The 60,948-nt window shown below is 38.9% G+C and overlaps 1 protein-coding gene and 1 pseudogene across 3 annotated transcripts; one reads left to right on the top strand and one right to left on the bottom strand.

The window, feature by feature from the left end:
- The first annotated feature begins 2,862 nt into the window (after positions 1 to 2,862).
- LOC110193220 (uncharacterized) lies at positions 2,863 to 22,139 on the top strand. 3 transcript variants are annotated; one of them, XM_020964881.2, is made up of 6 exons: positions 2,863 to 3,049; positions 3,928 to 4,012; positions 5,706 to 5,797; positions 9,108 to 9,234; positions 9,569 to 9,664; positions 18,155 to 22,139. In XM_020964881.2, the coding sequence occupies exons 2-6, from the start codon at positions 3,979 to 3,981 to the stop codon at positions 19,381 to 19,383; spliced, it is 1,578 nt and encodes a 525-aa protein (XP_020820540.1). In that variant the 5' UTR covers positions 2,863 to 3,049; positions 3,928 to 3,978; the 3' UTR covers positions 19,384 to 22,139. The 3 variants fall into 3 exon arrangements, with proteins under 3 accessions (XP_020820540.1, XP_020820539.1, XP_020820538.1); XM_020964880.2 differs by having other exon boundaries at positions 2,863 to 3,055; XM_020964879.2 differs by having other exon boundaries at positions 2,865 to 3,180.
- A 33,449-nt stretch (positions 22,140 to 55,588) lies between these two features.
- On the bottom strand, positions 55,589 to 56,323 carry LOC110193228 (rho-related GTP-binding protein RhoQ pseudogene; annotated as a pseudogene).
- Positions 56,324 to 60,948: the final 4,625 nt, after the last annotated feature.

Genomic DNA, 60,948 nt, shown 5'->3' with positions numbered 1-60,948 from the left:
AATTTAGATAGAATTGTCACTTTTATTATGGCTTAGCCTACTCATGAACAATTAATATTTTTCTAATAGTTAATATCTGACTATTTGTGTGAAAAGTGTTTTGTAATTGTGTTCATATACTTTCTGGGTTTGTCTTGGCAGGTAGACTTCCAAGTATTTTATATTGTCCACAAATATTTTAAATGGAATTTCTCTTTCTATCTCTTGCTGCTGGATCTTGTTGGTAATATATAGAAATCGTTATGATTTATGTGGATTTATTCCGTATCCTGCAACTTTACTAAAATTGTTAATTATTTCAAGTAATTTTTTAGTTGATTCTCTAAGTATACCATCATATCATATGCAAAGAATTATAGTTTTGTTTCCTCAATTCCTGTTCTAATTCCTTCTATTTCTTTTTCTTCTCTTATTGCTGTAGCTAAAATTTCTAGTATAATATTGAATAATAGTGGTGATAATGGATATCCTTATTTCATCTCTGATCTTACTGGGAAGGCTTCTAATTTATCTAATTTATCCCCAACACAGATAATGCTTGCTAATGGATGGTTTTAAATAGATAGTATCATTTTAAGGAAAACTCCATTTATTCCTATGCTCTCTAGTGTTTTTAATAGGGGTGGGTGCTGTATTTTGTTAAAAGCTTTTTCTGCATCTGAAATAATCATATGATTTCTGTTAGTTTCATTATTGATATGGTCAATTTAAAGGAATGGCAGAGTCAACTGAGGATTTTTTTTAAGAATGGGGAAGGATTTAGAAGCAAAAAAGAAGAAATCAGTAGATGGTGAGAGACTGAAAATCAAAGAGGAAGGGGTTGATTGTGGGGGCAATTTTCTGGAGAAAGTAGGAGGGCATAAGGGTACATGTAGAATGGTTCACCTTAGAGAGAAGGGCTATCTTTCAGAGACTGGAGTAAAGGAGATAATGAGGGTTGATAATCAGGACTGCTGTTACCTTTGCCTATTGATACCAACCTCAATTTTCCTGCAGGATCACAGAATTGCCAAGTTTGAGGGGACTTCTGGAATGAACTAGACAAACCTTCACCTGTAGAGGAAGCTCCATTACAAAATACTGTATATGTAGTTATTCAGCTTTCGCTTGACCTCCTGTGATGGGGAATTCACTTCCTCCTAAGGTAGCCCCTTCCAGAATGGCTTTATCCCTGCAACTTCTACCCTTTTCTCCTAATACTACTCTCTGTGACCATAAAGAAATATTATCTTTTTACATGACTATTCTTCAAATACTTACAGATTTATAGGATCATACTGCTTCAAGGTAAAGGTGATTTTATTGGTTACCTAATCCAATCATCTTGTTTTGTCCAATAAAATGGGGTCTGAAGATGTTCGGTCCTTTGCAAAGGAACACAAAGGTATAAAGTAAGCAGAGCTGGATTTGAATCAAGGTTTTTCATTTAAAATCCAATTACTATGATACCAGGCTATTTGGTCTTCCATCTAGCAGCTCTTCACATACTCAGAGATAGTTATATTCCTACTATATATTTTCTTCAAGCTGAACATGCCTGTTTCTTTCAACTGATTATCTCGTGATATGGTTTCAAACCCTCTCACTGTTATAGTTGTCTTCTTCTAGGTGACTGCTACTCGTCAGAGTCCTTCTTAAAATGTGGCTTGCAGACCTGAAGACAGTTTTCTAGGTATGGTCTACCCAGGGCAGAGTACAATTAAGGACTAGCTTTCCATTCTGGATACCATGGATCTCAATACAGCCAAGTTTATATTAGCTTTTTCAAGTGCTATGTCAGATTGTTGAATGTGCAATCCTCTAACATCCCTAGGTGTTTTTGTTTGTTATTACACTGGGTAGGGATGGGAAGAGGTGGCAAATGGGGAGACTTAGAACTGTAAGCTGCATCAATGCTTTCAAGAAACAAGTGAGCTTTGTTTTTATCATTGTGGTATTGTGGGAGCATTTAAGCATGACTAATAATGGATTTCTTTCAAAGCTGGTCACTGTTGTGGAGCCTCAGTGCCATTAATTGCCTTTGGAACATGCTTTGGACCCAGCTAAGCCACTGAGGTTTATGAAAAGCACAGCTGTGTTGTTAGTATTGCCTGAGATTTTTCCGCCTTGGGTATATTAACTGTACATTTCCTCTAGAATGCCATCTCTGGGAGAATGGTCAGGAGAACTTTCTAGGATTATCCTTTAGGCATCTTAACTATTCTGGACAAGTTTGGTATTTCCTCTCTGAGTGTGTTATTCTTTCTATATTAGGTGAATCTGGGATGATAAGGCCACCCACCCTAAGTAGCTTAAGGCTGCATCTCTGATATAACTTTGAGACTCTGATCCATCAATCTTGGGGATGGTTTGAGGGCTCCACTTAAGATTTTTCGTTGGAAAAAGTATCTAGTCATTGCTATGCTTGTGCAATTTTAGAACCAACTAAAGGACAATAGTGACTAGACCATAATTCATATGAAAAAGACCCGAGAGTTTTAGTGAACATGTTAAATTTTATACGAAGGACGGAGAAGGTGTCAAACGAGGTGCTAGTACAGAAATACAGTACCTGTATTCAAATTCAATCTCTGACACTGCTTGTGGGATCTTGGGAAAATCGCCAAACCTCCCTGAACTTCAGTTTTCTCTTCTGTAAAAGGAGTGAGTTGGCATAGAAGCCTCCGAGGTCCCTTCCAGCCCTAAATCTACGACTGACTCACTTGATATCATAAGGCAGGTGGTGTCACGTACTACAGAGAGGTCAGGGAGGATGTGGACAGAAAAAAGGTTGTAGGATTTGATGATTCACACCCTTCAGTTGCTTGAAAAGTGATATTGCTCAGAGTGCGGAAGGAGACAGCGCCTCCAGACTACAATTCCCAGAATCCTTCGAGCTGCGGTTTATCCCTGAGACCTGGCTTCATTTCCCACAAACCCATCCACAAAACCCCGTTGGGTCGGAGCCGCGGGGATCCTCAAACCCTTTCGGGACTGGACGGCGCCTTGCAGGCTTCTCTAGGAAACGCAGTCCGGGCTGGTGACAGGTGGCGGCGCAGGCGCACGCGAGGTCTCGGTGGGCCTGCACTTGCCGCCCCTTTGTGTTCCCTTCCGCTCCTCGCCGCTATTCCCGTCCCGGGACCCGCGACCCTCGCGCTTGTTGCGGCCAGGCTGGCTAGAGCCCAGAGCCCCGGAGGGAGGGTGAGAGCCCGAAGAGGGAGGAGGGGCCTCCCCGCCCCCGGCCGCGGAGCCGCCCGGGCCAGTGCCGGGCCTCCTCGGGGCACGCGGGAGACAGGGGGGTTGTGGTGGTGGTGGTGAGGTGTGTGTGTGTGTGTGCGCGCGCGCGTGTGTATGCTTGTGTGTGCTGTGTGTGTACATGCGTGCGCACGCGAGCTTTTCACCTGCCTGTCTACAAGCATTTATCCGGCGCCTCCGGTGTGCGATGCTCTCGGCCGAGCGCCGGGGACGCAAGAGAAATGCAAAGGCAGGCCTGGCCTGCACTGTTTGTGTGTGTGTGTGTGTGTGAGTGAGGGGGAGGGGGCGTGCAAATAAATACCGACGTGCCAAGAGCAGATTCTAGACTGTCACCAGGGTGGGGGCGGGGCGGGCGACGCAAGAGCCTCGGGTACGAGTGTCTGTGGTGGGGAGGCTAGGAGGCTTCTCGTACTGGGCCTCTTTGTGTGTCCCCGCAGGGAGCCGAGGGCCTCTGTCAGCCCCCAGTAATTGACAGCAGCCTCCCCCCCTCCCCCGCGACGGCTGGGTCCTGGTGGGAGTTGGCGCCTAAGAAAAAAGCGCTGTTTCCAGTTGTCCCCGCCTCTCCACCCCACCCCCCTCCCTGAGCACGTGTGACTGCCCCCGGCCATAGGAAGTTCACATCCCGTGGCCCCAAGCGGAGCGGAGTGGGGCCCGTGCTGTCTCTGCTGAAGTAAGGCCTGATCATTCTTCCAGGACTCCAGGAGTCTTCATTTCCTGCAAACAGCTGGGAAGCAAGCGGTGACCATGAAGAGTTTGGCCAAGGCACTTGGGGAGAGAGGTGAGAATTTACAGAGGGATGAGAGAGTCCTTGGGAGGGAATAGACTCTGGGAACGGAACAGTACTAGTGGCTGATTACCACTGCTTTCCTCTCTTACATCACACACACTTGTATATCCTAACTCTTTGGTATTTTCTGGGTTCCGAGTTGGAACCCACTGCCACCTCTGTCCCCGGATTCTAGAGCTACTTCTGCTGTAGCTGTGGAAAAATACTTTTTAAAAAAATTACTTCTTGGCCTTTTGGCTAAGATCAAGTGAAAAATACTTTTCCCCCTTCCTCTAGTTGAGAGGATATGGTTTTTTAGAGGAATTAGAAAATAAAAACCTGATGCACAAAATCATTAAAATTGATGTTTTCAGTGTGCAGGTTTTGGACTCAAACTGAACTAATTCTTTCTTGAGAATTGGCAGTCTCAACTTTCAGTAGGTACCTGTACCTGATTGAATGTTTGTGGTACTCCACCTAGCTCTATCCTCCTCACCTTCCTTTTCCCTTTAGATATCCTGTGATTCAAGGGAGAGTCTGGGTTAGGAGATAATGTCCTCAGTATATAATAAAATGTGCTATTAATTAATTATGGGGGGGAAGACCATTATAGTCATTATATATGTATATGTCTACTTTTTTTTCCAGACCTGTAATTTCATGAATATGGAGAATTTTCTATTTTGTAAATTTCTTCCAGAGATGTGGATTGGCAGCCCATCTGTAACTTTATAGTCTTAAAAGAATTGCATGGGGCATTGAGATGCGCCAACTCAACTTTTTGTAGAACCCGTGGAGCAGAGACTATTCTCTTTTGTCCGCTCCTATGATAAGAAATGTTCCAATCAACTTACTCTCTTTTAACTCTTATTTCCTAAGGCTTACTATCATCTTTGTTTGTGTAATAGAAACCTAAGACTCAGGTCAAATTAATTGTTCAACATTCCGTAGTTATTTGACAGCAAAATTAGGACAGAAGTAAAACGATAGAAAGAGTGCTTAATCTAGAGTAAGAGGACATGGGTTCAGAAAGCTAAGCTGTTCTATTTACTAGCTTTGAGACCTTGAACAAGTTGTAATTACTCAACTGTAATGTGATATAGTTGGACTTCGTGATCTCTAAGGTCCCCTGTAAGTCTTTCCATATTACTCCTCTGATAGTCAAATTAATTTCCATTTGATAGAATTAATTTACAGTGATAGAACTCTAGGAGAGCAAGGACTGTTTGAATAGTTTGTCTTTGGATCTGAGTAACTAGGACAGTGCCAGGCACAGGTTAGGTGCTTAACAGATACTTGTTAATCGCTTGATTAATTTGATATAGGAGCTTCTAGTTCCCAAAAGAACTCAACAGATTATTTCCTCACACATTCTCTGAGCCAGGTAAAGGGATTAGAGTAATTTATTTCATTGAATGAAACAGTGAAGTGGTTGGGTTACATATTCGAATCGCAAAGCATGTGGTGATAAAGCTGTGAATTCAAGCTATGTGCAATTACTCCCAGATTATATGCCCTGAAACATGCTAGGATACATGGATACTATCACCTTTCTCTGATTCTAGATATAGATGTGGCAAAGGTTCTCTTTGACCTACTTCTAACGAGTGTGAGAGTTACATTGAAATAAGATGTGATGATTTCTAGATTTTGGAAGCTGTGGGATGGGATGTTTTTGTCTTCATGGTTCGCTTTTCTTTGCCAGATCTCCCTATTCAAGATTTTGTGTCTCTCCAAGAGAAGCCCACAGAGGAGCTGGGAAGATTAATATCTGGCCTGTCAAGAGCCAGAGCCCAGGTGAGTTGAGAGTTTCTTTCCCTTATCCTAGGAATTCTGAGTTTCCAGAAGGTAAAAACATTTTCTTCCCTTCTCCTTAGCAAAATTCTATCCAGGAACATGAGCCCAAATTGTGCTCCTCCAGGAGACTAGAATATTTTTGTGTAATAGAGTTTTCCAGTTAACCTAGTAATTCTGTAGGATAAGGCCAGATTGTGGAGGGCCTTAAATACTAACTTAAAATTTTGGAGTATATCTTGGAAACATTTGGGGTAGATTCTCTAAATTTGTGCATCTTGAGTTTCTTTTAATATACTTCAATTTTGCTTTGCTCATAGAGCACAACACCTTCTCTGATGAGGGCATGCCATGCTGGGTGGTCCTGTGCTGGTATCTCCCATGTCATGCAATCAGTTCCAAAGTTCTTAAGAGAGACCTTGAGAGTGTCCTTGTATCACTTCTTCTGGCCACCATGTGAGCACCTTGTGCGAGTTCTCCATAAAATAGTCTCTTAGGCAAGTGTATGTTTGGTATTTGAATAATATGGCCAGCCTGTCAGAATTGTGATCTTTGCAGTAGAGTTTGAATGCTTGGCAGTTTAGTTTGAGAAAGGACCTCAGTGTCTGGTATGTTATCCTGATAGGTAATCTTCAGGATCTTCCTGAGACAATTTAGTTAGAAGCGATTCAGTTTCCTCTCCAGGCACTGGTATATTGTTCAGTTTTCAAAGGCATACAACAATGAAGTCAGTACCACGGCTCTGTAGACCTTCAGTTTGGTAGTCATTCTAATATTTCTTCTCTCCTACACTTTGCTTTGGAGCTTCCCAAACACTGAGCTAGCTCTGGCAATGTGTGCATCAAGTTTATTATCAGTTTGTATGTTCCTAGAAAGTATATTGCCAAGATAAGAGAACTTATCCATAGTATTCAACACTTCTCCATTTGCTGTAATTGATGGTTCCATGTATGAATGATATGGTTCTGGAGAGATGGGATGAACACTTCCATAATGTTCTCAACAGACCATCATCAATCAATGCTGAAGCCATTGACCATTTACCTCAGGTTGAAGTCAATCCCTCTCTAGCCAGATTTCCAACTGACAAAGAGGTTTTCAATGCCATTGGGCTTCTCTCCTGAGGCAAAGCACCTGGCACTTATTCTATTCCAGCTGAGATTTACAAGGTTGGGGTCCAATGCTTTCACGCTTTCCCAGTCACCAATGGAGTGAAACAAGGCTGTATGCTTACTCCCACACTTTTTTAGCATGATGTTTTCAGCCATGTTGTCAAATGCTTTCAATGAGGAAGAATATGGCATCAAGGTCAGCTATGGCACTGATGGTAAATTATTTAACTTGAAAAGGCTAGAGCCAAGACTAAAGTGGAGGGAGAGTACATGATTTTTTGTTCACAGATGATTGTGCACTCAATGCAGTCTCTGAAGCTGACATACAGCAAAGTATGGATTGATTGCCTGCTGCTTGTGCTAATTTTGGCCTAACAATTAACACCAGGAAAACACAGGCTCCCTATTACTTCTAAAATAAAACATGGACTTTTCTGTTTGGCATTTGAAGTCCTTTCTTACCTGTCTCCAGCTTACCTTCTAGGCTTGTTGTATGTTATTCCCCTTCATGTAATCTATGGTCCAACTCAACTAGCCTTCTTACTATTTCTCTTTTATTTTTGGTCACTTTCAACTTTATTTTGTTTTTATATGAAATACATTTACAGATTTCTCTTGCTTTGTGAGAGGTCCTTTTTAACAAGGTAAAAGTTAAGTAAAACTATTAACAAAGTGACTTCATGTGAAAGTATGTGCATCTGTATTACCTTCCAACCTTCTTTCTTTAAATGAACAGAAATCTATTTTTCTTCTTCCCACCCCTACCTCATTGGGAAAAAAAGATGAGAAATAACCGAATTTCTTGTAACAAATGTGCATAGTCAAGCGAAACAAATTACCCAGTGGCTGTAAACAAAAATATACATGTCTGGTTCTGCATTCTAAATCTGTCACTTCTCTGTAATGGGTAGCATGTTTCGTCATTGGTCCTCTGGAATCACAAATGGCCAGTTTATTGATCATATTTCTTACAGCTTTCAGAGTTGTTTGTTTTTGTAGTGTTATTGTATAAATTGTTCTCCTGGTTTTGCTCATTTCATTCTTTTTCAGTTTATAAAAGTCATCAATATTCATTTTTATAATACTGATATTATAGTAAAAATTATTCTGGTTCTACTTGCTTCACTCTGCATCAGTTCATGTAAGTTTTTCCATATCTTTTTGAAGTCATGTATTTCCTAATCTCTTCTTTTTCTTTTTTGTTTTTGGTGAGGCAGTCCGGGTTAAGTGCCTTGCCCAGGGTCACACACCTAATAAGTGTCAAAGTGTCTGAGGCAAGATTTGAACTCAGGTCCCTCTGACTCCAAGGCCAGAGTTTTATCTACTACATCATCTAGCTGCCCCTGTTTCCTTATTTCTTACAAAGCATAATAGTACTCCATTACTAAGTAACAACTTAGTTAACCATTCCTTAAATATTGTATGTTTTCTTAGTTTCTAATTTTTTCCCACCACAAAGAGAACTGCTATATTTTTGTATGTAATGGACATTTCCCTCATTCTTTGATCTCTTTTGGGTACTGTGCCACCTACCTGCTCCTCAATACCAGATTTTCTTGTTTCATGAAGTCTCCAGATATTTCAGGAACTCAAAGTCCAAATACCCAGTTACTACACCAATTGAGATAGATGTACAAAAAGAAAAACACGTACAAATGTGTACTTATAAGTTCACTCTTGAGATACAGGTGCTCATGTTAAAAAAACAAAACTAAAATATAATCAGAGTCATAGAATTTGAGAATCAGTATGACCTTATTGGCCCCTATATTAACCTCTACATGAAGGAAATCCTTACAATAACATATCTGACAAGTAGTTATCCAATTTCTGTTTGAAGAATTCCACCTCTGGGACAAGCTAGGTGGTGCGGTGGATAGAACTCCAGCCTTGGAGTCAGGAGGACCTGAGTTCAAATCCAGCCTCAGACACTTGACACTAGCTGTATGACCCTGGGCAAGTCATTTAACCCAGATCACCTCACCAAAAAAGCAAAGCAAAAGAACTCCACTTCATAAGGCATCCCATTCCTCTTTTGGACAGCTCTAATTATTGAAAGTTTTTCCTGACATCAAGCCTAAGTTGGCCATTTTACAACTTCTACATATTGCTTCTGATTCTGCCCTCTGGATCTCCTCAGTTCTCTTTGAGACTTGGGAGTTTTTTGAGATGGTTGAATAGAAATGTCTTTGGTTTTTCAGGAGTCATTGACTTTCAAGGATGTTGCTGTGAACTTCACCCGGGAGGAGTGGAGGCACCTGGACCTTCGTCAGAGGGACCTATATAGGGAAGTTATGCTGGAGAACTATAGGAACCTGGTCTCATTGGGTAAGATATTGATTTAATATTTAAAAACTGTAAATAAAGTACATTTATGTCTCCAATTGTTAAAATATGTGAAACTTCTAAAATGCTCACTGAGTTTAGGCTTTAGTTAAAGAAATTAAAAGTTACCTTTTGTCAGATTGTGACATTATTTTTGGTTAAGAGATGAAAGGCCTTTATTATATGGAAATTAAAATGGGAAGCTACTTTGTGTGTCTGTGATGTTTTACTGCTTTTATTCTTCAGCATCCTTAAGAAGAAAAACTGGAAATGAACTCTGCAATTATTCTTTGTTCCAATACGAACATCCCATTTCTGTGTCTTTCTTTTTGATCAGGGCATCACATTTCCAAACCAAATATGATTTCCCAGTTAGAAAAAGGAAAAGAGCCATGGATGGTAGAGAGTGGAACCTCAAGATGCACTTGTTCAAGTAAGTGGAAAATAAAAACAAAAAATACCCCAGGGAAATGGGAGGCAGGATAGGTAAATCATAAGGGGTATAATATTAGAAAAGTTGATTAGGTTGTCTATAGCCTTTCTTAGGCCTGTGGAAATGATTGGTGCCATTTACCCCCCAAAGTATGGAAGCTTAGAATTGGGAGTCACCTTAGAAGTCACTTTAATTCCTCACCCAATGCAAGTATCTCTTCTGTAATATTCCTGACAAGTGAACACTTCTAGGGACAAAGATCTCACTCCTTTGCCTATTCCATTGTAATTACTAGAGAATCCTTTATATTGTGCTGAAATCTTCTTCCCTATGATTCCCACTCTGATCTTGTTTTACCATATATAAAAATATAAGCCTAATCCTTCTGCCACATAATAGCCCTTCACATTTTTGAAGATAACTTATGACGAGAATAATGGCTTTCTCCTTATCTATGCTTCTTTTGTACTTTCCTCTGGTGTGGGAAGAGGTGTTGCTTATCTTCTTTAAACTGAACTCTTCCTATAATTCCCATCCCTTCCTGCCTTCTTGACCTTCGGATTCTTGTCTCACTTTCTGTCATCTTCCTTCTTTCCCTGTTGAAAGTTCTTCCCTTTCTTTCATTGCTTTCACTGCCATCTCTTCAACCTTTCCCTAAAGGCTTCCATTTCCATTCTCTTCTTAACCTCTTCCACATGGACCTTTCCCCCCACATTTTTCAGAATAATTATTTTAAATGTCTTCCCTGATTTTCTTCCTGCAGAAGTGATCATCTTTTCTGAGTCTTCATGTACCTTTTATTTGGCATGTTGAACACTGGTTTAAAACCTTCATTTCTTTGTGCAATAAGGCATTATCTTGCAGTTGGGTTAGAACCTTTTAGCATGGTGGTCTTCAGGTAACAGGAAGTTCTTGTTCAGTCAGAATTATACCCACTAATCAACCAACATTAACAGCCAGTAGCTTTCTAGCAAAATATGTTCTGAGGTTTAAGAATTTGTAGCTGTTAATTGAGAGGTAGTATGGCATTATAATTTCATGTCAAGAAGGAACAAAGGTCCTGGCATTATGTAACACAGCTGGAGCTAGGCTTTCTTTAGCTTCTGTCAAAGCATATTAGATCGGTTTTAATCAGAATCTTGTTTTGGCAGGGTCTGACGTTGATAATGTCATTGTTGTGCTCCTCCCTTTCACCCTCTCTCACCTCTTCCCAGCATGCTGAAAAAGGTATTTTGCAGGGTACAGACTGTGTAAGATTCTGTAGCTGAGATACTTGTGCAGAACTTTGGACCCGGAGGAGCCCTACCCCTGCAATATTTGGATCCTTTCCTCAGCTGACCCTTTGTGAGTTTTTGTGTCTACCTCTGGGTCAGCAGCTCTGGTGTTGGTACTCAGGAGATGTGTTGTATCCTATTCCTGGGACATATGGGGATCCCTTGAGGGGGAGGCTCATGCTTATTTGTCTCTTTCTTTGGGTGTTTGGAAGAAGTCAGGGAACTGGTTCTAACTGTTCAGGTTGGGATGGGCAGTGGGTACTAGGCTAGGCTAATTTTGGTGACATCTGAGAATATATCTGTGAGGCTAATTTGGGAAAGAAGAAAGTCCCTCCTCATGTACTGCTGTAGTTCTCTTACCTCTGTCTCTTTCCTTTTCACTCTCTTATTTTTTCAGACTTCTAATTTCAGGCATCCCTTAAGGCTTTATCACTAGCCTTCTGTTTATCTCTCTCTACAGAGATATAGGAAGCCTTCAACTATTACTTCTATGCTGATAACTAAAAGATATATTTCTCTCTTGGCTACCTCACCTATATTTCGGGCTTATCTTTTCAATTACTTTTAAGACATTTTTACTTGGATTCCTATTGTTTCCTGAAACTCAACATGTGAAAAATTGAACCTATATTTACATCCTCAGTTCCAGTCTCAAATTCTGTGTTTCTGATTAGAGGTACCACTAGACCAGTCTTAAAATGGGATTCATTTTGAATACTCCCTATCTTTTGTCCCTTTTGTTCAGTCTGTTTTAAGTCCTACTATTTTCTTCCTTTGAAATATTTCCCAAGATTTATCCTTTAGTTTCCATTCAGCCACCAACCTTGTAGGCATGGTCCATATCACTTTATAACTAGATTAATGAAATGCTTATTTAGCTTCTACAACAATCCCCTTTTGTTCTGCTGACAAACCTGAATGGCTTCCAAGCCAGCACAATTAATGTAGCTATTAATTTGCAACCCTGTAAAAATTACACAGAAAACAGGAACAGCAACACCATCTCTGTGCCCCAGACTGATTAGGAATCTCTGAACCTCAAGTACAAAATCAGCTGAGGCAATAGTTTTTTAGAATTGAGGAAGTAAAGGGCAGGATGGATATTGGAGAATGTCTCTACCCTGTTGTTACCTATTTCAAAAGTTTACAGTGCCTTCCTGTTGGACAGACAGCATGGCATAGTGGCTAGGACATTGGATTTGGCATCAGGAAAACCTGTGTTCAAATCCTTCCTTAGACATTTACTAGCTATATGAACCTGAGCAAATCACTCTGTGTGACTCAGTTTCCTCATCTTTAAAATTTGGAGTTTGGACTCTGACTTGTAAGTTTCCTACAACCTCTAAATCTTTGAACCTATTGTTAGTTTTCACATTTAAATTTTATTTTGCTTTATTGTTTTCCAGACAACCTTCATTCCATTAAGTATTATCTCTAGAAGCCATATGCCTCTATAACTGTGGCTCTGAATATGTTCTGTACTCTTCCTGAAATGCCTTCTTCTTCTTCTTCCTCTCTGCCTGTTTAAATCCTTCCCGTCCTTTAATGCCTACCTAAGTTCTACCTCCTCCATGAAACCTTGCCTAACTCTTCTATTTTCTGAACTTCTAGACCAGTTATAGTCTATATGATATAGTATGAAGTTCCTAATGACTTTATCCTGTACTTTAATTCTTTTGGCAGAGCTATGATGATAGGGAAACTCCTTACATTCCCTGCAAATTGAAACCCATTCATGCCCTCTCACCTTTGTGATTCTTGCCCATATCCTTCCACAGATTCATTTCAATTCCGTATCTATTTGCTAAGTGGCACTGCTGAGGATATACCAACAAAAATGCTCTCAAGGATCTTTGTATTCCATCTTGGGGAAAGGGTTCAGTATGTATGTACATGAAGTACAGGAAAATTGAAGAAGGAGAGAGTACTAACTACTAGGAGGAATCAGGGAAGGTTTTATAGAGGAAGTAGTACCTGAGGTTAACCTTGAAAGAAAGATTTTGAGAGACAGATGAAAAGGGAGTACATTATAGGAATGAAAGATGGCTTGTGAAAATGAAAAGAGGTGAGAGATGGGCTATCAAGTTCAGAGAGTGGCTAGTCAGGTTGGAATATAATATTTGTGAAGAGGAATGTTATGAAATCATGCTAAACTACTAGAACAGTGACTGTTTTTAATTTTGTTGGTTTCTCCTGTGCTTAGGACAATACTTGACACATAGTAGGTGCTTAATAAATGCTTGGTGATTGACTGACTGAATCTGGCAGGGATGGTAGGTTGGAGCCAGGTTGTAGAGATCCTTAAATGCCAGGCTAAGGAGTCTGTATTTTATCCCATAGACAGTGGGGAGCCAGTAAATGTTTTTGAGCACAGGAGTAATATGGACATACTTGTGTCTCAGGTAAATTATTTTATGAACTATGAGAAAGTTAAGCTGGAGGTAGGAGAACCTGGAATCAAGGAAACCATTTAAGAGGCTATTACAGTAGTTCAGGTGAGAGGTGATGAGGGTCTGAACTAGGGTAGTAACTATATAAGTGGAGAGATGCTATGTAGGTAGAATTGACAAATCTTGGCGACTGATTAGAATAGAGGATGAGGGAGAGCAAAGAGTCACAGCTGAGATAATGAATCTGAGTGATTTGGATAATAGTGGTCTCCTCAACACAAACAAGGAAAGTTGAAGGAGGAGAAGGTTGTTTTGGACAAGTTGATTTTGAGATTCCAATGGGACATCTTGGAGGAGTTGTTAAATAGGCAGTTGATAACATAACTGGAGTTCAGTATAGAGTTAGATAGCTTAGGATCATTTACCAAGATATGTAAAGTGAACCCATTGGGTTGAAATTTTCAGGGGAGTTTATATAGAGAGAAAAGAGGGAATAGGACAGAGCCCTGAAGAATGTCCACATTAAGGGGTCAGTGATGATTGAGGAAAGGAGTGGTAGATGGGCAGGAAGAAAGCCAGGAAAAAGAATATCATGGAAGTGAAAGGAACAGAATTTTTAGGAGGGTAAGATGGTCAGCAGAATCAAAAACTTCAGAGAGGTCAACTTAGTTGAGTTAATGGCTCTACCCTTTATGTTGGAAGCCTCCTAGATATTTTATTATTTCATAGTTTTCATTGTAACACTCAGATTTTCTCTCTGGCATCCCTTGCTCTCACTATATAACTGAACACCTCCCTTTTCTAGTCATAGAAATGATGTTAATATGGTATCTTTTACACTATATATCCTATATTTAATTTTTTTTATGTATGTTAGTCTTTAAAAAGCATTCATTTTCTTCTAAGAACTAAGAATCTAGTTGGAAATTCAAGACAGATACACATAAAATTTTTAAATATTGGATATTAAAACATAAAAATATTTAGGTAACAGTGCAAGAGAATATTATATGATTGGTTGACAAAATAGTTGGTGTAATCAATTGGCAAGCATTTATTAAGCATTGTCTTTGTACCAAGCACTGTACTGTGTTGTAGGGATTCAAAGGTAGACAAAAATAGTTCCTGACTTCAAGGAGCCTGTCTAATTGGGGAGAAAACATGTACATAAGGTATATTTTTATAGGTATGTAAAAATACATGTGGAGTGGATGGAAACCTACCTTAGACAGAAAGGCTTTAGCAGCTGGGGAGACTGGAAAAGGCCTCCAGGAGGAGGTGACAAGTGAGCTGAGGAGTCAGGGATTCTAAGAGACAGAAGTTAGAAAGGCAGAACAGCCATTGCAGAGGCTCATAGATGACAGATAGAGTGTCATGTTTGAGGAATAGCAAACAAGCCAGGATTACTAGACAGAAAATTGTGTAGAGGGGACTGATGTGTAGGTAGGTAGGAAAGGCCAGGTTGTGGACAAAGCATTTCATATTTGATTTTGGAAGTAATAGGGAACTACTGGTTTTATTTGGGATGGAATCAAAAGTTATTGTGGCATGGTTAGAACTACATTTTAGGAAAATCACTTTGGTAGCTGTGTGAATGGATTGGACTGGGAAGACACTTGATGCAAGGAGACCAATTAAGATTATTGCAGTAGTATAGGTCAGAGGTGGTGAAGACCTGAATTATGAAGATAGCTGTATGAGTCATTGTAAAGGTAGAAGGGATAAAGAATTATTAATTAATTGGATATGTGGGCTGAGTGAGAGTGAGGAGTCAAGGATGACACAGACCTGGAGCTTGTAAGACTGAGAAAATGGTAATGTCCTTGCCAATGATATGAGACTTTAGGGTTTTGAGGGTTTTGAAAGATAATTTTATTTTGAATGTGCTATGTTTAAGATGCTCATGGGAAATATGCTTAAAATGTTGGTGATGCAGTATTAGAGCTCAGGAGAGAAACCAGGGCTGGACATATAAATCTGGGAATCTTCACATAAATCATTCAAAGGAATCATTTCAGGAAATATTTTTGAATGTCTTCTGTGTTCAAAATCTTGTGCTACATTACCCCTTGCTCTCATGAAACTTGCAGCCTATTATAATTAATCAGATGTGGACAGATATAGCTACCATACACAAGGCATAACATTAAAAGAAAAGGGAAATCCATGGACTAAATTGGGCATAGAGTTTTTTTGTTGATGTTGTTGAATTAGTAGAACATAAGTTGAACACCAAAGGATATTTAGAATTTGAACAGGTGAAGAGGAAGGGAAGAGCATGTTTCGAGTAAGGAGTCAGGAGTGACCATATGTAGGATCATTAGGATATTAACTTGACTAGAGTGTGGAGTACTTGTGGAAGATGGAATATAAATTTCAGTAGGGATTTGGAGGCTTTGTTTTGTGGAAAACTGTGGACATCATCTTTTAGCCACTGAAAGTTTTCCAAAGAGACATGACATTATGCTGTAGTAGAAAGAATGTTGGTTTGGGAATCAGGAGAGACCTGGACCGAAATTCTACTCTGAGATTTACAAGTTGTATGACCAGGTTCAGTTTCTTCATCTGTGAAATGGGGTTATTAATAGCACAGGATTATTTTGAGGATTAAGTGAAAAAAGGAATATAAAGTGCTTTGCAAATCTATATAAATACAACTATGTACATGTGAATTATTGATCTTGGATTTTTTTTGTCAGAGATCACAGTTGGTAATTGACAGTGATGGTCAAGTGGGGAGCACACCAGTTAAGATTTATATAGGCATCTAGGACCAGCAAACCCGGCTTAGTCAGAAGTTGATCAAATATTTGGAAACAAAGTTAAAATAGAGGTTAGGATTTTTGGTACTAATGCTTAGCCAAAATATCTCTTAGTAGTTAGAGTAGGTGAGAGTCCTTACTCCAGGAAGTATGAGAGAACAAGAACAAAATACTACTGATTAAAATGCAAAAATGAGCCTCATTCTGGGGCAACTGTGATTTGTATGTTGGCTCTTTTGTACTTCTTAAGTGACTGTGGTCCCTTATAGGAAGTATTTGTAGAGGTCAGGATAATTACAGCAGTAGATGGGCTCTGACTGTGTTTTGTCAGTCTGTGAGCATTTATTAAATGCTTGCTGTATGTCAGGCACTGCTAAGTTCTGGGTATAAAACTTTCAAAGAGAAAGTTCTTGCCCACGATGCTCACTTTCTGCTAGAGTAGGTACAGGAAGACTGGAGTAACAGGAGTGTTCTTACAAACATGAAATTGTTGTTTATCAAGGATTACTTTGGTAGTGGTAGTGTATAGGTTTATTTGGAGGGGGAAGGTGATTGGTGACAGGAAGACTGATTAGAAGCTTCTTTGGGGCAGCAGGTGGCACAGCAGATGAATTTCACCTCTTCCAGAATTTTGAGCCTGGTGCTACTTAACAGCTTATTGTGTTAAAAAATATTGCTTTTGGGGCAGCTAGGTGGCAAAGTGGATAAAGCACCAGCCCTGAAGTCAGGAGGACCTGAGTTCAAATCCGGCCTCAGACCAAACACTTAACACTTACTAGTTGTGTGACCCTGGGCAAATCACTTAACCCCAATTGCCTAAAAATAAAAAAAATTTAAGAAAAAGAAGCATTTTACAATTTAATTCACTATCTGCTGCGCCACCTAGCTGCCCCAATCTGTTACTCACTTCTTAAATGATTCTTTTTTTCAAGACTTAAGACTTCTGGTCAATTCCTAGCCCTACTCTTAGAGAAAAAGATTTAGTTATATGAAACCATTTCCATCTCTTTGACCACCTGAAAAGGCAGAGTGTGTCACTGTGTCTAGAGCTACTACTGGAGTCATTATTCTTTTTTTTAATTAATTTATTTTGATTTATCAATAATCACTTCCAAAAGCTTTTGAGTTTTAAATCACCAAACATTTATTAAGATTTTAGTAATAATGAACTTATATTTGTGTAGCACTTTAAGATTTGCAGAACATTTTCCTTTTCACAACCCAGTGAGGCAGTTCAAAAATTACCTTCATTTTGTAGATGAGGAATCGAAGACTGATTAAGTGAGTTGCTCCATGATCATGGTTAGTAAATGTCCAAGGCAGGATATTTACTGAGTGTAATGTACTGTACTAGACTCTGGTATAAAATAGCTTATTTATGTAGTGTTTTATAATTTGACAAAGAATTTTCCTTAGATCAGAGCTTTGTAAACTTTTCTGAGTTGTAGGTCCCTTGGGCAGTCTGGTGAAACCTTTGGACTCCTCAGAATAATGTTTTTAAATGCATAAAATAAAATATATAGGATTACAAAGGAAACTAATTATATTGAAATATAGTTAAGAAATTTTTTTTAAAAGTTCACAGACCCCATGTTAAGAACTCCTGCTTTAGATTGTTAGTTAAAACTTATAAAACCCTGTGAAGTAAAATCTGTAAGTAAGTAGTACAGTTATTACAGATCAGGAAATTTATTAAATTCACAGAGATGCTGTTATTTTTCTAGGGTTAACTAGCTGGCTACTGAGCTGTCTGACTCCAAAGTAGGTGTATCACAGTGAGATGATGAAGGACTGAGAATTTGATGCCAGCCTACCACCTTTAGTCTTGATTTCCCCCTTGATATTTCCTACTAGCCACAGCCACTGTGCTTAAAGATGGTACATTCTTTATGTTCAACTTTCACATTGCATCAGTCCTACCTATAATCACTTCTGTCTCTTTATTGCTATTCCTTTCCCTTTCTCTCCCCAGAATTTTAAAGAACATTTTACAGAGTGGAAAAAGCCAAATATGCCTTGTATCAGTTTCATTTTCCCATTCTTATTGCATTTCATTTCTTTCAGACAGGGAAACTAGGCCTGAAGCCAAAGATTCAACTCCAAAGGAAGGCATTTCCAAAGAAAGCTCACACCAGGAAGGAATGACCATGAGTTGTATGTGGTCTTCCAAATTAGGAAAAACCTGGGAATGTGATAGCCAGTCAAATTGTCAACAGGGAATCCAGGAAAGGCAAGTGAAACAAGTGGAAGTTACCCAGAAGAAAAACATCACTGAGAAAAGACCTCCTAAATCTAATAAATTTCGAGTAAGCTATAGTCTGAACTCTGCCACTGCTTCTCAGGAAGTTTCTGTAGGAGAGAATTGTCATAAATGTGACATGTGTAGAAAGAACTTCAAAGAGAATTCTGGCCTAATTAAACACAAGAGAATTTGTTCAGGGAAGAAACGCTTTGAATGTAATGAATGTGATAAAGCTTTCAGCCAGCGTGCACACCTTATTCAACATCAGAGAATTCATACTGGAGAGAGACCCTATGAATGTAATGAATGTGGTAAAGCTTTTAGACGGACTATAGACCTTACTCAACATCAGAGAATTCATACTGGAGAAAAGCCCTATGAATGTAATCAATGTGAGAGAGCTTTCAGCCAGCGTGCACACCTTATCCAACATCAGAGAATCCATACTGGAGAGAGACCCTATGAATGCAGTGAATGTTCAAAAGCTTTTAGCTGGAGTACACACCTTACTGAACATCAGAAAATTCACACAGGAGAGAAACCCTATGAATGTAATGAATGTGGGAAAGCATTCCGAAAAAGTACAGACCTTAATCGACATCAAAGAATTCATACTGGAGAGAAACCTTATGAATGCAATGAATGTGAGAAAGCTTTCAGCCAGCGTGCACATCTTACTCAACATCAGAGGATTCATACTGGTGAGAAACCCTATGAATGCAATGAATGTGGGAAAACCTTCAGATGGAGTACACACCTTACTCAACATCAGCGAATCCATACTGGAGAGAAACCATATGAATGCAATGAATGTGGGAAAACTTTCCGTCGGAGTACTGAACTTACTCAGCATCAAAGAATTCATACTGGAGAGAAGCCATATAAATGTAATGAATGTGAGAAAGCCTTCAGCTGTAGGACCCACCTTATTCACCATAAAAGCACTCATAGTGGAGAGAAACCCTATGAATGCAATGAATGTGGTAAAACCTTCAACCGTAGTTCATCTCTTACTCAACATCAGAGAATCCATACTGGAGAGGAACCCTAAACATATAGTGAATATGGAAAAACTTCTTATGAGAGATGATCTGTCACATCAGAAAATTCATATTTGGCAAGTGTTAGAGTATAGGCATCTAATATTCATGTGCTTTTAGGAATAAAAAAATAATATGACCAGTATTAGCCAACCCATCGTAAAAAAGAAGATAACATGCTAGAACATAAAAAGTACACCAGTTTGAGGTAAAAAACTCCAGGTTTGACCTCCCTAGCTTTCTTGATACTGCAGCTCATGACATTTTGTCCCCAGCCTCCCATCCCCTTTTTCCCCCTGCTTACCTATAGTTATATTTAACACTACCTGAATCCTTGACTTCAACTTTTGTTGTCTCTGTGTGGTGTGACTCCTCTGTTCCTCTTGTTTTACCTTGTGATAGATTATTTAACTTTTACTTAATTATTGCTTGTCCTGGTTCTGGTGCCTAACTCACTCTTCCATGCACTGAACAGTATTTTTTGCTGATGCAAGCCTGGCTGTTAAGCCTTACTTGCTAGAGTTGGTTGGCTGAATATAACAGGGACAACATCTATAAAAATATTGGGTGTGGGAAAACTTTCAGCCAGTACACCTTATTCTATATTAGAAAAATCTATACTAGAGAGAAATATAAGTATATTGAATATATGAAAGAGCTTCAGAATCAGCTCAACTTTTGATAAATGTTATTGTGTTCATATTGGAGAGAATTCTTGTGAAGACAATGAATGTTTGGAACCCTTCTACCAGAGTACATAACATTAGATAGTTTATGCTGGTGAGGAATCCTATGCATACAATGAATAAAAGTCTTCAATTGTAGTTTATCCCTCATCTTACATTGGAGCTTTCACAGTGGAGAGTAACCATGGTCAAGTTACTGAATGAAGGGAAATCTTTCAGACTCATCCTTTAGTTCGATGACCTGCAGTCAAGATTTCAGTTTGTCACCCATCAACTCTCGTTTTTATTTGATATATTCAAAAGTATGGGCTCAGCACTGGTATGTTATCTTTCATTAAACAACCAGCCTACTTAAGTTCGAAGAAGGCCTTCAGCAGAAAGTTGATTACAGGTGAAAAATTAATTTGGTCACAAAACTCATGAAGACTAAGTGTAGAAGTATTGCAGACTGCGTTGTTGGAGTCATGGATCTTTGAAATATTGATGTACTTGAAAGATAAAGTATTTTTTTCCCTTTTTTAGTTTATCCCTTAAAAAAAATTAGCTGCTACCAGCTAGTGATGGAATTTTGCAAATCTGATTGTGCTGGTCTGTTTACTCAGAACAATCATTTAAGTCCAAGATTTCTGGAAAATACAGGAATCTGATTGCTAAAGCAACTAAAGCTTTTGAAACAAAGAAAACAATGGGACTTAAAACTTTTTGGAGCAAGGGAAATGAACAGTCTCTTCTTACATTTGTGGCAGGTTCCCTTACTGGAAAATTGAAATTATTTAAGTTTAGTATTATCACATGAGAGGAATGTTATAATGTAGGGTTGGGAATCAAGATTCTGAAGGTGACTGTTGTCCAAAGTTTTTTTTATAGAAGTGATTTCAAATACTATATTTAATCAATTATAAATGTTATAGATGCATGAAATCAAGTTTTCTAAAGTGTATATAGGTTGTTAAATAGGGCAACTTAGTAATGTATCATCTAAAATTGTATTTCATATGAAAATTTTCTTGTTCAGACCTTTGATTTCATTAATGTAGAGAACTCTTGTATAGAATCTAACACTGATGATGCAGATTAACAACTTGTTTTTAACTTGGAGTTATAGAGAGGTACCTGGGAAATTGAGAGATTAAGTGACTTGTCTGTGGTCCCATAGCTAGTATGTTCCAGAGGCAGGTCATGAATTTAAGTCTTCTGGACTCCAAGGCCAGCCACTGTGTTTACTACTTCTTACTGTCTCTCTGGTTTCTTTATTATTCCTATCTTATTTTATATGGCAGTAAGTCAGAAGGTGAAGAAACACTTTCCCTAGGGTCATGAAATTCAGAAGGACTTCTTTTGGGGATATTTTCACAGGTACTTCTAAAAGATTTTTGGGAAACTTAAGGGGATTTTGATGGCTTTTTGAGAAACTAATCCAGAAACTTATTTTTGTATCCCTTTTTATTCATTGTAATTTTGTTTTCCTTTTAACAAGCATAGAGATTTATATGAAAGCATGGCATAATGGAAAGAGTTTCCATCAAAGTCAGGGAAATCTGAATTAAACTCATGCCTCCAGCATATGCGGCTGTGTAACCCTGGGCAAATTACTTAGCTTCTCAGTGCCTTAGGTAACTGTGGTAGAAGAAATCTCTCCTGGCGAGTATCTTACATTGATGAAATCATAGGTCCCTTCCCACCCCTGGCATTTGAGATCAAATTAGTTATTATAATTTGAAAGCAAGATGCTTTTCTGTAATTTGAGGTACCATCTTGTTACCAGTTAACTTTCATTGTTTTCCTTGTCGTGTTTCACCATTGGAATGAATGGATGGGCATGATTAAAGGCAGCTCACAAACAGAACAGCTATAAAAAAAGAAACAAAAACAGTGCTTATTGTGGTTGTGTGTGAACCCTACAGAAATTGCTTTTTTCCTTCCAACTCCTTCTCTCTCCCCCCACACCCCTCCGGTTTTGTTGTATATGTGGTACATTTGTGTGGGTTTGATGCAACTGGAATAGTTTAGTTCATTTCCCCATGTTAATGCTGAGTATTATTTGCTGATTTTAATTATATGTTTATATTGTTTATATACCAGCCTTGGTTTGTTTGCATACTTTCCCTCTTTGGAGTGTTGTTATTCCTTTTGGGCTGTGATAACCTTTTTTTCTTTATCCATCTCACTTCCCCATCCTCCTTAGTGGGATGGAAGGAACATGCTGCTAATCCTAGGACTATCAGGAGATACAGAGAAATGAATTAAATATATCACCACACTTCAGGCACAGGTGGATTGAATATAATTAGAAAATGGCAGCTTGTAAGGGAAGGTGATAATGCTGAAGGAAGATACTCAGTTGTGGCAGCAGTTGGAACAGTTCTCCCAACCCTGTAAGTTTCTTAGATGAATTTTCAGAGTGCTTGTATGAAATTTCTGGGTTTCCAACTTTGATGAATTTATATCTGAAAACCAGCTTATGGGCTTTCTTCATGGATCACCCAAGGATGGGATTTCTGCTATTTAGGTTGTTCACTCATATGAACTGCTAAATGATATCATTGATGATACCAGCCAGCTACCTGGTGGCACACCTTCATTGTTTTATGGCAGAAATTCAATATACAAAGTCACTTTGAGACTTAAGACTGACAATTTTCATAAATGTCTGAGGTTGGATTGTAGATGGAATATGCTGTTGCTTTCAGGATAGTGAGCCAAGACTTTGAGTATAATGAAGATACTACAATGGACCAAATTAGGGAAGGCTTATTAAAGAACTCAATTCAGACAAATTTGCCTTTACTAGAGAGCCACAATTCTCCAAGGCCTGCTCATAGAGAGAAACCTGCTTTTACCTTTAGCCCTATGTCACTTCTTATGTCCAGGGTACAAGACTTTCCTCTACCAATACTGAATTTGGAAATGTAGTTCCAAATTCCCTAGCCAATTGAGTTGTATGAAGTAGAAAAATAAACTAGAAGGGAGATGATTCTCATTCTGTTGGATGCAGCCCATCTTCTTATTCTAGGGCCCATAAGACTAGGAACGGGAGGTCAGTGGAAGTGCTTTATTGTAAAGGATCTCACCCAAACCTCTGTTCTTACATGTGCTTAATCAGTCACGTTTACCAGTCAAGTAAATATTCCCCCAAAACTAGGTTACCCAGCTACACTAGCTACAGATGCTAATTTAAGATCTTAAAGCAAATTCAGGGACCTTAGTCCAATGGTAGGGAATCCTGAGCCAACCCCAAGGTAAACTTAAAACAAGGCTTGGGATAAATGGGTGACTCTTCTGGTTTTCCTAGTGCCTGACACATTTAAATGCTTGGTGACTGACTGGCCTAATCACAGAGAAAAACAGCTGAAGGTCCAAAGGGGAGAACACAAAGAAATGCTGATCCTAAACCTAATGAGCTCTCTTTAGTGTCTGATGAAGCTCAGAATCTGGTGGCTATAGTTGATTAAGTTATATATTTTTGGGAGAACTTGGCAGGTTACTTTTAGCTTAGAATTCTGCAGCCAGCACTGCTATGGCACAATCCCTATAAACTATAATAGAGTTCCTTTGATTGATGCCCATCCAGCTCTCTCTAAAAATACTAGATATTTATAGACATAATCGGCCCTTGCATTTTGCAACCCTGTTCATATATGTAGACTCAGTTCTAGAAATCCAAATTGAAAGAGCTCTTGTACTTATGACCCAATTCAGATATCCTGTTGGAATTTTTCACTAAACTCCAGAGATTTAGGTAAACTTTTCACCTCACCTGGCTAAGTTTTATAATATTTGTGAAGTGGAAAAATGGGGAATTTGGGTTTTCTTAATCATTTTCAGGGCTTTTACACAATTAAAATTTAAAACTGATTTCCAATCTGGTGGACCAGCTAGGGCAGGCCATACTTTAGAAACAACAGCAACAAATTGCTATAATTTTTTTTTTGATGAGGCAATTGGGGTTAAGTGACTTGCCCGGGGTCACACAGCTAGTAACTGTTAAGTGTCTGAGGCTGGATTTGAACTCTGGTACTCCTGACTCCAGGGCCAGTGCTCTATCCACTGCACCACCTAGCTGCTCCAACAAATTGCTATAATTTGGCTTGCACATGGCAGGGTAGCAAACCAAAGACTACATTCCAGACTTGCCGTAACTAGTTTAATCACCTTCTACTGCCATTTTTGCTCTATAATGAACTTGGCACATTCCAGTGCTTCATATTTATGCCATTACCTACCTGACCTGACCAGGAAATAACAATGTATCTGGACATCATTGACTTATTTTATTGATCCAACGCTACGCATCTGCTGATTACAGCTGGTTCATGTTTGAGTAAAGCACCTCTGAAGAATATAGAAAAATTCGTGTTTGGTCTGAGTGAACCAGAGTCTAGGGGTCAGATCTTAGGGAACTAAGGTGTTAGGATAACAGCGTAGAAGATGGATGCAATTGGAATATTGAACAACAGGAAGAACCTGGAACAATCTGAAGTGTATAGGTTAGGACAGTTTTGTGATTATGCTATTTCAGGTCCAGTCTGACTAGATCATTCTGATTTACCAGCCCAGAGGCCACTTGGGCCCCTGAATAACTGATCATTACTAATTATTCTTGGTAGACCAGCAACTGAATCCACTTACATTCAATCCCTATGCTGGACCTGAGAGATTTACCCTATCTTCAATCTCTCCAACTTCTAGTTTGTGCACTTCACCAGAATTCCCAACATACTCATGCTTTACCTTTGGTTGTAAGTGAATGAAGCAATAGAATTTGAGATCTTGGAGATCTTAGTGATGGGTTTGGGATCTAGACCCCAGAAAGGAAAAACCCTGGACTTTCTCACTTGGCCAAATCTCTGGCATTTGCCTGAGGCTATAATCCCATCAATTGACCTGTTATTGTGGCTACACCCAATCTCCCAATTCTGTTACCTTTAACATAGCCTGGCCTTCCTTTGTTTTACCTCCCTATGTATGGCCCCTGGCCATTTCCCACCCTTAATCCTAGCTAGGCTCCATTCTCCCTCAGCCACGAGGTCTAAGTCTCAAGAGTTCTATTCACTCCAGTTTACTGGCCACTCCTAGGTCCCTCCCACAGTCTTTCTGTATATAAGGTCCACCTTGTCTCCATTAAGATGCTCTCATTCTTATAATCTAGCCACTGCTGGAATTCTTATAATCTAGCCACTACTCAGATTCCTAAAATCTAGCCACAGCTGAGATTCTTATAATTTAGCCACTGTTTACCCATGTTCAGATTCCTTAAGAGTCTGCCCAATATGATGGATGTTCTAATAAACTTTGTCTTTGGCTGAAAGAAGGCTTGGGTCTAATTCTTTCAGGCATGTTGTGATTTTGGGGTCCCAGCACCCCTAAACCTCTAAACTGAATCACTAGATTATAAAAGATCTCCAGTAGCAGTGACCCACCAGCCAAAGTCACCAACTCTATGAGGTCATCATGGACAGGTTATGCTTTATAATTGCCTAATTTTGGTGGTATCTCCATAAGATACTCAAGGTTCAAGTATTTGATTAACTGCTGTTAATCATAGGGTAGGCAGAGTTAAAGTGTGTTCATCAAGAAACAATGTAATTGCTGTTACTTCACATCTATAAAAGGATTATATGTCCTACCTGCTGAATTTTATAAGAATAATGTGTAACCTCCCACTGCCTTGTGTATGGCCTTGGGCAAGTAACTCTGGTGTTCAAACAGAATATTCTACTGAAATTCTATGACTTCTAGAAACTTCTGTCAAGGACCTACAATTTAAGGGATAATTTTAGGAAACTCCAGAGGATTTAAAACCTAAAGAGTCATGAAGAAAGAATAAATTTCTTGTTGACCAGCATTTGAATACCATCATATACATCCTATCCTTGAAAATTAGATTCCTAACTTTCATATTTCCTGCCTCTAACTTGCATATCCCACCAGAATTCCCAAGACAATAGAACCATGTCCACAACCATTTAAACAAGGGAAAAAATGGAATACAAGATGCAGTAGTTCCTAAATTGTAAGAAAATCTAACATTATTAATTCTGGGTAGAGTGGAAGGGCTTCAGATCAGACTGCTGATCATGGGTGTGGAAGGTATTCATGCCTCTTGATCAGTTGCTATACTGTGTATCAACAACAGTGCCTTGAAAAATTTCACTTATTTCTAAATAGTGGAGGGAAGTGATAAGGTGGTAAGAATGTAATCCACCCCGTGGTGCTGCTGCTGATCAAAATAGGCTGAGCTACCAAGTCATCCCCTGAGCCTGTCTGAGCATGCCTGTATAACTTGATCCTTCCCCTTCCTGTGGGTGGAACTTCCCAAGAAGCTTACTCCTGTTTAGAGCTATGGCTTTGCTCTCCCAAGCAGTTCAGTCCTCTTCCCTTGTCGGGGCCATGACTTTGTCTCCAAACCAATTGCCCACAGGGAAAAGAAAATTCTTGACTGTGGTTATCAACAGCTTGGGGGTTAAAAAAACAAACCACAGGGTTTGTGGGTTTTGTAATTTCTTGTCAGACTTCTAACAGTTCAATACTAGTCCCTTCAGTCTAGTCCCTTTAATCTTCCCCTAGGGTAGAGCTGTCCCCACATCTAGGCCATTTAAAAAACAACAACAACAACAACAATGCTCGCCCTTTTATCTAAATATATGATCACTAATTAAAATGACATGCAGCTTAGAATTTGTGCTGGGCAACATTTTTTTTAAATTGACAAATAAAACCTAAATTGAAATAATGTAAATAGCTTGCATTATCCACTGAATCTAGTAAGGGGACAAGTAACTACTAAGAGATAGAATGGCTTACGGAATCTGTCCTGAACCTCCAGCAAGCTTTCACCACTGGCTCTGTTCTCGTTGGTGGCCAATTGCAACCCAGTATTATCCGCAGCACTCTGACAGGCCCTCATGGTTTGTCTTTCATATCATGTGGACCACTCTGCTTTTGAGGGCTTCCTTTTTTACGCTGCTTGCCTCCTTTATTCATTACTCCTGACTCTTAATTCTCCTATCCACAAGGCTCTTTCCAAGGTCAGTGTCAGCAACATTCTAGATGATCTGCCCTTAAGTAATTTTGGGCCCTCTAAGATTTTAGGGAACCCTGGGGAAAAACTGCTTATGGTAATACATACTGTGGACATAGCACAGTGCAAAACACTTAACCTGCTTCAGAATTATATGTCCAAATTATGGTAGGACATATACTTCTCTCTGCAATATATGCATATCCACAGAGCACAAGAAAATAAACGTGACAAAACAAGGCAAACAAGTAATATAACATCAATAGATCTGCAAAATTGCTTGAGCATTTGCAATGCAAATAGCAACACAATGTATGAATAGATATAGCTATAGTATATGTATATATTACAGCAGTCCATAATCAAGTAAACACAAATAACAAAACAATATCAATATAACTCATGGCATTAAGTAATGGCATTCAATCATTAACATAAACATCACTAAATATGCAATTACGTGTAAGACATGCCTTACACTGGTAAACAGTACTTTTGTTTGGCTATATATGTAAACACTTCCAGTTTTACCTGTAACATCATAGGTTAGTTTGGTCGTGAGTAGAAGAGACTGAGCTTTCCTGTAATCTGCTGACCTGACTATATCTGAACACTATGTTGATGATATGGGTTGATCATGGTCCTCATAAAAACTATAGACCTGAATTTCTAAACTTGAGCTTTTGGAGAGCCCAAGCTAGCTGGTAGTACTTTTAGGCTTATTGAGTTTTGCATATTTTTTCCCCCTATGAAGACGCTGCTGCTTTTTTGCCATTGCACTGGAGCCAAAAATTTTGTATTCCCTAGTGGAAAAATGTCAACTATTTAATTATTATTATTATTAAAAATAATGACTAAGTTGTTATTAATCGTAATAATAAAACTCTAAGGGTCATGACATTTGAAAAGTCATTAATGTTTACTCTGGTACACTTTATGAAACAGTTATGAACTGCAGTTCATCTGAGCCTAGAACACTGTGACTGAAATTCTAGGCAGGATAGTCACTACTTCTGGGTACAATCAGTTTCCTCCCCTTTTTGGAACTGCACCTAGGCAAGACTATTGGGTTACTATACACAGTATCTCTTTCACTGGAAATGCCAATGAGCTACTATTTGGTACAGATATCATTGTACATTAGTGGGTAGTTTTACTTACAGATTATAGAGACATCAGTCAGCTATCATTAAGTGCCCGTGTGCCAGGCACTGTGCTAAAGCACTGCAGATACAAAGAAAGACAAAAATCAAAACCAAAAAAACCTACTCCTTGCTTTCAATCTAATGGGAGGAGGGGAGGACAATATGCAAAGAACTGTGTACAAACAAGATATATACAGGATAAATTGGTTATAATCTCAGAGGGAAGATACTAAGATTAGGGAGGACTGGGAAAGGTTTTCTGCAGAATGTGGGACTTCAGCTGAGACTTGAAGGAAGCCCAGGGAAGTTAGGAGGTGGAGATGAAGAGAGAGAGCATTTCAGGCATAGGGAATAACCAATGAAAATGCCGGTTAATTAGGAGATGGAGTATCACGTTGGAGGAACAACAAAGAGTCCTTTGTCTCTAGATCTTAGAGTGAGAGGCAGTAAGGTATAAGAAGTCTGGAATGGAGGAAGTGACAGGTAATAAAGGGCATTAAACACCAAAGAAAATTTTATATTGACCCTGGAGGTAATAGAGAACTATTGGAGTCTATTGGATTGTGTGTGATATGGTCAGGCTTGTGTTTTAGGAAGATCAATTTGATAACTGATTGGAGGATGACTTGGAGTAGGAAGAGACTTGAGGCTGGGAGCTGGCTATTGCAATATTCCAGGTATGAGGTGATGAGGGTCTGCATAAGGGTTGTGGCAGTGTAAGAGGAGAGAAGAGGGCATATTCAGAAGATATTATGAAAGTAAGATTTGACAACTGATTGGGTATGGGGGATGGTGAGAGAGAATGAGGAGTTGAAGATGACATGTAATTTTTGAACATGGGAGACTCTGTGGATAGTGATGCTCTGGAGAGTAATAGGGAAATTAGGAAGAGACCAAGACTTGGGGAAGGGAAAGATAATGAAGCATTTGAACATGTTGAATTTTCTAATTTCTAGAGGACATCCATTTCAAGATGTCTAATAGGTAGTTGGAGAAATAAGGTTGGAGACCAGGAAAGAGGTAAGGGCTGAAGAGGTAGATCTGAGAGTCATCTGCTTAGATGTGATAATTGCAACAATGGGAGCTGATGAGATCACTGAGTGATTATCATAATGGGATAAGAGAAGAGAGCCCAGGACAGAGCCTTGGGAATCCCCATGGTTAGTGAGAATGACATGGATGAAGATCTAGCAAAGGACAGAGGAGGAGAACCCAGAGAGAACAATGTCACAAACACTTCGAGTGTCAAGGAGAAGAGGGTGATTGACATTACCAAAGGCTGCAGACTCATCAAGAAGGATGGTTGGGAAAAGGCCATTAGATTTATTGATTGATCATTAATAACTTTAGCGAGAGCAGATTTGGCTGAATGATGATGTTGGAAGCCAGACTGCAAAGAGTTAAGTAGAGAGAGAAGAAGGGAGGTGGAGGCACCTATTATAGAGAAGATTTTCAAGGAATTTAGTCATAAAATGGAGGGGAAATATAGGATGATAGCTAATGGGGATGGTGAGATTAGTGAGGGTTTTTGAGGATGAGGGAGACATAAGCAGATTTGTAGATAGTAGTGAAGCAGCCAGTAGACAGGGAGTTATTGAAAATTATTAAGAGGATAGGGATGATAATGCCCATCATTTTTCTCCACTTAGTCATCAGAGTCCAATTCACTTTCCTGTGGTTTGGCAAATTTTTTTTTTTACAGGGCTCCCATCATTCTTTGACTATTCTATAAAAAGGAGAGAGAAGGTACCTGCTATGTGTCACACAATATGCTAAGCACTTCAGAAATGTCTCATTTGATCCTCAAAATGACTCTGTGAGGTAAGTGCTGTTGTTATCCCCATTTTACCATTGAGGAAACTGAGGCAAATAGAGGTCACACAGCTAGTAAGAGTCTGAGAATGGATTTGAATTTGGGTCTTTCTGACTCATGGCCCAGTGCTCTATCCACTTCAACTTTTAGCTGCCAAAAAAGGCAAGTTGTCTGTTCTCTTCACAATTAGGCACATAGTAGTTTTCTAGAAATCTGAAAATTTATGGGTCTTGAGAATACTAAGATTTCTCTGCGAAACTGTTTCACCCTGTTGAGGGTCTTAATAATTAACTTGTGCATCTTACCATTATTCAGCAGAATGGGTGGGTGAGAACAATTTGTTCCAACAACCATGAAAGTGGCTGAAGTAGGAGCTGTGGAATGCTTAGAAATTGGTTGGACATTGAAGAGACAAAGTCATCCACTGCATCCTGGGCCATTGCCATTGTCTTAACTTTTGTCTTGTCACTGGACTTCCATGACTCTGGAAGAGATAGTGAGGCTGCAGACTTTGTGCAAGCCTGCCTCACTTAAATCCGATTCACGTGCAAATCAAGGCATCGCCCTATGATGTCATTGGTCTTCTTCATTAACAAAGGACAAACAACAACAACAAGAGTTCCCCCAACCTCTTCTTTCTTTTTTGTGTAGATGTCTGCTTGTGCACCTTGATTATGTAAGATAATTTTCAGTAATCTTTCTCTCCCTCCTCCCATGCATTCTTCTTCCTTTGTTTCCCATTCTTTTCTTAAGTTCAACACGACCATCCGACATAACAACAACATAACATCTACATCCATCCTTGATAATGTTAGGGTTTAGACAGATCACAGGGATCATCTCATATTTGAATGTAAGCAGTTTATGCTTGTTTAGTACTTTATTTATTAATGTTCATTTATGTTTGTAGTATGCTTCTGGACTCAGCCCCTATCAGCCATCTAAAAAGCTCTATTTGTTCAGAATAGCAGAATTGTGGGCTCACCTTTGGTCTGTGATTCCTGTCTTGGTTATTCCTCTGCAGGCTGATCTAAGTGGTGGATGTGACACCTTGCTGTGCTGGAGGTCTGAGATATACCACTGCTCCTGCTGAGATATACCACTTCCTCCTTTCTCTATACACAGCTCCCAGAACTTCAATCAAAATCAAATCCTCTTCAATGAAAATTAAATTAAATTCAAAACCAAAAATCCCCTAAAAGGATCTGTTCTGTGAAGTTTGGATTCAGTCAAAGGACCTCGAGGGCCTCATGTGGTCTTGCGGCTGCGGGTTTCCCACCCCTGGCCTAGGGCCTCCCTAACCAGGAATGCCATTCCTATGCCAGGTCTTCTCATTCTGAACTGGCATGTTTGTTGTCCTCTATCCAGTTCTGGGTCACAGACCTAAGACGACCGTGGGCAAATTACTTAACCTCTTTGGTGCTCAGTTTCCTCATTTGGAAAACAAGGGGGTTTTACTCATTGATTTCTAATGTTCCTGCTAGCCGTAAATCTATGACAATATGAACTTTTGGCATAGTGGATTTTAAAAATAATTTTTGTTTAATGTCCAATAGTCTATACACGTTTGTATCTTTCCATTCTTCTTCCATAGTTTCACTATTAGTGATGCACACAGGTTGCTGTGTGATCATGCGATTATGCCATTGGCCAACACTTATTTAAGGTTATTTCTGGAGTCTTTCATCAGACATAAAAAAATTAACTTCCTAGTCTGTGCCTAGAGTGAATAAAGATTGATAAACTGGGTGTGAGCTGCCCCTCAAGTACATTTTACACTTCACTCATGAAGTGAGAACACACCTGTTATCTCGCTTAGTTTCTGTTTCAGCTAATTCCACTATTCTTCTGATACCAATCAAAGGAAACTCTCTTGATCTACTTCTAGAGTTTAGAGACCAGTGCTTTCTCAATGTTCATTGTTACCACTTGACTCTATTCTCCTGTAGGCATCTACACAAGCTTCTTAGAGAGTCAAAATGTGGAGTTATTGAGTCCAATCTTGTTTGCAGTATTCTGCTATAGATAAGTTTCTTCTATTCAGTGCTTATACCCTCCAGGATGACTGATGGATCTGGATAGAGTTGAACCATAATTTGTAGCTTCTTGTTGACATCAGTTGCTTTTTTTTAGGCAATTGGGGTTAAGTGACTTGCCCAGGGTCACACAGCTAGTAAGTGTCAAGTGTTTGGTCTGAGGCGGGATTTGAACTCAGGTCCTCCTGACTTCAGTGCCAGTGCTCTATCCACTGCACCACCTAGCTGCCCCAACATCAGTTACTTTTTAATGAAACTTCTAGCTTACCCTGTTGTCTCCAAGGTATGGGAAGTTTTTGCCATTCAGTACCCAAAGTGCCAGCCTTTTCAAAGATTGCAAAAATATTTTCCTCAGGTATTTCTAATAGAATGATAGGAATATAACAGTAATTTGGTACCCACCATTTAGGATGGAGGGATATTTCATATTCTCAATCTTTACCATTACCTCTGTGTGGGGTCTTATGATTTCATATGGGACACATCATAAACAACTGTTTTAAGAGTCTGGAGTAACCTTTCCATACTCCTGTTCCTTTCCTCAATTCTAGTCTTATAGATCTCAGCCTCTAAAGCATCAAAGCTGCATTTTCCTCATGAGTGAATTCAATTTTTGTAGGGCTATTTTTGCCGCCAAGGTTGAAGTAGAAGGTAGTTCTGCCTTCTGGTTGTGTCTAGGTGGTGTCTTTATATCAGGTGTCTTTATATATATATGGCTGCCATTCTCTCTATCTCTCTGTCTCTGTCTCTCTGTCTTTCTCTTTCTCTCTACCTTACTGTCTGTGTTTCTTTCTCTTTCTCTTTCTCTGTCTTTTTCTGTCTGTCTCAAATTACAGGAGATACTAAGATCCAATCCTATTGCTGACTGGCACGGAAGCTCTTACCTGCTCTGTTTTCTGCTTGGGATTATTTGTCCCTTTTTAGGCAACCTGATGCCCCTCTTCCTCTCCCCCCCCCCCCCCCCCGCCGCATTCCTGGAGGCTCACCATATTAGTTCTGAACTTATTGTGGATACCTGAAGTAGATCAAGAGAGTTTCCTTTGATTAGTATCAGAAAAATAGTCAAATTAGCTGAAACAGAAACTAAGCGAGATAACAGGTGTGTTCTCACTTCATGAGTGGAGTGTAAAATGTACTTGAGGGGCAGCTCACACCCAGTTTACCAATCCTAGTGCCATTCAGAATTCTGAAGCTCAAGTGATCCATTAGTCTCAGCCTCCCCAGTAGAAGGGGTTACAGGAATGCATCACCATATCCTGCCTTATTTTTTTGTCTTGTTAACCTTTTAAGGAGAACAATTTTCAAAGTTCCACATCTCATCAGATTTTCTGTCAGTTTTTGTGATTAAATCTGCATCTGCAGTGTAGTTCCTTTTCTTTCCTTCCGTGACCCATATACCAGATGTCCTTGAGGTTGTTGGAGCTGAATTTTTAACAGATGTGCTATTCAATGTACTCTGTACCCATTGCTCATTTGCTTTCACCTGGTCTGACAACTTCTCAAAAGTTCATGGTGTTTTTGCTGCTAGGGCATTCTTTAGGGATAACTTTAAATCAGTCTATCTCTGTAGCTCTTTGGTCATTTGGGTCATTCTGGCTGTGCCTGCTCTTTTAGGAGTATCATTTCTATTCCTACCAGTCTCAGTAGAAGGCTGTCCAACCTCATCACACCTTTGGAAGGCAGTCCCCCTTTGTAATAAGTGGTATTGATGAACTTAAAAGTCATCTCAGCAATTAGGCTAGGTCCTTAGAACAACTTGCGCTGTTGTAAGCACTCTTGATGTGTGATTTCAGGTTTTCCTATCCTCGGAGACTTCACATTTTCACAAGTGGGTCCTCTGGTATTTTCTATTCATTAACTCATGTTACCTGGCTCAGATGCTTACTAGCTCTACCAGTAGTTCTGATAGTAGCTTTCCCTAGGAGGTCAAAGATGTTTCTTTGAAAAATCCTACCCTGACTATGATATATATCTGCCACAAGACATCTAGCTTTAGCCTTACCCACTGAAGATATTTCTACTTTTTAGAGAGCTTTATTTACTGGTGTTATAGGAAATCCATTTTTAGCATTACCCCTAGGTGAGCTTTTTCTTTCTTACTTATGTAGGGGTATTGGTAGTATGTGGGTGTGTGTATGTATGCACATGTGTGCACTGTTTTGTTTTGCCCATGTAGGTTTTGTGTGTCCATATAAGTCTGTTTATGTATGGCTCTTAGGGGCAAGAATCTCTCTCTCTGTATATATATGTATACACATACACACACACACACATATATAAAATATATATACACATACATACACATATATGTATACATATATGTATACATATATGTATACATATATGTATATATGTATGTATATGTATATGTATATGTATATGTATATGTATATGTATATGTATATGTATATGTATATGTATATGTATATGTATATGTATATGTATATGTATATGTATATGTACATATAATCCCGTTCCCTGACCCTTCAACCAGGGAAACTTTGACTCCTGCCAGGAAAGAAAATGGGAGTTGACAGCTAGAGGCTAGCCACTCTGGTCTTCTCATAGAGGGAGGATATTGGGCTAGAATTATATCTATCTGCTTCCTTAAATATTATTAGTCTAGTGGAAGTAATTTTTAAGTTTAAGTTATATACTCTTGATCAATATCTCTTAATGAAAAAGAAATGCCCCCACGCTATAAATCCAAGGCTTAACTCCCTTCCCATCAGATGCCAGTTGCACGATAAACAAACACACATGGCAAATTGCAGATGAACTCATTTATCCAAGTTGAGAGCAAAACAGAAATGAGGGAAAGTAAACATAGAATATATATCAGATAATACAGGATGAACGAGCTTTCCCTCTGGGATTGTGATAACTTATCTCAAACAAGAGGGTCCCAGAGCTTACTCAGGGGAAATTTGTGAAGTCTCTAATGTAGCAAGCTGGGGATAAGGATATGATAGAGATAGCCAACTCCCTACATGTTGGTTTCTTCTGAGTACTCCTCTCCCTTCCGGCACCTGAAGATATACTGAAATGGCACATCTCTATTGAAGCTGGGAGTTGGAAAGCAGTCTCTCTTCTCTTCAGCTCTCATCAGTTCCACCCACCCATCACTCAGATGTGATTGACTAATTAGTCTCCTTCAATGAGGAGAGAGTCTCGTGCAATCGGCTTTTTGAGCCAAGGGTTGCACTTAAATATTCCTTTTTGTTTCAGCTGTCAAGCCCTCTCTGCTCACTATGGCCTTTAATCTCCTGGCTAAATTTTTCTCCTGGGAGAATGGAGTGGAGGTCAGTTCCCAGGATCTATTTCCTATTGCCTAGATATCCTAGGATTTAAATAATCAAATAGATCAAGTAATTCATACAGTACTATTTGAATGATCTCCCCTATTCTGACTTTGCTATGAATTTTACTACAGTCTTCCAAGTCTTTCTGAAAAGAAATTTTTCTTTTCAGGGTATGCTTTGAGATATATCTATATATCTATATCTACATATAGATATATAGATATATGTATGTATGTATACACATACACACACACATATAATACATTTTTATTTCCTAGATCCATTTCTAAAACCAGGACACTGCTATGAATTTCCACATGAAAACATCATACTTTTAAAGCTCATAATACCACATCTATTCAATAGTTTGATCCATGATGCTATTATTATTCAACAAACTAATAATGTTGAATTAAATACCAGGTGTGAACTATATTACAGTGACAAAATAAAGCAATGTTGTAAGCAAACATCACTGTAGACTCAGTTAAGTATGTAAATTACTAATAATATAATATTATTAGTAACTTGATAAGTAACTAAATTATCAGTAATATTACTAGTAGTAAATATTACTACTACTTTATTAATTAATAGTAATTATTAATTACTAGCACTTTATTAATAAATCAGACTCTCATAATAGCCACATATGCTTTAAATCATAATTTAACTATTAGCATCATTGAAATAAGTCCTTGCATATATAAATAATCATATAATCATATAGCAGAATGCCAGCAATAGAATGAGAGAATGGACTACTCTACTGTTGTGGTTTCATGGTATTTTGTGGAGGTCATCTCAAAGAATTCACAGACTCAGACCATCTCCAACCCAAGCAAAGGCATTGTTGAGAGTAATGCCTCTCAGGAAGCCAGCTGGATTACAAGAAAGAACTGGCAGCTTATCAAACAAAGCAAGATGGGGATTTTTATAGGGCAAAAGATGCAATTACATCATTACAGAATATATGCATATTAAAATGTAGGAGGAGTTTGTTAAAGGATTGGACAATAGGGGATGGGTCCCAGCCTTGGTGGAACCGCACATGTGATTACCCATAATTCATAAGAAAAACCGTTTTGAGGGGCATTGATATATGATAATGATATTTTAAAAAGCCTCTCTACATAATAAGTTTAGTTAAAATACAGGTTTTGCTATTACTGTGCAGGTGCCTATTTAGGGAAATTCCCTTCTAATGTTTTGGGATCCACATCCTGCTCAGGCATTTTGGTGGTGCTGCTTTCTGATTGGCTGACGATTGTGATCCTGTCTGAGATTAGATGGATGTGGTTGTGTTTGAATGCATGGATACACCTGCTGTTTCTGTGAGAGATATGAGGATTGGATCTGGGGGCAGTGGCTAGGATTTCATCACATGGACATGCCTACTGTTCTGGTAAGGCATATTTGGGGGGCCTGTGGTTAAGAGTCAGATGGTGTGGTCAAATCAGGACATGCCTGCTGTTCAGTGAGGCCCATAAGGAAGTTAGATAGTGGGACTGGGGCCAGTTTTATTAGGATTCCACCACTAGGAGACTAAATAAAACTTAAAATTAAAATCAGGATTCAAAATATAAAAAAATAAAATTAAAGCAAATAAAAATGGAACTGAAAGCTGAAATATTTCTTTAAAAGAATTCAGAATCAAAAGAAGATTGAATAAACAAAAATATTTAAAAATAATGGCATATTAAAAAAATGAAAGAAAGAAAACTTCCAAAAACCATTGGCAAGGTAAAAAATTGGCATAATGAGGTATACTTGATTCACTGCACATGCTTTTTTTCTAAGGAAGCAAACCTGAAAAAAAAATCTTAAGCTCCTGAATGAAATTGCCAACATATAACTATTTAGTTACACTGATGGGAAAGACCGACTGTACTGTTAATCATCCCCTGATTTAGGAGACCTGTCTGAATATGCCTAGACAACTTATTCTCCCCATTTTCTAAGGGTGGAGCTTCCTTAGCAGTTCACTTAGCGTTCATTCCTTTCCCAAGGAATTCAGTTCCCCTCCCTTGAGGGCTATGTGGCTATCTTTTCAAAACCTTTGTGTGAAATGGCTACCCTCAAAGGAAGGAAAATAATTGCCATTTTGCGTTTTCCAGTCTGCAGTTATTATCACCTCATGTTTTTTAAACTTAAGGGTTTTAGATTCTTTTGCCAGGATTCTCATAGTCCAATACTGGAGTATCTCGCATTATCTTAGTGGCTGTGCCTTAAAGTCCAGCCATCTCCATATCTGGATCAAAATTTTAACCTCTCTAAAATAGGACACGCACTCTCATACTTTTATCTAGATATATGGGAACTAAGTAAAATATGACCCAGTTTAGGATTTCTACTTGCCAATTTTTTTTTAATTAAAGATGAATACAATCTAAATGAAAAGTAACAGATAATGAATGAATGAAGCATTTATTGAGGGCTTACTGTGTGCAAGCACAGGGTTAAATTCTGAGAATACAAATAGAAAAAGAAAACAGTACCTGCTCTGAAAGAGATTAAAATAAGAAATAATCTTGCAACCTAACCCCTTTAGTTATAACTAGTAACTATTAAAAACTTTGCTTGGGAGTGAAGCCATAGGATCAGATCTGACCTTCCAATAGGTTGTCGCAATATTGGGACTATGGATGCTTTCACTGGGGCTTAGTATTGCACAGGTGAAAACTTAACACTCTGGCAAGTCTCATGGCTTGTCTTTCAATCTCTGTTCAAATTGTATCTTACAGGTGTCTGCCTGCAATGGCTTCTTCCTCCATCCCAGTTGGGTTCCTTCTTTGTTCTTCCTATTTGCCTGACTTCCCAGATCTCCTACCCATAAATCTCTTCCCAAGGTCAGGATCAGCTGAATTTTGGGTAGTCTTCCCTTATGTCAAGTCCAATGATCCTAGCAGCTAGGGAACACGGCAGAGGGAAAAATCCCAAACTGCCCAATATTGTCTCTCCTTGATCCATGTCTTTGGGCAGAACTTGAAAGATTGGTTGAGTGGATATTGTAAAGGGGTGGGTGGGTCATGTTGTCAAAGCAGTCCTGTTGGTCCAAATACAAGCTTAGTTCAAATCTTAGGGAACTGCTATCCATGCTATAAACTACCCAGGTAAGTCTTATTAGGATCACTTAGGAAAGAAGATAATGAATGGCTTTGATGTCTGTTCTGGTGGAGAGGCCAACATTAGTGACTTACACACGTGTGCTTAAATATAGTCTAAGGGCAGGGCAACTTCAAGCAAACAGCTCCTATCACGATTGTACAAGCTCTGCAGAACTTTATCCTCCAATCCTCCATGGCTATATCATATGTATTAATCTGACTTGAGTGGATTTTATGCATATAGAATTACTCTTTATTTTTATTTCACCTTCATATTGAAATATATTCCTTTCCCTTCCTCTACCCAACAAACAATCTCTGGTAATAAAGATTAAAAATCAAAGACAGAAAAATAAATGCTATTGATTTTAATTATGGGCAGACCTCTTTGTTTGGTCTTGACTTTTCAAAATAGACTTAAACCCTTTCAATTATCTTTGTTAGTTTTGGGTCTCAGGCCCTGATATGACTGTTTTTGTTTTTCTTCATACTCCTAGCACTTAGCTTAGTGCCTGGCATACATTAAGAGTTAAATGATTGACTTCCTGCTGACCTTTCTCTTCAGAATGGATGAGAACCCTTATTGTTGCTCAATTTTTAATTCTTTGATTCATCAGCACATTAAAATTAAATGTCAATAAGCCTCCAAGTTTTGGTTTGAATGGTATTAAGACTTAAAGGTCACAGTTATGGGTTTGATATTAAATCCTTAAAATTAAAAGGATTTTCCATTTTAATCACAATCCTACATGTTGCCTTTTTCTAGCAAACTGGAATTAGAGCAATACATTTGCTTTTTAAAAAAATTTTGTGCTCTAATTGAATGAGTTGTGAAAAAAATTTCTTTACATTAAAAAATAGTCATATCAGAACCTCTATATCTAAATTAATGTTGTCCTTCAGAACAATTATATTGGTAGACCATACATTTATTCCAGTGAGTCCATTATTATTCAAAACATTTATACAACTCGATTGGAATTACCTTAAAAGCTATTTTATCAACTCCCCAAGAAAATCATTCTCATTTCTCCCTTGGTATAACACATTTTTCTCATTTTTCTTCTCTCAACTAATTCCAGTTAATTTATACTCTTTTCCATAAGAGCCGGAGAGGTTAAGTAACTTGCTCAAGGTTGAATTCACTTGGGTATTTCTTGACATAATTAGTTGAATTGTATTATATGCCAAGAATTTATACTTCAAATCTGTCTAAGATGCCCAATCATAAAAACTAGTACTTAGCTCTAGGGGATTAGGCAACAAGCATGCTGTGTGAGCTAGAAAAAATGGAACAGACCTCTGCCTGGAATCATAAAAGAACTAGAGGAAATTAGGTCCAGCAACAATGTATAAAGTCAGTCCATGCTTTGCAGGTAGACTTTACTCTACAGAGTGTAATTATCTTTCTTTCACACCAAGATTTGGCCCTTGGTATGTTGCTCTATCTTTTGTGCAGATACAGAAAAGAATGAAAGGTTTGCAGGGGCAGGTGGAGGAGCAGGTGTATAGAGAAAAACTACAAAGACTGATGAGTGGAATGGATATAGTCATTACGACAATGCTGTAAATTTTGAGAAATTATTAAAGATGCTTTTCTCTTTGCTTCCTTTGAGCTTTGCTCACTTAGGGTGTGTCCTTGAGGGAATTTCTAATAAAGAGAATTGCTGGGTACTCTTATGTCTCAGTTTTGTATGTGTTGCTTCCCACACCATATGCCAATGAAGTAGTACATCATATAGATAGAGATGAAGTATTGTATAGAGGGCTCTGTTCAAGATATCCAAGCATTGGGCTTTATGACCTCTGTTAGGGATCCGTAGGACGTTGGGGTCCACAGGCTGTTCATGAGACTTCACTTATGGGCGAAGGCCCCTCTCGGGTGTTACATGAGCAGAATGTCCTGGCTCGGTTCTCCGTCCATGGACCTTGCACCTCTCAGTCAGCAAAACTCTGACTCTAGGCGAGCTCGGACTAAACAATGTTGCTAGCTCAAGCGCAGTCAGCTCTAGCACAAATATCTGTGAAGTATTGCTAGCTCATGTATCAAGTATTGGGACGTTCCGGGAACAAGAAGTACGTGGTGTCTTTACGGGAACAGCAGGGGAGAAGGACACAGTCAGGATAATGTTGCAAAGAAATGTACTTGTGATACTTTGATTGGTATTCGCATGAGAAAAATTCTTGGTGTTGCCTATTGGTAAAGATATGTAAACTTTGTTGCTTTGTCCGCTGTTACGTTGGGGTATGTTCCCATGAGTTAAAGATATAAAACGCTGTCCTGTGCCTTGAATAAACGGAGCTTCACCATCTTGTCTCCCTGCCTCTCACTGCTCGGCGCAGGGTATCAGGAGTTAAGCCGGTCTTAGCATTCCTGGGGAGAGAGAGTTTAAGACTCTCACAGCCACTGAGCTGGACACGCGCAACAGGCCTCTCTCAATGACCAAAAACCTCCAGGTAGAGCTCATCAGCCTTAATATAGTTTTGATGAGTTCAAAGTTGGGTGTGGGGAAGACAATGTGATTGGTTACTGGGTGGTGAGGAAATCATAACTGGTTATATCAAGGAGAGTGGGCTAGCATCCATGTAGAACCAGTAACCACCCTTCTCTGTCATAGAGTAATGCTTGATTGATTTAGGGGGCCCATCTGCACATTGCAGAACTTGTTAGTGGACCTGATTGCTGCCCCAGTTTGTATAATTGCTCTAGCCACATATCTTTGTCTCTTTGTTTATGAGCTAAGATTAGGAGCTCAGTTCTCCTTCTAATCACAGTTCTTTTCTTGCCTCGAGGAAATCTGTTATCTTTGAGAGATACAAGTGGATACCAGAGAGTCTGGTCCATTATCCCTAACCTTAAATGTAGATTCAAACAATAAACCTCTCTTAATTATAGAAGTTCAGTTTCCCCTTTGAATTAATTAGAAGAAAATTTGTTATTCCTCATACCTTCAGCTTCTTAGGTTTTGCTCAGAATTCAAACCTAGGTTCTTTGACTCCAAATCCACACCCCTCTATATCATCACCACTATCCTCAACATACTAGCTATGTGACCCTGGGCAAGTCTCTTAACTCAGTTTGCCTTAGTTTACTTAACTGTAAAATGGGGATAATAACAGCATCAGTCTTGAAGGTCATTGTGAGGATCAAAAGCTATAATATTTGTAACCATAGTGCCTAGCACTTAATAGGTACTATAAAAATGTCTATTCCTTTCCCCCTCTTTCCCTTCCATCATCACCGTCATATCATCCTGCTTGCTACTGATGTCCCAAAAACATTTTCTGGGACCCTACTGAAAATAAGTTCATATTCCAACACCCTTATTTAATTATAAAAAGTTATTATTTAATTATAAAAAGTTTATCCACTTGTGCAAAAGTTCACAAAACATTAAATTTGGACAAATAATAGCAATAGAGCGATTTGTCTTAGTAATATTTCTGTTTGAATTCCATCAAAAACAATGAGGAAAACAAGATGAATGATAATAATATTCATAAAGATGTGAGGAGGGAGACAGCATGGTATTGTGTTAGAGAGCCAACATCAGAGCCATGAAGTGTCAGGCTCAAATCCTGTCACTGATAGATACAAGTCCTGTCACTGATACATACTGCCTGTGTGTTCTAGGTAACTCTATGATATTGTGAGTTGCAGAGAACATGCTGACCTGAATGGATGAAGGGAGTTTCCTTAGCCAGGAATCCTTTATACCAGTGAGATCATAGGTCCAGTCCCTATCCTAAAGATGAGAGCTTAGTAGTAGTAGTAGTAGTAGTGGTAGTAGTGGTGGTGTGGTGGTGGTGGTAGTAGTAGTAGTAGTGTTTTTCATTTGTATCCAACTCTTTGTGACCCCATTTAGGGTTTGATTGGCAAAGATACTAGAGTGGTTTGCCATTTTTTTCTCCAGATCATTTTACAGATGAGGAAACTGAGTTAAGTGACTTGCCCAGGTTCACACAGCTAGGAAGTGTCTAAGGCCAGATTTGAACTCAGGAAAATCAGTCTTCCTTACTCCAGTCCTGGTGCTCTATCCACTGTGCCACCTAGCTGCCCAGCAATAGTAGTAGCAACAACAACAACAACAATAATATGCTCTTTATCATTTACAAATCACTTCATATAAATTAATTAATTTGAGCTTCACAAGATCTTTTAATGTAGGTATTATCGTCCCTATTGTATAGACTCAGAAACCAAGTCTCAGGAGATTATGCAACTTGCCTTTGATCACACGGATAGTAAATGTCAGTCAGTATTTGAACCTAGATCTTATTGACTTCAAACAACATTAATTTACCACGTCATGGTGAAGTACACATGTAGACATTTTGCAACTATATGTGCCCAGAACTAGATTAAAATATAATTGAGAAATGTGTAACAAAATAAAAATATAATGCAATATATAATGCAATAGATAATGTTAATTTGTGGTTTTCTAATCAATATGTAGATTTCTATTTGAGTTTGACACCACCAATGTAGACCACTCTCCTTACCCTGCAGACTTGCTGGAAGAGACACTCTCAGTTTTTTGTTATTCTTATTTGGTAGATCTTGTGACTAGTTGTCAAGACAAATGATCTGCCTGCTACATCTATTCATTGCACTGGGAGCTCTTGACTGAGCCTTTAAATCAGAGATTCCCAAACTTATTTGGCCTATCATCCCCTTTAAAAAAAATTACTCAGTGTCTCCCTAGAAATCTACTTTTTTTTTAACCCTTTAATGTTTATATACACACACACACACACACACACACACACACACACACATATAATTTTTAAAAATGACTCATCTTGGGGAAGCTAGGTGGTGCAGTGGATAGAGCACTGGCCCTGGATTCAGGAGGACCAGAGTTCAAATCCAGCCTCAGACACATAACACTTACTAGCTGTGTGACCCTGGGCAAGTCACTTAACCCTATTGCCTAGCCAAAAAAAAAACAAAAGCAGAAACAAAATGAACAAAAAAAATGACATCTTAAATTTAATAATTTATTGTAAATTTGTGTTTTTTTCTACATTGAAATTTTGATGATGCAATACTGTATAACATAACCATATAGTATCATATTGTAAACAAGTCATTACATGTACATATTCCTGTTGATTCATGCTGGACTTTCTGACAGTATGCAGCATGTTTGCCTGCCAACACTCACTTGTTAAAACCTGTTGGCAGACTTGACCAGTGATAGGTTATAACTTCCTTTTTGTGTCTTTGTTTGGAAAATAATGTAATCACTATGACTTTAACTCTGTTGTACAACAGATGAAACATGTAGAAATGGTTTTTCAAAATTTTTTTCTCTTTTCTTTCCTTATGCTTCCACCACCCCCTTATTTTTATTCAATGCCCCCTAATTGCACCTGAGTCTCCTACCACTGGATGGGTCCAGTGTCCCCTAGGGGCTAAGGGATGACTCTTTATAATAAAAGTGCAGACCATTTCCTGATCGCTTTTAATGCTAATGCCTTTTGTCTGTGATTTTCTGATTTGTCCTGTCTATATCTTGTTTGTACATACTGTTTTCATATTGTCTCCCTTGTTAGACTGTGAGCTCCTTGAGAGCATAGTTGGTGTCTTTTGTTTTTCTCTGTATACCTAGCACTTAGCACAATGCCTGACAAATAATAGGTGCTTAATTAATACTTGTTGACTTCCAGGTTAATCTCTTCCCCCAAAGAGAAGACAAATGGGCTTAAGGAATGCTTTTCCATCCTCTAAGTTATCAAGGACAATCTCTCCCAACATTTCTCTCAATATATACTTTGTACCATCTACAGAGCCACCACCTTAGTTCTGTTCCTTCATCACCACTCTCTTGGACTACTATAATAAACTCCTAATTGGTTTCCTTCCTTAAGTCTTGTCCTACTCCAATACATTCTCCATGTAGCTATCAAAATGAGGGTACATCAGCTGGCCCATGGTCTCAGGTGGCAAGGAAAAGCCAGGATAAATCACCTCTCACCTTCCCTAGGTTTTTTGACTAGTTTAAGGGTTCAACAAGGCCAGATCTTGCTCTTGGTGGTAAGGCTCGTTGTGACCATTCTTATTCTTATAGGACCATGCTGCCCTGCATCAACTCCATGGAGCAAGATGTCCATTCTCCAAGTCCCCCCTGGTGACCCTCTTCCCCCTCCTTTCTCACCATTTCCTGCCTTCTCTTGTGTGTGTTCTCTCCTGGAGGCAGGGCAGCAGACGCAGAATGGAGTGAACTAAGAGTCCAGTTTCTGTCCTCTATAAAGGAAGGCATTTTGAGGAGTTTGGTACTCCACCCTCCATCTCTCCAGCTAGAGGGGAGAGGAGGCAAAGGGAGGTGAGTTTGCAGCATGGTGATGAGTTTATAATTGATGAGCTTATTCTGGGAAGGGCATTTTGTTTGTGGGAATTAAAACCAGGCAGGGTAGCAGACGATGAGAGGACTGAGAATTATAATAAGAATTAATAAATGCTTAAAGACTAAGAGTTACTAAATACTTATTCCCCTTCCCTTCCCCATTCCTACTGTTCCTTTCATATGGCACCCTGTTTCCCATCTCCATACTTTTGTATTTGCCATGCCCCAGGCACAAAATGCACTTCCCCCTCACTTCTCTGAGTATCCCTAATTTCTTTCAAGACCCAGGTTATCTACATGAATTCTTTCCTAACCCTCCCAGTTTCTAGTGCTGCCCAACAATTGTATACACACTTGAAAGGATTCAGAGAAAGAATAAGTAGGATCCCATAGCCTAAAATTCTACACAGGAAGTCAATGCAGGAGGAATGAGATGCTCTCAAGAATGAAGTTCTGAAGGCAGAAGAAGTAGTAATTCTAATGAAGGGGTAAAAGGACACTGTCTAAAGAGACTGATGTTGGATGCACAGGGAGCTCACTAAATAACTTAGATTTTCCAAATGCAGTGTAGAAGATGGAAACAAGGGCAGGTAACAAAGAACGAATACCAAAGTGCAGCATGGTCCCATACGAATAAGAATGGTCACAGATGTACTATTAATCAAGCAAGAAACTTTTTTTTTAATGCAGCAATACATTAAATAAATAATTTGTTAAATTAAATGAAATAAACTTATTATTAAAGCATAAATTTATTGTAAAAACACTAACAAATCAAATTAAAGCATTCAAACATTTATTAATGTCACAGTCACTGACTGTGTGACAAACACTCTTCTAGGAGTTGGGGGTGCAAACATAAAACATGACACAATCACTACCCTCAAGGAGCTTACATTCTATTGGAATCTATTAGAATACTCAATACTTAAAATCTATTAGAACATTCAGAATGAGCTAGGTAATCTAAGGGGAATAAAAAGGGGTTAGGGATTTTTTTTTAAAAGCTGTAATGGGAGAAAAGGGAAGAGTCAAAGCAGAGATATGACTGCTTCTTAAGGTGGATAGCACTATAATAATTGATGATAGAGAAGGCAGAGCTGCTCACTTCACTTTGCTTCTGTTTTTTCTGCCAAGGAGAATGATCTTTGGACTGGGAAACACAAACTACAAGGGCTAATAGAAAGCTGATCTCTCAGGATGTGCAGATTTTAAGAGAACACCTAACTGCCCTTGATGAGTCTAAGTCACTAGGCCCAGGTGAATCATATCTTAAGCTAATTAAAAGAACTGAAAGATGTGAATGTTGAGCCATTGTAAAAACAAGTCAAGTCAATAAGCATTTATTAAGCACCTACTATTTTCCAGGCACTGTGGATATAAATATAGAGAAAGTCAGTATCTATTCTCAATGAACTGACAGTCTGATGAGGGAGAAAACGTGCAGATGGCTATATAAGAATAGAATATATACAGGATAAATTTGAGATAATCAAAAGAGAGAAGGCACTAGCATTAAAGGAGATAAAGAAAAGCTTCTGGTTGAAAGTGGCATTTTAGTTGGGGAATTCAGGGAAGCCAGGAGACAGAGATGAAGAGGGAGAGAATTTCAGGCACGGGGAACAGGCAATGCCAATGCCCAGAGTTGGGAGCTGCATTGGCATGTTTCAGGAATAACAAGGAGGCCAGTGTCACTGGCTCAATGGAATATGTGGAGGGTAGTAAGGTGCAAGAGAATGGAAATGGAGGAATGGGCCAGGTTATGAAAGGCTTTGAATACCAAACAGGATTTTACATTTAATCCTGAAGGTAATGGATTCATTAGAGTTTATTGAATGGTGGGTGGAGGCAGGGTTTGACATGGTTAGACCTGTACTTTAGGAAAATTAATTTGAGAGCTGAATGAAGAATGGATTGTAGTGGGAAGATATTTGAGGTAGAGACTAACCAGAAGGCTATTGCAATATCCTAGGCATGAGGTGATGAGGGCCTAAACCATGGTGTTAGAGGCTTTCATTACTTCATGCCTGAACTACTAATAATCTTTGCAAGAGTAGGGAGACTGGGGAAGGTAGTGCAGGATATGAGAAGGCAAAATGCTATTCTGATTTTGAAAAAAAAAGAGAAAACAATACAAACTATAGCATACTAAGCTTATCTTTAGATTCTGGCTAAATTCAGTCATATATTATTAAAGTGATGGTCAGTGAATTTAGAAAAGGAAGTGGTAATCAAAAGAGCATATATTACTTCTCCATAAACAGGTTATATAAAGCTTATCTCATTTCCTTTTTTGATAGGGCTAGACTGGTGGAGCAGCTTGGTTGTGCAGTGGGCTGGTCCTGGAGTCAGGAAGACCTGAGTTCAAATGTGGCCTCAGTATCTGTGTGACCCTGGGCAAGTCACTTAGCTCTGTTTGCCTCAGTTTCCTCATCTGTAAAATGAGAATAATAGCAGTACCTACTTCCCAGGGTTGTTGTGAAGATCAAATGAGATAATATTTGTAAAGCACTTACTATAGCATTTGGCATATAATAACCCCTATGTAAATGTTAGATATTATTATTATTATTAATTTTATTTACACCTAATTCTATAAATATAATTTAGCAAAGCATTTGACCAAAATCTCTCATACTTTTGTATATAAGGCAAATGTGGGCTGGATGGATTTAGGTGCAGCAGTATCAATGCATCTCCTTTGAAGTCTTGCTCAGGACTTGATGTGGTTTCACTGTTCAGTCCTGAGGAAGTCACCACTATGCAACTGGAGGAGCAGCAGGCACTATACATATCTCTACTCTTTAAGGGAAACAGCCACAGTAAACCGGATGCCCCAAACCAGCACCATGTGTGGTTGTCTCTGAAACACAACTGAAGCTACCTCCTTCAGAACAACATGTTCTTATGGTTGTTAGCAGTTAGTGATTCTTGAGCCTTGGAGCCTGGAACCAGATGGCCTCAAAACTTCCCAGAAGATTGGGCAGCAGTTTGGTGGATTAGTTTTGGAAGGGGCTTTGAATGCTTTCTACTAACATATTTTAATAATCTTATCTTGCATTTCTACTTTAAGTCAATTATAAGTTCATGCCTACAAAGTGATATGCCACTGGGAAGTGGATTCAACGGGGTTGAAGGTTCATGAGCATTAGCTTGAGGAGATAGGATCCTGATCCAGGTTTTAAGAACCTGCAAATTACTGGGGGATATTGCAGTAGGATTCTGATGGGAATAGTTGTCTGGTGGGGAGGGAGGCAGAATATTACTTGTAGTCTAAAAGTATTTCTAATATCTTCATGAGGCAGCATGGTTTCCTGATGCAATAGCATGAGGGACATGTTAGTGAAACATCTCCACTCTGGCCCTGGGAGACTTTGTTTTGGGCTGTGTAGGGGTAATTTGATGGGTAGGATGGCTGCTCTGCTAAGTTCACAATTAGACTTCCAATCACCAGAAGTTACGCTTTTCCCTGCTGAGTCAATTTAATTTAAGGGCAAAGAACAACCCCATGTGATTAATTTTTGTTTTAAGAGAGGATAGTGTAAGTTAGAGGAAATCTAACTTCCCTGGAGGCTCATTAACTGTGTTGCTGACTCTGATAATGACATAGAAACTTTCTTGATACACAGTGTTCCAACTTGAGTCTTTACTATTCCCATAAGGGAGTCTCTGCTGAGCCTGGCTTCTAACTTCTGGACCTCAGGAGACATAGTCTGTGTTGTAGTATTTAACTTCTAATGTCTTCGTCATTATCTGTTTTCTGAATGGATGAATTGGGTATTTGATGGTTAGAATGTTCTGGATTTTACCCATGTGAGGTCAACTATAAATATAAAGATGACCTGAATTTTGGAGACATTGAGATGTGGTGGAAATATTGTTGGAGTCAGTACCTCTGGTTCTAGTCTGGCTGCATTTATGTGTAATCTTGGGTAAATCACTTTTCTGGGCCTCAATTTTCCTTATTTGCCAAATGAAATGTTGGGATTAGATATTCTCAAAGGCCCTCTAAATGGTAAAAAAAATTCTATGATCAATGAAATCTCTGATTCAAAATGATCTGTGTTTAATACAGGCTGGATTGCTTAGGAACCAACATGGAATTATTATAATATAAAACTTGATATTGTGTTTGACATGTAATACCTGTAGAGCATCCAGAAGCTAGTCTTTCCTGCTAGCTGGAATAGGCAGGTTCACATTAGCACACTGGATCTCCATGCCATAGCTCTTTCTCTTTCAATTTCAAACAGCACAGTAGAAAAATCCATTCATCAGGGGTCACACCTTCAATTGTTTAGAAAAGGTCCATATGAAGTGATACTCTGATAAAAATTTAACAACTGCTTTCTCCACCAGGGGAAAAATGTATACCTTACACATTTTAAAGCTTAAGCTGATTAATGATTTAACATTTTCTCCATCACTTTCTTAAGTCAGCATTAGCAAGAAATTAAATCCTGATTTATAGCATTTGCTGAATTCTGAAGTAATCAGCTCTTGTGAGTGAGGCTGAGTTGGCTCCCAGCATGCTTTTGCCCATATGTTAGTTACATGGAAGTGACCACTACTCCATGCCAACCTTCCTATGGAAGCACCTGTGGGATATAGTTGAGTTTCTTGTTCTGGGTTGTGGGCTCTTATGGTACTTCCAGAATTTGTTATACTGAGCAGTGACTCAGCTAGTGGAGGAGGTGGAGCCTATGCTAGCAGGTGCCAAAGAAGCCTAGAGACTAACGTAAAAATGCTCAAATTGTAATCATATTCTCACAACTGACAAAATGGATCCAAGCAAGCCACTTTGTAGCTGCTTTTGTGTTTCATGACTATTCATGGCTATCAGTTTTAGCCTGATTTTGCTGGATACAAATTTGTAGGGTAGGAACAAAAAGGGAACTCTCTGTGCCCTAGAAGTACACCCTCCCGGAGAATTCCCTCTGATCAGTGTAAGGGGGAAAGATTGAGATAGGAGTTGAAGCTTGAAGCCATGTACGGGGGTGTATGGAGACTCTGATGCCAACTTAAATCATAAGTTTGAACAGTGGACAAACTTGGAGAGAAAAAAGGTACAATAAAATAATCTGAAAATTTGATGAGATCTCAGAAGCTATCTCGTCCAACCTGGACCTAAAGTGAAATCTCCTTTTACAGTGAAAAGAGCTCTGGATTTGGAATACTAGAGGACATTGGTTCAAATTCTGGCTGTACTACTTATATCATAATTAGCCTTGGTATGAGGCTTAACTTAACCTTCTCAGCCTTAGTTTTTTTTTTTAAACTTTTAAAATGAGGGCATAGGACTATAACTGCAAGATCCATTTGAATAATAACTAATAATAGCTAGAATTTATATAGCACCAACTGTGTGTTAGGCATTGTGCTAAGTGATTTATAAATATCATTTCATTTTATCCTTACAACAACCTTGGGAGGTAGGTGATATTATTATTCCCATTTTATTGTTGAGGAAACAGAGGCAAAAAGGGATTAAGTTATTTGTTCAAGGTCACACAGCTAGTAAGTGCCCAAGGCCAGTTTTGAAATCAGGTCTTCCTGACCCCAGGCTTGGCTACTGAGCAGCCTCTAAATTCTATGTTTTTACTTTTCCATAATCCTAATAGGTTGGATCTAGACTTTTAAAGACCTATGATGCCAGAGAATTTCACTACCTTCTGAAATAACCCATTCAATATTTGGACACCTCTAATCATTTTAGAACTTTTTTCCTTCACATTGAGCCAAAATTTACCTTTGCAACTGCTAGACGTTGCTTCTGCTTTTTTGGACTAAGTCCAAATTGGATCTGTTTTTCACGTCAAAGTCCTTCAAATTCTTAAAGACAACTATCTTGTCCTTCTAATTTTTCTCTTCTCTTCAGTTCATAACCCTCCAGCTGTTTCAATAGGAACTCCAGTACTCTCAAAATCCTGGCATCTCTCCTTCAGATAACATTGTTGTTTATTTATGTCCAGGTACCTAAAATGTGGCAGTCAGAATTGAATACAAAATTTAGGTCTGGCCAAGGTGAAGTGTGACTATTACTCCCCTCATTTTAAACACAACCTAAGATCACATTGATTTTTAAATTTTTAAAATTAAATTTTTAAAAATTAATTTTTAAGAAGATTAATTGATGCCTTTTGTTTATACATCTGTTATTTCTTCTTAACTGTGCCTTATTACCATAGAATCTTCCGCTGTAACAAAGGAAAACATCTAAATAAACTGAATAGACATGGTGACCAAGTCTGCCAGTGTATGCCATATTCAACATATGTTGTCCCTCAACTCTCCATTGAGATGACAAAGGTGTGTTTCATCACCAGTTTTTTGGAACCAACATGAATAATGAATAATTACAACTAATCAAAATCTGCCTGTTAGCATCATTTTAAAGTTACGTTATTGTTCTCATTTTACTTTCTTCTTGTTGCATCAGTCCAACAATCTTATGTTTTCCTGAATTCCTCATATTTGTTGATTCTTACAAAATCATAACAATCCCTTATATTTACTACAAAATATCATATTCATACAACCATTCTCCAGTGAATGGACAGTAACTTTGTTTCTAGTATTTTCCTCTAACCACACAGAGTAATGTATAGAGGTGATCCGTATCAGTTCACTTGCATGGTACATAATTCTTGCTGAGTTAGGTGTACCTTGTCGGCTCACTATTCTAAGGGCATAGATCTGCCTTATAGTTTTAAGAAAAACAGTTACTAATTTAAATCTAACTCAGAATTCTGAGACAACAGTTGAGCATCTATATATGACATATTTTAGAACATTGGAGAGGGTAGAGAACAAATCTGTTTCAGTGACTTGCATATGAAGGATTGGAGAATTTTCAGATTAATAAGTAGGGAAATAGTGATACCAGAACTGTTCAATGACTTTGGGACAAATGTAATTTACCTTTTTATAAGCAGAAGGTGAGAATCTGGTTACTGACCATAAGCTAAGATGGATTTGTTCATAGAGATAATCTGCCTGCTGAACTAAGAAAGAATAGAGGAAGGGAGAAGAAGGAGAAGTAAAAGAATAGACTTCAGAACTGTGTCAAAGAGGGACCTTAACTCTGCACTATTATTTGTTGCTTGGTTATATTAGCTGGCCAGCTCTCTACTGTCACCTGCTGCTGAGAAGAAGAATAAACAGAATGAATTGAGTGAATGTACATTGCTCTCTAATATACTCTGCTGCTAAGAATAAAATAGAACAAAAGAAAGAAGCAGCCTTTCTACATTACCACCTATTGTTAATAAGAAGTGGAAAAGAAGAAAAGAATCCTGCAAAGGAGCAGAGTGGAGAGAATTTTGCTAACTTTAGGATAAAGTATATTGCTTTTTTTCCCCCTTTAAAGAATGTAATACTAGCTAAAGGCAACATATAAGCCTAAAGCAATGGATAAAAATAATTATAACTAGTACCTACATGTGTTTTAAGGTTTGCAAAGCACTTTACAGATTATCTTGATGGTTATCACAACAACCCTGCGAGGTAGGTGTTAGTATTATCCCCATTTTACAGATGAGGAAACTGAGGCTGAGAAAGGTTAAGTGACTTGCTCAGAGTCACATAGCTAGTAAATGTCTGAGGCAGATTTCAAACTCTGGTCTCCTTAACTTCAAGTCTAATACTCCACTGATTATACCATAGCTGCCTACAGTTACTCTACTATAGCTTCTGTCAAAGAGTAATCTTGACTTCTGACCACAGCAGAGTATAGGTATAACTTTTACATCCCTCTTTTTGAACTCCATGCCTCTTATTATAGATTAAGATCATATTAGCTTTACAAGAGTTTTCATTAATGCCTTTTATTTTTACATCAATTATTTCCACTTAATTATACCTTTTACCACCACTGAACCCTCCTTTGTAACAAAGACAGGAAGGGAATGAGCATTTATTAAGCATCTACTATGTGCCAGGCACTACTCTAAGCACTTTATTACAAATACTATTCCATCCAATTTTTATACAAACCTTGCGAAGTAGGTGCTATTATTGTCTCCATTTTACAATAGAAGAAGCTGAGGCAGACATAGGTTAAGAGACTTTCCTAGGGTCACAAAGCTCATAAGAGACCAAGGCTAAATTCTGAGCTCAGGCCTTCCTGACTCCAGGCATAGTACTCCATCTGCTGTACCACTGAGATACCAAAGGAAAACAGTTGAACAAATCCAACAGAAACAGTGTATCAGGATGGACAGAAGAACAGCTTGGAGGCAGAGGATTACTGACAACATTACAGAGAAAAACAGCTTTGACGGACTTTAGAACGCTCATTAGTGCAATCATAAACCACAAATCTAAAAGCATGAAGCTGAAACATGTCACTCACCTCCTGCCAGAGAGGTGATGAAATTAAAATATAGAAAAAGACATACATTTATGGATGTGAACAATGTGGGAATTTGTTTTGCCTAACTATGAATCTATGTCTTGAGAGCTTTATTTTAAATTTGCTCAATAGGAGGAAGGTAGTGGGAGAAAGAAATTAATAAAAGTAAAAAATAAAAAAAAGGAGTGGTGGACTACAGGTACTGAATGCAGCATACCTTGTGAAATAAGGCAAATGTGTCCATTTGTTTTGCTTACTTGTACTTCTATTGAGGGAGGGGCTATTGGGAAATGATGATAGTATTTAAAAATTATTTTTAATTTATAGAATAAAACAAGCATTTCCATAGCATAGTACAATAAAAAAGATGATTGTAGATGAAACTGCAAATCTACCATGCACAATTTGCTATTCCTTTCAAATATACAACAAAATTGTCATGTAAATTTTTTTCTTTTGTTTTTCTTGCCCCCACTCTAGAGATGGCTACTATTGCACACAAATGAATGTTTGTGTGTGTGAGTGTGAGCGTGGGTATGTGTGTAAAATTATTCTATATGTACTTCTATTTATAAGTTCTTTTTCTGGATGCAAACAGTGTTTTTCTTCATATGTACTTTATAGTTAATGTGGGTATTTGTAAGAGACTAAATAGCTTACTCACTCAAAGTTGTTCTTAAAACAATATTCCTATTACTAATATGATGTTCTCCTGATTCTGCTTATTTTGCTCTTCATTATTTCATGCAAGTCTTTCTATGTTTTTCTAAAATCATTAAGCTCATCACTTTTTTTTTTTTTGGCTAGGCAATGGGGTTAAATGACTTGCCCAAGGTCACATATCTAGTAAGTGTCAATTGTCTGGTCTGAGACTGGATTTGAACTCAGGTCCCCCTGACTCTAGGGCTGGTGCTCTATCCACTGTACCACCTGCTGACCCCTCATCACTTCTTATAGCACAGTAATATTTCATCACAATTATATACCGCAACTTGTTCAGACATTCCCTGATTGATGGCCATCCCCTTTGCCACCACAGAGAGAACTGTTACAAACATTTTAGAATATATAGTTGTTTTCCATTTTGCCTAAGTATCTTTAGAAATGGAGCAAGTTGTGGTATTGCTAGGTCAAATGGTATAGGTAGTTTAATAACTCTTTGAGCATAATTCCAGATTGCTTTCCAAAGCATTTGGAATCAGTTCACAATTCCACCAACAAAATTAGTGTCCCAATTTTTCCACATCCCTTCCAATATGTGTCACTTTCCCTTCTATTATTTTAGTCAATTTGGTAGGTGTAAAATGATATCTCAGGTTGTTTTAATTTGCATTTTTCTAATCAATAATGATTTAGAGCACTTTTAAAATGATTATAAATTGTTTTGATTTCTTCATTGGAAAACTGCCTGTTCATATCATTTGAACGTTTATCAATTGGGGCATGACTCATATTCTTATAGGTTTGACAAAATTCTTTATATATTTTAGATATGAGACCTTAATCTGATAAATCGTCTATAAAATTTCCCCCCAATTTTCTACTTTCCTTTTGATCTTGGCTACATTTGCTTTATTTGTACAAAAACTTTTTTTTGTAACAGGGCAAGAATTTTTTTTTTATAAAAATGAACTGAGTTGAAGATCTGAATTGAGCCCAAGATATACAGCAACATGGGAAGATATTTAATAAGTTTGACCCAAAACTTAAGTTTTAGCATGTTTCTCATGCAAGTTTTGGGAGCATCAAACTAACTCTACAGCTGGCAGAAGTCCAGATACATCTTAATTGTACATTAACTAAAAACTGTACAGCATTTAGTGTTCGTGATAAATGCAGGTAAATTCTTATTACAGTTTTGGCGTTCATTAGGAAAGCATGTTAAGCTTTAAAATAGAAATGTTTAGATTCCACAGAACTTGTGCTCAAGTACAAGATAAAACATTTTCCCTCGTCTCCCACACTCTCTCCTTAGGTCTGGCCCATCTCCTGTACGCTGGGAGCCACCTGTGGGTACGTGGCTGGTCTTCTCATTTCCCCTGTATGGATTTACAGGAACAGGAAACAGCTCACATACAAGAGCAGATAAGTGGAGCAAAAAGAGAAGGCATTTCTTTGTGCATATTCCATGCAGACTGTGCAGAAATTTATGTGGTCAAAGCAGAAGATTCAAACCTTGTGAAGTATTAACACAGAGCCAAGCAATTTCATTTACAGCATTTTTTATGCAGTTGCAACATGATGTGGTTGTAGCTTTTTAAACTATGAAACCCCTGAGAGATTGTGCCTTCTAGCTGAAATAAAGTATTTGTAATAGATTGTGGCTTCAGATTCTGTTGGCTGCTTCCTGGCCTGTGGATGGCTATTCTTAATGAACTTCACAGATTTCTGAAGGCAGTTTACTTTCTTGACCTCAACTTCTAAACTTTACCTGCAAGAGGTTTATCTGTACGGTTTCCTAGAGTGGGAGAGAAATATGTAGTATTCCTGGCCAGTGCAGACCTGTCTCACGTGATTAAACAACAGTTTATGCATCTTGATCCTATTCTTTTTTTCACTCTGTGTTTCTTTGGAGTTAAAATGGCTATGATAGCTTCATCAAAAACCGTCTTCAGGCCCTTCTGTGTTAAAGCTGAGCACTCCACATAGCAGCATGCTCCTATCTCTTCTGCTAGTTTTCGTCCTTGTTCCAGACATATAGGTTTTTCTTTCATTCAGTCTTGCTAAAGTTTTGGGGTCATCTCGAAGATCAATCTGAATTCCAATTAATAAGAAGGGTACATTCGGTGCATATTCCTTTAATTCTGGTACCCAGTCCTTCACATTTTGAAAGGAGGCTGGGTTTATGACAGAAAAACACATAAGGAAGACGTCAGTCATAGGATAAAATAAAGGTCGCAGGCGATCATAGTCTTCCGGACCCAGCAGTGTCATAGAGTCCCAAGAGATACTGCTTGCCACCCAAGGTCACGGTCACGCTGACTGCATAGTGGTCAAAGACAGTGGGGACGTACTCCTCGGGGAAGACGTCGTTGGTGTAGCTCATGAGCAGGCACGTCTTGCCCACCGCCCCGTCTCCGACCACCACGAACTTCAGCATCAGCGCGCCGGGCCAGTGAGCCATGCTGCACCCGGCCGGCCTCCGGCCATGGTCCCCTCGGAGCCCTCGCCCCGGACCCCGGCTCAGCCCCAGCCCGCCTAGGGGCTCAGCCGCCGCCTCCTCGGCTCAGCACAGCAGGGCGAGCACCCCCGCCCCAAACAGCGGCTTCCCCCCGGGGAGGGGGCGGCGGGTCCTGGGCGCTGCTGCCGCTGCCGCCGCCACCGCTGCGGTCTCCCTGTACAAAAACTTTTTAATTTAATGAAATCAAATTATCCATTTTACACCAAATTTGCTCTCTATGTCTTGCTTATTCAGAAATTGTTCACCTATCCATGAGTCTGATAAGTAATATATTCCATATTCTCCTAATTTCCTTGTAAAATCTCTATACTTAGGTCATGTATCCATTTTGATCTTATCTTGGTAAATGGTGTAAGATATTGGTCTATGATGATAGGATTAAAGAAGATATTAATAGAACCTTTTTCCAAACTAGGGAATAAGAGAAGCCATCCAGTGGATTTACTAATCCGTCTCAGGGATTGTGTTCAGTGAAATATTAGTCAAGCACGGTGTGGATCAGCCCAGATTATCAGTAAAATCATCTGTTCAGCATAGAAACTATGTGTATCAGGAAACTTTTATGAACAATTCCTGAGAAAGAAAGAGGACACTAGAGTGTACAGTTTCATAGGTGTGAGTTGCCCTGGCCTTATGGATTTTCTCCACATGTGCTTTACTATTCCGGATTTGAAGTGTATGCTCATTCTCTTCATAGATATTATTTGCATTAATGGGAGAATGTAATTAAGATTTATGGGTGGAATGTTATATAAATATTAAATGTTTGCTTTCTGTTTTCAGTAAATGTTTTGGTCAAGATAAATTATTAGTGGCTAATTTATTATTAAGAACTGTGTGTGTGTGTGTGTGTGTGCGTGTGTTTGCACATGCGTGTGCACTGCAAGCATGCCAGCAGCACAGTGAGTGTGGGAGACTAATGAACTATAGTGTTGATGAGAATAGTTACCTATAAGGGTTATCTCTAGGACCCTGAGAGGTAGAGGAATAGCCCTGAAGTTGCTGCTCTGGGAATCACCCTCACCTGCCAAAGTGGATTCAGGTAGGGTCAGTGAGCCAGCCTCAGTCTAGGAAGAGTGAGATCTGGAGAAAATTTGGATTGGTACTAAGTCTGAGCTATAGTAATAGCAGCTTTTGGTGTCACAATGTTAATTAGTCCTTATAAGCCCAAGTCTTATCTCTGGAAAAATATAAAGGAAAAGATGGAATACACCATAACCATAGACAGAAAGATGGTACAGCAGATCTGTGAGGTTAGGAAGGCAACAGCTATGAGGACTATCTCTCCAAATTACACCAGCCTTTATATCCTTTTTTATGCTTCCAAGAAAAACATAAAAACAGAGGGAAGCAATATTGCTGCTAGTTTGAGACTAGCCTTAATAATCTTATAACATTGGAGGTGGAAGAGACAAAGCAACACCTGGAGGAATCCTGTTGCAACATGGCAGCAATACTGCGTGAGTCAAATGTACCTTAGCATCTCTTTTGTATGTGTCTTTTCAATGTGTTTCTCTTGTACTGCATGTGCTACTAGAATTATAAGGCGGTTAACAGTTATATAACTGACAAAATTGTAACCTACTTCCTCTTCTCTAGGTTGTATCTGAGGCATGCACTAAAAATAATAGCAGTTTTAGTACTTTGATACCATTTTTCAATTTACATAATTGTTTCTTCAAATGTTTTTTTCTAAAAAGCTGAATTAAAGCACTCAATATATTTATTATCCAATATAATTCAACCTTTAGAATTTGTTCCATCCTGTCCATTGATTCTTCTTAAAAAAATTTAATTAATTAATTAATTAATTAATTAATTTTTAGTCTTCAACATTCACTTCCACAAGATTTTGAGTTCCAAATTTTCTCCCAGTCTTGTCCCTCTCCCACTCCAACATGATGTGCATTCTGAATACCCCTTTTCCTAACCTGCCTTCCCTTCTATTTCCCCCCCATGCCTTCTCTTATCCTCTTCCCCTCCTATTTTCCTGTAGGGCAGGATAGATTTCTATACCCCATTTTCTGTATTTCTTATTTCCCAGTTGCATGTGAAAACAATTTTTAACATTTGTTTTTAAAACTTTGGGTTCCAGGCTTAGATACTTAAAATCTAGCCACTGCTCAGATTCTTAAAATCTAGCCACTGTTCAGATTCTGATAATGTAGCCACTGCTCAGATTCTTATAACCTAGCCGCTGCTCAGATTCTGATAACGTAGCGACTGCTCAGATTCTTATAATCTAGCCACTGTTCAGATTCTTAAAATCTAGACACTGCCTACCCATGTTCAGACTCCTTAAGAGTCTGACCAATATGACAATGTTCTAGTAAACCTTGTCTTTGGCTGAAAGAAGGCTTGGGTCGAATTTTTTTGGGCCGCACCTGTGTGTTGTGATTTTGGGGTCCCAGCACCCCTAAACCACATCATTTTGGTGGCCTAACCTGAAGTTCTTCTCCAGCCGAGATTGGATGCCCCTCCCCTCCTTTCTTGCTCTGTAGTTGGGGTCATTCTCCACACACCAAGGCTTGGAGGTGCTTTTCTGGAAGACAGTTATAAGGCTGTCTCACACTTGGCCTGACACTCTCAGGCTCTCAGTCCACTGGATTGGTTCAAGGCAATGGACCTGGGTACACCTTCCTCAGCATAGAGGACAAAGACAGACACCCTATCCAGAAATGTATGCTCTGTTAATTCCCTCGGCACTAGGGAATTGGGGAAAACTGCAGTTGTTTTTTGGTTCCCTGAGGCTTACTTACTCCCTTCCCTCTGCACCTCTGAATCCTCCTTCATGGAGGTTACAAGGAAATTTAGAACAGCTAAAAATATCTTGGCAGATTCTGGAGGTTTTGTGACTGATCATTAAGAAGGTGTTTTTTTTTTTTTTTAGGCAATTGGGGTTAAGTGACTTGCTCAGGGTCACACAACTAGTAAGTTTCAAGTGTTTGGTCTGAGGCTGGATTTGAACTCAGGTCCTCCTGACTTCAGGGCTGGTGATCTATGCACTGCGCCACCTAGCTGCCACTGATCATTAAGGAGTTTTGAAACTCCTCCTTACAACCCTGGTCACTTCTTTCCCTTGAGTCAAGAAGGTGTCTGTTAACCCCTCTCATAGTAGAAGAGAGTTTCACCCTTTACCCCTCACCTTTGATTTTGCACTACCCCACCTGGGAAAGGAAGGAGGGGGGAAGGGCAGCAGCTGTGGTGTGGTTCCCCCTGGCAATGGCCTTGCCTGGAAGCATCACCCAGGTTCAGCACATCCTGCTCAAGGTAAAGAAGCTAGCCTTCACACTTGGGTAAGGATGCTCTTTTAAAGTTTAGTTTTAACTGTTAATGATGAGATGTTGATTCTCTGTGTAAAGTAATTTGAAAGTGTATTTAACATAACTGAAGTCACCTGATTGGTAATGGGTTTGTTTCAAGTTTCAAATTGGCGAACTTTCTGTATCAGTTATGTCAAGTGACTTTTCATAATTTGGTTACAGCTGAAATAATTTAGCTATTGTTGGTTATTGTTTTAATGTGTAAACTAGCGGCAAAGCTTGTTTGGGTTATGTATGCCTTGCTGAGAATTTGCAAGTGTGTAGAAATCTCTAATGATTGGCATTTTACATTAGGACAAATTTAAGTTTGAGATGTAAATCCTGGAAAAGGATTTTTCCTAAACTGTGTATAGTAAAACTTGCTGTTTGAGGTAAAAGTTCATAGGATTTTATTTTGAGTTGTCTGATGGGTCATAATCCATCGATAATCAATAATCCACCATCTGAGAGAAATACTACAAGCTACTCAGAGAAGGTGATACTGGTGGGAAGTCAGCATTGGGAAAAGCTGAGAGGACAGTTTTAGCCCCAGTCTATGATGAGATCCTGTTGGCTCAGTTTCCCTGTTATATTCCTTTGAAAGGGAATGTTACCCACCTGGCTATTCCTACGTCTGGCTATGAGGTGGATCCTAAGTCTGGCTATGAGGTGGATTTGATACTGCATGGTTGGAAAATGGGAATACAAACCGAGTTAAGGATGTTTTATCCTCTCAAAGTTGGGCCCTAAATCTAGTCCTTACCTTATATCTGGGCCCTTCAGTTTTTTTTTCTGTCAGATTTGTGTCTTCCAGACTATAGACCATTCACCTACAGTTGGTAGCAAACAGCGAGTACCAGCCAATGTCCCCACATTGTTCCCTGGATGCAGTCTGTGCTCAGTTCCAGTCAGCCTCCTTTTTGGGACCCCCTCAAGGCAGGGACAGCTCTATGCCCCTTGCCAGCAGTAAGCAGTTTCAGAAGCTGAGACCTTCACCCCTTAGTGCAAAAGAATTTGGGTCCCAGTTGTTTGAGGGGTGAATGATGGGGTTGGGATCTGGGCTCCAGAAAGGAAAAACCCTGGACTTTCCCACATGGCCAATCTCTGGTGTTCACCTGAGGCTATAATCCCATCAACTGGCCTTTCATTGTGGCTACACCCAATCTCCCCTCCCTATGGCCTCTGGCCGTTTCTCACCCTTAATCCTAGTTAGGCTCCATTCTCCCTTGGCCATGAGGTTCAGGTCCCTGGAGTTATGTTCACCCCAGTTTACTGGC

The sequence above is a fragment of the Phascolarctos cinereus genome, unplaced genomic scaffold (assembly GCF_003287225.1).
Source record: "Phascolarctos cinereus isolate Bilbo 61053 unplaced genomic scaffold, phaCin_HiC Scaffold_2;HRSCAF=192, whole genome shotgun sequence".
NCBI lineage: Eukaryota > Metazoa > Chordata > Mammalia > Diprotodontia > Phascolarctidae > Phascolarctos > Phascolarctos cinereus.
This window is presented reverse-complemented; position numbering and strand designations above follow the sequence as displayed.

Excerpts from the sequence above, each read along its gene's own strand:
- LOC110193220 (XM_020964881.2), top strand. The coding sequence starts at position 3,979 with ATGAAGAGTTTGGCCAAGGCACTTGGGGAGAGAG. Across the intron at positions 4,013-5,705 it reads CAAGGCACTTGGGGAGAGAG|ATCTCCCTATTCAAGATTTT; the intron begins GTGAGAATTTAC and ends TTTCTTTGCCAG. Across the intron at positions 9,235-9,568 it reads TAGGAACCTGGTCTCATTGG|GGCATCACATTTCCAAACCA; the intron begins GTAAGATATTGA and ends CTTTTTGATCAG.